This window comes from Oreochromis niloticus, linkage group LG23 (assembly GCF_001858045.2).
Source record: "Oreochromis niloticus isolate F11D_XX linkage group LG23, O_niloticus_UMD_NMBU, whole genome shotgun sequence".
In the NCBI taxonomy this organism is placed as follows: domain Eukaryota; kingdom Metazoa; phylum Chordata; class Actinopteri; order Cichliformes; family Cichlidae; genus Oreochromis; species Oreochromis niloticus.
In genome coordinates this window covers 11,046,675-11,107,622 of record NC_031986.2, presented here as the reverse complement: position 1 = coordinate 11,107,622, position 60,948 = coordinate 11,046,675, and the positions used below count along the sequence as shown (strand labels likewise).

The window sequence follows — 60,948 nt, the reverse complement described above, 5'->3', positions numbered from 1 at the left end:
TTTACATCTAATTGCTCATTAATTGAACTCACAAATACCTTAATTAATTTAACCCTTGTGCGTCCCTCGTGGAAAAAGGGATCATTTTGGGTAACGAGGGACATAAAAGGGTGTAAATTTTGAGGGACGCCCAAGGGTTAAAGTGATTTATGGGTCATTCTGGGCCACTTTAAGATCTGTGTGTAAGTGTTCGGAAGCTGAGGGGACCAGTTTCTTTAGTTTTGAAGGAAAATGATGCTTCATTAGAGCTGTTAGTTTGGGCCAGATGCACTTAATGGGTTCAGAGCTTGACTGTGGGTGGTGCCCTGACTGTTTTACCTTTGAGTCATGGTGTAATATATGCAGAATATTTCTGGGCATCATTGCAAGGTAAGCAGGGTGTTCCTTGCAAAAGACGTCATCTGGAAGCGGGATACAATATTCCCTGTATATCAACCACCATTAATGGTGCCCTCACAGATGTGCAAGTTATGTGTACAATGTAATAAGCTAGAAACTGGTAACGAGCCAAATCTTCCCTTTCACCTAAAACCCGAAGGATCACAGTGATTTCTAGAAAGACTGTCAAGTTTTTACTTGTCCATCAACAGGACAGATTTTTAATTCACTTTGGTTGTTTCTAAACCAACTGAGGCCCAGAGAAGGTGGGAGTGTTTCTGCATGTATGTTTACATGGTAGAAGCTTAACTTGCATGGCTGGATGCACTAACAATCTGTATTCAACAGTGGATTTTAGACATGTCCTAAAACCATGTGGTTTCTACTACTGAATCATGGCTCTTGTTTTACCACTGAAGTGTTTACTTAAATTATTTTACAACAGTACAGCTTCAGAGGTCAGAGTAGTATATGCTTAGAATGGATCAAATATCTGTAGTAGAGTATTTGTCATTTAAAAATATCTGCATATTTTTTAGTCTAGTTTACTAAATCTGTAATTGGAAGACAATATATTATTGACTCTACCATCAGGTATATACACTGATGCCATGATAAAAACGACACAGACACAAAGACTTTTAAATATATAGATTTTATATACATATATTCATGTGGGTGACTAGAAAAGAAAACACTATATTCTTGCAAAGGAATGATTCTGCACAGTCATATTCCTAAGTTAAATAGTAATTTGATACAAAATTACTATAATAAATAAAACTCATCTCATTGCTTTTTTATTCACACATACCAGTTATACAAACAATAAATTACAAGTTCAGTGCTGTGTTTCTGTCATTCAGCGAGAGGGGTTTTCCCCACTGGAAGAGTCAGAGTCAGGTTGTGTGTGGAGTCTGTGTCTGCGAAGTTTATGTCTGAAATCTGCGCAAATGATGGATTGTTTCAATGTGACTGCATGTGTACATTACTGTTACAACATGGCTGAATACTAACACATATGAATGATCTATGCATTGTACAAACATTGTCTACATTGCGTAAATAAATGTGAATGTCTGAGCGGCGAAGAGAAAACATTTTAAGAGTGACCTCGGTCATGTCATATCAGCAACTTCTTCTCATGCTTTGTTTTCTCCTGCACAGATGCCAGATGGGTGAGGTTGGTCACACAGGAAAATGTAATAGGTGCCAGATACTTTAATACAATTACAGGAAGGTATTTTTTAAGCCCATTAGATATGTAATTAACTTTACTTTGTTATACTAGGGATTAAATATTATCCACAATAAGTGAGGTAATTAAAGTCCTCAGTATTAAATTCTTATGGAAACATTAATGCTGTTCATATAGTGTTGCTAAAGAAAACCCCAAAATAAAGATTTTAAGGAGTTGGTCTATTTAAATTAAACAAAAGCTTACAGTAGATTAAGTATTAACTAGCAAGGTTTTGCCTAAATGATTTGTTTTAATATCTATTTGCCAGGTGCTAAGCATTAGTCGTATTGGAACAGCTTGTTAGCTTAGCTTAGCATTCAGACAGGAAACATAGGCAAATTTGAATAAAACTTTACACTCCAGTTTATGTGAAACATGAATAAGAACAGTATAATGACATATTTTTGAACTTTAGACATGCCAGTGTGTGTATTTTTAATCTTTCTTGAGTGTATTTTTGATCTGCAATTAGCATAAAGCAAGCCATGCTAGTTTTGTGCGCTACTCTGTTTAAAAGATGCCTATGTGTGTAAATTCACAAAAGACAAGTGTTTTGTCTTTGTTTTCTTTTTACAATTCAATGGCAACTTCTTTTTGTACAATCAGTGTTTACTAGCTAACATATAACAACTGCTGCGGTAGTTAGTTAAAATATTTCCAATAACATTAATGATAGCTGAACCTGGAGTCTATATAAAAATTTTTTTTAAAATTCCCAGGCGCCTTAACGTCCACTTATGATCAATAATGGGTCGACGACCATCTTAAGGTGCTACTCCCACTAGGGCTTAAATACCTGGAACTCTCCAACATTTGATCTAAGAACTGAAGAAGCCTCTCGGATGAGAGATAAAACATCTTTTAGAACTTAAAGAAGTCCAGTCGCTTTTCTTTACAAGCTCCTTAGATTCCATATAAAATGCTACCATTTGCTGAATTAAAAAACAATCTGTCAACAAACTATACTTATTTTTTTGGTTGAAACACCAGACAAGTTAAGACCTCAGACACATAGACCTATAAACTGGTCAGTAACCCCTTGGCAACCACTGGGCATAGAGGAAAGATGCGCAAATGTGTTGGCAAGTGGATGCTGGAGGTTGCTGGCTGTTGGTCTCAAAGAGGGACTGTACAGGGCACTTGTTGTTGTTTGGGCGCTAGCAAATTGCTGTACTTGCCTGTAGTTTTTGTGGAAAATATCAATGTATATACTGTCCGAGCTGTCGTGAAGCTTAGATAAACACCAGTACAAACCAAAAAGGTAGAACGTTTGCCTTTACAGTAAAAGTTGTGCCTTACCACTACAACCAACACAAATTTGACTTTTAAGGTGAACAGTCTTTGTTTTTGCTTTGCATTGCACAGTTTCACTACTTGGCAAATAGTTTGCAAGTGTTTGCAAACAAGTCAGTGACTGGTTGTCGATCAGTCTCTAGGCCTGAGTGATAGGGGCTTTAGCAACTGATTTCACAACTATTAGCAACCTTCAACAACCACTCACCAGCTGGTACATACACAATACATATTATTCACATATGTGAATGTATGGATATTCACATATCCATACATATTATTATTATAGTTGCCGACTGGTCTTTAGACTTGTGCAAAGAGCAAAAGGTTACTGACGAAAGGTCAGACATTAGCTCTTAACAACCACCAATCAAATTGAACAATTTCATCCTTGTTCCAAAGGACCTTTTTGTGACATCAATATATTTTTGTATGATGGCCAACTTCACCCATCAGTCCTGAAAAAAAATGACTTGGACAGCATGTAAAATGAGCAAAAGAGTAAAATGTGATGAAAAAAAGAATTGAATTGCAAAAGGACAATAATGACGGCATTACTATTTCTCTTGTTGTCGTTGCGAGTATCCAGGGCACACAACGTCATATTAGCATAATTTCCTAAACAGATAAACAGACAAACAGGCATTAACTAACACAAAAAATACCCTCTCAGCACCAGTATAATGACTGACATATGTGGAGCTGAGAGTGAAGAAGTTTCAAGACGTAGTAAAACATGTTCACGGTATATACTCAATGTGCTTAAAACACAGGACTGGGTAGTGGCACATAACATGCACACACTTACACACTGCACAGGCATTAAAACCAAGCATTGTGCCAGACCTGTGAGTCACTATCACTCTCCATAAATATTAAGGAGTGTCATGGTCACTTTGCCTCTTTGTCAACTTCTTTTTTAAGATGCTATGCTGCTGTTACAGTGAATGGGTAGTTATAAAAGTCAGTAGAATCAATACTGATGTCTTTAGGATAAACTGTCTTCCTATGCTCATTCTGAGTGAAGTGATCACTCAAAAGTTGTCTTGACCTTGGTACATTTGATTAATCATAGAGCTTTAACACAATGTATCATCAATGTCTGGGTTTTCACGTTCGTTCTTGGTCATCGAGCCAATCTCCCCATGTACCTTCAGCTGGAAACTGTATTCATGAGCTATCTGTTTGTGTTTGAAACTTAATTTACTCCTTACAATGGAAAATTGTTTATGTTCAGTCTCAGTCTTATTTTGGTTGTCAGTTGGATCTATCAAAGAAAGAAGCAAATGCCTGAAGTCAAAATACATGGGTAGCTGTGATCTGTCTGCAGCTACAGTAATATGGACATTTCAGTCACATCTTTATAGGCAAAGAACTTTTGATTGGAAGACTATGGACCACTATTTAACAGAATGGAAGCCTGTTTAATGGAAGAGACGTTTTTGTCAGTCAGGGTTGCCTTCTGTCCTAAATTTCCAGGAAATTTAGAGTGAGAGACACTAAAATGTCAAAGGTACAGGAGATGACAATCTAGGTTCATGACATGTGGTGTGAAAGTTGTGCGACTGATGATGAGATGAGTAACAAAGGCTTCCCTTGGTTGGGGCTCTTGTCTTGGGACAAAAGACAATTTCCAAATTCCCACAGTGAGATGAACACATGGAATCATAAGAAGACACAACACGCATGCCATTACAGGGCAACACACACTAGGCCTCCAGAATTTGGAGACTGAAGTAAAGACAGTTAGTTATTTGTCCATGTGGCATGCAACTTAGCCATGGCAGGGCAACAGTCATCACTATCATATCAAAACTGTTCTCGATTCTGCATAGCTATTGTTATTCCAGGTAATTCCTCTGCCATATGGTCAGGTACACCCATGCCAATCTGTCTCAGAGTCTCTTTGAGTCTATTCTGGGTGCTATCTGACAACATTCACTGTCCTGTTTAAGGTTGGACATTTTTAATTCATTGGTTCGTAGTTCTACATCCAGCACTTGAGACTTTAATCAGTTACACTTTTCTTTTGCCACCTCAGCATTTCTTCACCAGACAGTGTCTGAAGGCTGAGGGGCGGGCACCCAGCACACATCCTTTAGACAGTTTCCCATCCCGGTCCTTACACTGCACTGTCCGGCTCTGCCAGCCAGTGTCACAAGTCCTGGAGCAGGTCATCCACGGCCCCGTTACCCACTGCGGCCCTGGGGCCGGGGTTGAGGGACCTGGAGCTGTGGATGGCCCTGGAACAAGAAGAGGAGGGGTGTAGGAAGACAAAGTGGTACTGCTAGTGGTAGTGGTGGTGGAGGTGGTGGTGGTTCTTGTCGTAGTAAACAGTGTTGCAGTTAACTTTGGATTGGGGATGAGAGGAAGTGACCGTGGCTGTGGATTTGTCCGACGGGGCATGAAAAAGCTATAATGGACATCCAGAGGCTTTTTGGCATCTGTAGCTAGAATCTGAACTACCAAGGGTTCTTGAAGAGCCCCGGGGCCCATACTGTGAAGCCATTCATCCCTCTGGCTCCACCCGCTGTAGTTGAGCACAGAACCGTTGAGTGGGATGATTGTCTCAGAGGTGGAGATCATGAACTTGCCATTTAGGAGGTAGTCTCCATTGGGCCGTCGAAGAGCTAGGTAGGCGGTGTACCGGGTCTGGTCCTTGGCCTTGTGCTGACGAACCTTGATATGAGTAGAGCCTGCAGGGATCTTCACTACGTCAGTGTAGCCCTTACTGTTTGGCATGAGAGAAAGTAGAGGGGTCAGGTCAGTAAATAACACACGATCTTGTCCTCATAAAACTAAAAGCCGTTTTCAGTGTTTAGATCTGCTGTCACATGCTATAGAATCAGAATAAATTTAGGCTTGTTTAGCAACACTAATAACAAATGCAAATAGAGGAAGTTAAAGAGCAACAGTTAACGGATATCTGCCTAAATAGTCATGTGCGGATATATTTTTGTTTGTACTATGACTGTAGCTAAGTCTGTGAGCTTTTTTCACGCTAGCTACTGTTACAAGTACACTAGCCATATAGTAGGATTAGCACAACACAAAATAAAATCTTAAGCCAACTGATAATTAGATATAATCAGAGTTAACATTTAGGCCTGGGTATCGCATAGTTATTCATGGTACGAATTATAGCAATACAACAAAGGTATCACGATGTAGCGATTCTGTGTTAGTTCTAGTGAATAGAATAATGAAGTTTTATTTATTATTGTGCGATCTACTGTACAATATAAAGCGCCTTGAGGCGACCTTTGTTGTGATTTGGCGCTATATAAATAAAATTGAATTGAATTGAAAGTTGTAATTTGTCTATTGAGTTAGATAATCAATTGACTGTCCAACATTTGACTTTGCGAGTTTCTGCTTCACTACAAATTAACATCGATTTGCTCTACCTGCAGCGCCACCGTCAGCAGTTATGAAGTAGTGATGCTGTTATGTAAATACTGACAAGAGCGTATCATGACAAGAAGCAATATGACATAGTTGTTGACATCTTCCATGTACAAACTGACCAGCTTTAAACTAACAGTCCTGCTCATGCATGTATGCAATGGAGCTACGATGCATACAATGCCTTTGGCCTTACCTCTTCTTGGTGAAGTTTCCCACCACACGTATGCATCCTGTGCCATCACCTCCACATATACCACACTTGTCAAACTGAAGCTTGGAGCCAATGATGCCATCGCATCCTGTCCGCACACATTTCCCTTTCACGCACACCGAACTGCTGTACGGACGGCACTCTGTCCCATCTACCACCTGAAAACACAAAGTCGCTATCGTGATCAATCTTGCACATCTCGCCCTTCATTAAATACACATCAGCGCCGTCGTCTAAGTAACTCACCCTTTGAGAGAACACCACATAGTATCCAGTTCCTTTTGCTCTGCAAGTTAGCTTGCACACATCTTTAGGCAGAACTCCTGCGTACTTAGGCACCCACTCAACGAAGGTCTTCACCCCTTTGGGATCTGTCTGGGGACCGTTGCGCACCTCACACTGCTCCTGGCGGAAACTCTTGTCTGCAGAAAAGTGCAGTAAAAAGAGGTTTGAAATTAACGACTACGTACTAATAGATGTGCACTTATATCTTATGCATTCTTAAGCTGTCACGCTCACTTGATGCTGGGCACGGTGTTACACTGCAAGACCGATAGATGGCCCTCTTTCCCGTGCAGTAGCGCCCATTGTTCCGTGGTGGTGGGTTGTTGCAAAGGCGCTGGGCAAACTGCACCCCACCCCCACAAGTTCTGGAGCACGGACCCCAAGGACCCCAAGAACTCCAGCTACCGTGATTGGACGCCTGGCAGAGGAGCGAAAGGAGCATAGAGTAGAGGGAAGATGAAAGAGGCAAAAATGACAGCAGAGGAAAGATCAGAGGGTATAAAAGATGAAGGAAAAAAAAGGAGATGAGAGAGAACAATTAGTGCTTATCAAACATGCTAGAAGCCGGAGTTGGCCAAATCACGTGTCATAGGAAAAGCTGTTTGGAGAGAGATCTGCGATAAAGGAAAATGTGACGTTCGCTTTGGAAAAGAGACGGAAAAAGATTGGAGACTATGGTCATGTAATAATAACTCTTTTTAAAAGCCACTCGTTAGTGCAGCAGAGGAGGCTCTATCTGCGGTCAGGGCTCACATGCTTCCCCGGAGGAGCAGCCTGAATGAAATTCTTCAGGTAACGTGACTATTTTTGTGTTTTTCCAACCAGCCTTACATGATTCATTGGCGATAAAAACAACTGGATAAGTAGCTCTTTGCATTTTATGAGACAAACTTGATCTTGTAATCCCCCTATTTCTTTGGAAACAGCTTTCCATTTAATTCCACTTCAGAGTTTTTATGGCACTTGAACCAATTCTTTCCACAGTAAAAGCTATGCAATCTGCAATCATACTTCAAGAAATACAGAGAGGTTAAAAGATCCCGAAATCTAAAATACAGGGAGTGGGTTTAAGCTTGCTCCGGGCAGTAAACTGCTCGTCATACAAGCAGTGAAAATGAAATGACTCAGAACTTGAGCCACATCTAGCTGTGCAGCCGTCTGCCAAGGATCCAGTCGCTCTCGTCAAACGTCATGTGACAAACAAACACAAAAGGAGAAAATATTCTCCTTGCTCCCAATCTTTCTTTTTTGGTCATTCCCTCTCTTTTCCTCCCCTGATGCACACACACACACGGGGTCGACAGTCCGCCAAGAACAGATTGGATCCTTTAACTCATTAAGGCCAAATTCAATTTGGGCCTGTTTGAGTAAGGCCGACGGAACAAATAGCACAGATCAGCAGTGTCTTGAATACAGCAGAAAACACAATGAAGCCACAGAATGAATTTGATCTTTTGCTCGCTTTCATTTTTTTTTACTGACTTTCTACTTCCACCCTTTTGCTCTCTGAAAAACACCCCTGTGTGCTCTACATATGAAGTGTATTCTTTTTCTCTTTGTCTCCTACAAACAAGTTTGTCCAATGTGGAAATGAGATCCTAAAATATCAGCTTGCGAGCTATAAAAAGAACTCTATTTCTATCGACTCCCTTTTGTCTCTCCTGACAAATTCCTTCTGTCTCTGCGTCTTTTACCTTCCACTCCAACACCATCCATCCATCCCTCTTACCGAGTAGTGCTTCTTGCGGGTCTTGTCCACGCACTTTCCCTGCAGGCAGATGCGACCCTTCCCACAGGGCGTTCCCTCCACTGCCGGCAGCTTCTTGGTCAGGCACACCATCTGTCCCTGGCGAATCACTGCGCACCACAGCCGCGAACATACGTCCATGCCCGGGCACACTGTGTACTCAGGGCCGAAGGCCAGGCGACACTGGCGTACGGCGTCGTAGCTCTGCCCCGGGAGCTCCTCGGGGCCGAGGAGGGCCAGGCGGGGCGAGTCGAGGAGGCATTCGGCTGTGGAGGAAGGAGGTGTTTTTAAAGATCCGTGCCGTGCATACTGTTTGTGCACTGGTGTACGAATGCTTCTTTCAGTTGACAGATAAACTAGGCCATTATGACCTATCACTCAATAAAAGTGCTGGAGCAGCAGCACATGCCGTCAAGCCCTAAATCATGCTGTTGGCACATGAAATACGCCGAAAGCCATGGAAACGCTGAGCAAAAAGTCAGCAAACTGTGGTGCTTTACGGTCGTCATGAATAAAACTGCCTGATCAAACTGGAATGCAAAGCATGACTCATCCTGATCTTTGGCTGCACTGCAACTCTGCTCTTTAAAGAACTTAATAGGATTGTAAATAAGCCTCTATTAATAGAGATTATTGCTTTGCTTGGTAGTAAACAGCTCTCAGTGATAGCTATCACCAGTCAAATTCACATGGATGCAATTTGGAGGTGGCAGCCTGGGAAAAGTTCTCACTTTTAGAACGAAATTACTAGTATTGCTGTGGTGCATCTTCTCCCACGCTCACCATTGCCGTCGTCGAAGAAGTCGGTGATGGTTGCTGAGGTGCAGCGGCTCCAGGGTTTGGAGGCATCGATGGAGGTGAGAATGGAGGACATGAGCCGCTTGTCGCTGTTCACTCCGAAGCGCTCTTCGCAGAACTTGGAGTCGTCGTGGGACAAACCAAGCAGGTGACCTGGGTCACAACGAGAGAGGACATTTTTGTTTTTCCCCCTGAAGGACTTGTCTCAGATTTGCACATGCAGCAAGAATGAGAAAAGAAAACACACCTAATGCTATCAGAGGTATGGCATCAGAGAACACTGGTGTGAGATTAATCAGTGAGAGGAAGACAGAGTGCTGACAGATGTGCATGCGCAAGCCCTGGCTTGTTTACATCTTTGTGTTGCTGTGTGTGTGTATCCATGCCTACCTATCTCATGGGCGACGGTAAATGCGGCGTGAAGCCCGTCGTCCTCGATGACAGCGCAGCTCCTCTCTGGAGAGCAGATGGTGCCGACATCCGCCATACCCAGCGTGTCACAGGAGTGGTGGCCACAGAGGTCCTGGACAAAGAAAATACTGCACATTTAAATCAAAAGCTAATAACAAATAAAGAATGGACTTCATGCTCAATCTCAAGATATGAGGTCCAAGATAATCCGTAGTTTATCACAATTAAATGAAATATCTTAAAGGTGTAATAATGAGCCACTCTGGATCTCGAGTCTGCTCCAGCATAGAAATCATCCACTTGCTGAAGAAGCTAAACGGTTGGCTTGTTGCAGGGACCAGTCCTCTCATGCTGGGGGAGGAGAAGTTACGAGTGATGTAGGAGGAAGCTCCACGAGTTCCTTTTAATCTACTGGTCCCCATGTACTCTCCATAATCAACGCTTCACCAGTGTCTAGCAAAGTCCCTGCTTATTTTAGGAATGCTGTCCTCCGACCACTTTTACAAAAAACCAAAAAAACCCAAGGTTGACCCTTCTCTCCTCTTGCCAGTAACAAACCCATCTCAGAATTACAGTTTATTGCTCAGATTTTAGAGAAGACATGTCTTTTTATCTTGTCTTCTTTCTCTCATCCAACTGCTTGCGGCAGATGGCCCCGCCCCTCCCTGAGCCTGATTCTGCCGGAGGTTTCTTCCTGTTAAAAGGGAGTTTTTCCTTCCCACTGTCACCAAAGTGCTTGCTCATAGGAAGTCAAATGATTGTTAAGTTTTACGTCATTCTTCTTCACTTTCCAAAACCAACACGCTACCTATGGGGCTAAAGAATTAAGCCAACTGTGAGTACCTGCAAACAAAAGTCAGTTTTGACTGACAGCCATGTTAAAATACCCCACTATACAGACTATAAAAGGATATTTGCAGCTTGGTTTTGTTCATCGTGGATAGTTTCCAACTCTACAACTGTATCGTGGTTTAACTATTTTTTATGAACTTATTCATCTGCTTTGACAGGTGTGCCGACACAGACCTGCAAGGCCTCACGCCCGCTAGCCACTGAGCTGGGCCTGGTTTATGGTGTTGTTGTGTTTCCCATTTCGCTTTCACTGGAATTATTTGACAAATAATATGGATTGCTGTTTGGCGTAGGCCGTTTATGAAGTCTTTTGTCCTCTTGTCCAAATATTGTGAGTCATAACACCAACATGACGGGAGGCAAAATGGTGAAGTTGAGGTTTCAAAATGAGAAGCTCAGAAACCAGTTGCTACTCCCATCTTTTATCTACAGTCTATGGCAAGAGCTACAGGTGTCGTTGCGTTTCCCATTTCAGTCACCGGCTACCTGATTGAACCAAAGGCTGTACAGAAGAACTTCTACTTCTCATCTTGGATAGAGGGCAGCTATACTGGTTGTACCTCTAGATGGGATAGTCAAGGTATTGTTGTGCAAGTGTACAAGGTGACTTCCAATTATGGTGGATGTCCCTGCAACACAATACACAAAAGTTTCAGTAAGTCCCAGCTGTTCACAATTTATTTCTAATGTCTTTAACCACAAAACAATATGTTAATTTCTCAAAAGCTGTTGTTAAATCCAGTGTGCTGACTGATCCAGATTAAAGATGTGCCTTCTTTGGCACCTTTCTACAAGCTAAAATGATTTTAATATGCACTTTTTTTGCTCTCTCTGCTCATTCTCTCCTCCGCCATCTGTCTGTCTGCCTCGCCAGAGTACACAGTATTGATCTTTGTTTTGATTCCCACACATGTCCATGCAGATGATGCCTCAGGCGGCGCCGCCTGGCTGCACTGAGTGCTAAAATCAATCGGCAAATCGTACCGTCCCATCAGTACACGCAGGCCTGCACATGAGCCTGTACAGTCCAACGGGACATGCTTAAATAAATACGCGTTCGGCACGTAGTTGCACATACATATATGGAGACTGAGATTCATGCATTTCCACACATGCGCACACACACACACACACACACACACACATGTCCCATGGAGAGGATGAATTGTCATGTTAAATGGTGCTGACAGGCCTGCTGGGTCGTGTGTGAGAGGCTCTGTGGGGAGGGTGTTTACCCGTTCCGGGCCGATCGGTTTGGAACAAACTGCCTTGTGTTCTGCACTCACACACATGACTGACTGGGTGGGACCTGCTTGCACAGAAACACACACTCAGATAGCTGTAAGTGCATACAATTAAGGACATGGAACATATATAGCATTTTACTGGAAATTCACAATGCACACAGATACAGGAAGACAGCATGTGCTTTTGCCAATTAGCTGCTGGATGAAAGAGGAAGCAAACAAAGGCTGATTCTGACTGCACGGATGGCTAACTAGAGCCAAACTGAAGTTTCTGCCTGTGTGTGGAAAGGCCTGAGAACTACAAAAGGAAGCTTGTTTATTTTGCTCAGAAACCGAGGACTTATAGAGAAGTTAGCCTTCATATTTTGGCTTTCTCTTTTCCCCTTTTCCCATACTCTTTCACCCCGCTGCCCTTTACACCCCTTTTCCATTTCATTTATTTATTCATTCATCCCCTCCCAGATATTAATGTGAGAGCTGTTTTTGTTCTGCTCTTTTTTTGTGTACATGCCTTTCATTGATATAACCCCGTGTAACAAGCGGGTGAAAAATTGGAATCTCCTGTTTGATAAATAGTGATGCGTGAATAATACAGGAAATTCCCCCCAAAACTGAACATATTTTCTACTGCTTCCCTCTGCCAAGACTTCCTAAACTCGCTTTCATTCGAAGGCCTCTGCAGACATGCAGAGAAAAAGAAAAGCAGGGCGGGTAAAGAAAAATAAGTTCAAGAATCAGTCACAGCTGGGAAAGGATGGAGGATTGCCGGAAATTAAGGAGAAGAACTGAGAGGACAAGGAGTTACGGCAATATTGGCAGAAATAACAGGAGAACAGGTGGCAAGCTGGTTGCAAAGGTCAAGAGACGATCAGAGCAGTGTGTGAGTGTGTAGGTGTCTGTGTGTGTGTGAGGTACAAGACCACTTGCAGTCTAAGCCGAGGCTAAACAAACAGTCGGCTAGACCCAAACACACAGAGCAGTCCCTCTCGCAGAGAGAGTTCAGCTCACTCTGTGAAACCTGCTGCAGGTTGATTTCCAGCAATCCTAATTACAGACAAACACTGACCGTAATGGTTCCGAATGATTCGCCACCAGTGAGTAACGCTGACCAAAAGCTGACACATATTCGTCAAAAGGTAAATAACAACCTTTTAATAGGTTGCTCTTGTTCTTTACAGTCTTTGATATGCACAAAATGAGACTATTTTACAGTCATAATAGTCATGATTAGTAAAAAAAAATGTCCTTATGTATTTAGATTTTCTTGAAAATATGATCAAATATAAGAAGGAAGGAGTGTCCACTTTAACATATGACCAAATACCTTTGAAAACTACCTTTGAAATTCACCCCAGCCTTAGCTATTGGTTCTTTGCGCTAAGTACAAAAGATTTGCAACCACATTAAAGACTTTCAACTAAGCGGTTGAGATATTTTGTCATGAGCTTGTTAGCATGTCTAAAATTACCCAAAACATGTGCATGACCTATCTAGCAAGGCTTTGCATCCAAAACCCTTACATCCCATCAGAAACAGACTAGTCTCAACGGTTGCTACATTTGTCTCACCTGATTTTAGATCCAGCCTAGGCTGAAACTTCACCTTGAGCTTAATGGAGACATCCTTGAAAACTTTTGACTGAAGAATGTTCAAATGGACCCAAATGATTCCTTACAAGTAAACCTCTAGTTTCAAAGTCTAGGAAGAACTATTGGAAATGTCTGTGTCATCAGCATTGATGGATTTGACAATGTGGCAGCACGCGCACACTGAACAACAGTAGTCCCAGTAATGATCCTTGGGGAACGCCATAGTTAATCAAAGAACAGAAGCACTTCAGTTCTATACTATAAAGAAATAAATAACCAGTATGAGGATGCCATAGTCCCTGCTTTTGAAGGTGGCACACAAAAGCAAGGCAGATAAGAGTTAAGAAACACACATGACGGATTAAGTTGCACTTGGTGCAGTTCAAAAGAAAAACTGCTTATCAGTTAATGAGAAAATAAATAGTTTGGTGGAGCGAATAAATGGAGTTATTTTTAATTTGTTGTGTCACATGAATTGGCCTTTAGTCCAGAATCAAAGGAAACTTTAGCAAATGACTGCAAACAGGAGTGTGCTTTAAAGTCACCGATGCATCTTGAGGGTGAAGAGGGCGAGGTTCGTGTGTTGGCATGGGACAAACCAAACTCCTGGGCTAGTTATGTAATGTTGACAGACAGACATGGGGGACGGGGGGTTGCGAGGGGGTCGAAAGTTTGGAATCTAAAAGCTGTCTGCAGGTTGTCAACATATGCCAGACGAAGTAAAGCACATGTGAAATATCAAGAGCATTGAAAACAAATAGAGTAACTGGCTGTGACGGGGGCGAGGGCTGGGAAATGTACACTTCAATGTATGGACGCTGGAGAGGAGTGGAGGCAAGTGCACAGGAAAGGGGCGGGGGACTCCAAACTATACACGTGTTTATACTGCCAGAGGGCAAATGACTACAACTGTGTGGAGGGAATGGATGGTGTAATGTGTCTCTACATTGAGGCTTCTCACTGGCACATGAGGATTAATGCTGTTAAGACATTTATCATACAGTATTTTCCCCTAATATATGCATTTATATACCTTGTGGTTGTTTATACACCACTTTCCATGTAATCATTAGTTGTTATTAATCTCTGCCTCTCTTCCACAGTGTTTTTTTTTCTTGTCTCCCTCCCAATAACTCGTGACAGACGACTGCCCCTCCCTGATCCTGGTTCTGCTGGAGGTTTCTTCCTGTGAAAAGAGAGTTTTTCCTTCCCACTGTCGGCAAGTGTTGGTCATAGAGTGGGAGCAATATTGATACAAATGTTTGAAGCGAGTGAAACCCGTCCCCCAAACAGCAGCATGAACACGTACACATGTCAGTATATCCACAGTTTTGCAGCTCATGCTTTCCTTATAGTACTGCTTTGTCTACTGTACACAACACAGCCAAACACACACAAAAGTGTCCAAAGTCCCGTTCAATGTAGCCGTTGTATTATTCTTGTGCTGGTATGTGTGGAACTGGGTGACACGGCCACACGGGTCAGCACACTGCGGGTACTGGGTGTTGGAGTAATTGGACCCGACCACAAAAGGGGCCCCCGTGCGATCTGGCCCTTTCGTGTGGGAACAATGGACGGCCTGACTCTGCTGTCACGGTGAGCTTTGGTTCTACTTCGTTGGACGGCAAAAATCGGGCTCTGCTTCACAGTTTCACTCTGAATACACAGATGAAAGATTTTCACCAACGTCCTCTTATTATTTGACACCTCTGACATTCGGTGAGATGGAGCTTACAAGGAACTTTGAGCACAGTCAAAGCCACATTCGAGCTTGTCTTTCCCCGTCAAGTTTCCATTTGGCCTACAAGTTATGTTCCTGAGAAAATAGTTCTTCTTTTTTAAGGCAAAAAGCAGCAAGGTATGAAGTACTTGAGGCCAATCAAGTTATTTTCTTGCTGGCACCCCCTCAGTTAGTGGAAACATTAATAGCTGCATTCTGTGTGTAGAATTTGCTGCTCTTAAGCTCAACTCTTATGCAACAATTGACAGCAAAATATGAGTGCTTTTCTCACGAAGCAGACATTTTTCATGATGTCAGCATCTTTTCACTCTTTGCAGCACTTCTGCAGCAGTGTGGCCCTGCCTGTCGACCTGTCCCATAACAACTCTGCCTCTAATAGCCAGAAACTTCTCTTTGGCTTGTTAAAATCACGACCCTCCAAAAGCTAGGTCATGCATTACCTGATTGTGCTACTGCTCACTGCACATGTTAATCGCATTTAGCAGCGACTGGGCTCATTTGTCCTGCAGAGGTGAGACACATAGATATCAAGAACCCACCTTATGAAGTTCATCGGAGGACTTCGGTAAGTTACGGATGATTAAAGGCACCGCTGGGAGGCTGAATCCACTGTATGACCTCCAGGTTCAGCAGTGAAGGTGAGATGGGTGTGAAAGAAACCCAGAGACAGGTTTGTGAATAATGTAGGAGCCGCGAGAGGTGACACTAAAATATTGTGCTGAGTGATATAGTGAGGATCATATTGGAACTATGTTATTGTACCTTTAGGTATACAGTGGTTTGTCACGTGAACAGTGGAGGGAGTACAGACTGACTCAAAGCTTTATCTCACATCACAGGGAGCGACATAAAGGTTCAAACTCAAATAAATATATATGTGCACACACACACACACACACACACACACACACACATATATATATATATATATATGTCTTAATATTGCACTTTAAATTCTAGAACAAAGTGTGGAAATATGGACCTTTCGGTCTTTAGGAACATACATGTGCCTTTACGTCCCTTGAAAAGGGAAATTTAGTTGTCTTGAAGTCTGATAGTTAGTCCTGGGAGGTGCATTCATGTGGACTGTAACCTGTGAGGACAGAAATGGACTGAATGTACATGATATAACGCTGGAGTTTCAAACTGTGCACGACTGTAAGCTCTTCTATAGCATGCTGGAGATGAAAAGGCGACTTTAACCAGTACACTGACACTCTGATGGATGTGTTATGCCCGTGTGAGCATGGGTATTTTAATGAGATCAAAGCAGCAGAACAGCTGGAAAGAAGTCACAGTACACGGCCTGTCATGTTTCATAAAAAATTCCCATCCATTCTGAGTCTGGCTGTCTGTCCCGAGTCTGCCTGAGTATCTGGATTAGTGTTTCCGTGCCCGTCCAGCCTGCCAAACCCAAGCGCTCAAGGATGCCACTTCCTCCTGCCTGAGCTCTCTCTCAGTAACACCCCTGCAGGTGTAGTGGCAGAGGAGCCACGAGGTGGCTGGCGCACAGAAACTGTGCCACTCTGCCAGCTGTGCTGACCTCAGGTATGCACTACCGGCTGTCTTGCCAATGCATGCTGGTGCCAACTATGCACAAGTGCAGGAGATCCGAGGTAATACCAATGCTTTTTTTTTTTTTAGCCCAAGCCATGACAAGACCTTGCATGACTTAAACCCACCGCAATCCAAGGCGAAGCCATCTGACACTGCAGCTAAAACCACCACAAAGCCACACCCGGAGAGGTGAAAAATGCATGCAGATCTGCTGTTGCTGCCCTGCGGCTTCAGGCCAGACATTTAGGGAAGGAGTAGGAGGAGAGAAAGGGATGGTGAAAGAAGGGATAGATGAGTGTGGTCTCAGTAAAGCGCAGGGCTTCTCACAGGGTGGATGTGTTTGTTTTTCTGACAGCTCCCAGGCTCCAGCTGACAGACACTGGAAAAGTAACTGGGGAAAAAAATGTGCAGGCAGGAGTGATGAGAGAAAGAGAAGAAGAAAAAGGGGGGGCGGTGAAATCTGGGATAGCTACCTAATTAAATGCTGCTTCAGGGGGAATTTGGAATTTTTTTTTAGGGATAGTTCTGCTCTGCACCCTGCAGCTGATTTCAAGTCTCCAACCCTGGGAGGAATGCGCGCAGATCACACAGACTACGAGGCTTTTTGGGGCTGTCAGGGGACTGGGAGGGTTACGGGATGAGAGGATGGGGGTGGGTGGGATGGAGACAGAAGGGCCTGCCCAGAAAAACACCAGGGGCAGGAAATACAGTTTTTATGGCCGTTTTCACACACGCTGCGCTCGATTTACGCACGCGAGTTTCACCAGAACAGAAGATGGGAGGAAAACACAAGGAGCAGGAAAATAAACACTACAGGGGTGTGAACACAGAGACACGCGGGCAAACTGTCGTTGCTGTTTTGAGCTTCGGGGTTTATATTTAGGGAAATCGATTAAAACACAGAATAACGTGACATTTCTTCATATTCAAAGACGAATATGTGACGTGTGTGAGCTGCTCGGTTATAGTGAACCAGCTGCCCCCGCGTGCGCCATCGAAATCAAAACAAACTGTGTCGTCACACTCCAACAGCTGCCACGGCCTCTCCGCGAGCGCGCAAGCGGAGAAGCGACAGGTGGAGGCGCGTAAAATAAAAAAGAGAAACATCAATAAATAAGGGAGGGGGCTGTCTGTTTACCTGCCTGGTGAAGAGGATGGCGGCGTCGTGGTGGTGCTGGTGGTCGTCGTCCAGCGGGTTCTGCTGGTTCTGCCACTTGCAGAAGCTCTTGAGCGTCGCCGCCGCGTTCTTGGTCACCTCCAACCCCTTCTCCTTGTCAGTCACCGCGGTCACTTTGACCACCGACAGCCGGATGGGGTTCTCGATGCTGGCGTGCCCGTACAGCTTAGAGGCGATGGAGGCCAACGTGAGCAAGTAGTGGTTCAAGTCCTTTCCGTACTTCTTAGTCATGGTCTCGTCCGCCACCAGGAGCAGCTCCACGTACCTGGCGCGAGACACCGACCTCCTGCGCCGTGCGCCCGGCTCCGGGGAGGGTGCCGTGGCGAGCCGGCTCCACCATCTCCGCCCGCGCGCGCCGCGCTTATCTTCCGCTTCCGAAGCGAGCCCCTCGCGTTCCCGTCTACCCTTCCCGCGACCTCTGCGCCGGCGTTTGCGTTTCCTGCGCCCGTCACGCGTCCCGCAGCTCTCGCGGCCCTCGCTCATCTCCTCGAAGCTGAAACTTTCGCGCGTGAACACGTGGAGCGCGCTCTCCGCATCCTTGTCCTGCAGGGCGCGCACATTGTGCTCGTGTCCTTTTGCCCTGACGATGGGGGTGACGGTGTAGCGCGCGTCCTTCACTGCGAAGAAGCCCTCGAGACCTCCTCCGCAGAGGTTGAACACGGCCAGGGACTCCGGGTTGGAGTTCACGGTCCCGCGGTACACGCACTCCCTCTGCAGAGGCGCGGGGCTCTGTCCCATCATGGCGAGCACATACTGGGGGCTGAAGTGATGAGACAGCACCGACTCGTCTCGTTCCATGTCCAGCTGAAAGCGGCTCTCATCCAGGTACACCAGGTAGCCAACCCTCCCTCCCCCGTGGTAAATCCGGTCAATAGTCCGCACAACCCCGTCTGTCCTTCGGGCAGGTGTCAGAGGCGAGCCGTTCGCAGGTGGAAGATAGAAACCCTGGAAAGTGGCAAGCCCGGCTTCCAGCTCCAAGTCCACGACGCACAGCAGCAGTAGCCGAAACCAGAGCATGCTCCCGGTCAGAGCACCCAGGAGCTGCACCATTGTTCATTCCAACGTGACAAACATCTACGAATCCACTAAAACAAACCTGGACCAGAGTAGAAGACAACTTTGAGTGCTTGTTCCTCCAAAATGCGCATCCTCTCAGTGTCCAGAGCTCCCATCCAAAAGCACACAGCATTCACCAACAGGCAGGCAAATAAAACCATGGAGGAAGAAAAAAACAAGAAAAAGAAAAAAAACAGAAAAGGGAAGAAAAAAAGAGCAGCAGAGAGGAACTGTGCGCAGGCTGGAGAGCACCGAGCTGAACTTGGAGAACAAAAACACAAAGTTTGCTCTTAATAGGACCCGGAGAGGAAAAAGTCCTGCCCCCTTTGCGCTCAATCACCATTCCTCCACCCCCCCTCCTCTTTTCTCTGTCTCTCGCTCTCTTCCTCAAATCAGAGTAAAGTCAAGTGCTGGAGGAGAGGAGAGGAGGGAAACCGTAACAATGCTGTCACTGGAGGATTTTCTGTTGCCTCAGCAAAGGAAAGAGGAGGCTGTTATTATCTTTAAGTCACTCGTGCCTGTGAAGAAATAATGAAAATCTAAAACTTATGCATTCATCAGTTTTAAGTTTTCAACACCAACTTCCAGTTTACATTAAAAACTTCACCCCAAACACAAGTGGACCCCCCCCTTTAAAGTGAACTCCGACACCCCTCCATTAAACGTCAGCCTGTTATTTTTAACACTTTTACCACTTTGACTACTTTAATAATTGAAGGCCGGCAGGATTTGAAAGGAGACTTTTAGAAAACTTAAAGCGGAATAGATAATTTATGGCCGCTCCTGAATAAGAACTCTGGGAGTTCACTGTTCCCCGTATGAGAACATTTAATGCTGTGTGTGTGTGTTTGAGGAGGAAAAGGAAGCAATGGAGGGAAATCTGTGAGCGTGCATACAGTAGGTGCTGTATTGCTCCAACTGGTTCTGAGAATGTAAAGGTGGTGGGAGGGGAAAAAAAGTGTGTGTGTGTGTGTGACTCTGCAGGTGTGTGGCTGTGCCCGATACTGCCCCAGGAGCTGTCTTGATTATTTATTGTACCTTTTCAGGGGCCTGGTGTGTGTGTGTGTGGTATTGCCAATGGGATGTCATACTTGTGTGCTGAGAGGGATTTAGCCTCTTGCTGGGGCTGAAGTCACCACGTCTCACTCATGCACAAACAAACATGCTCTCAAAGGGCAGCCAAACAGGAGAGTGGCTTTTCTTTAAAAAAAAAAAAGAAGAAGAAAAAAAAGTCTTCCAAGACACTGCTCATTCGCTGACTCACCTAACAGCTATTACCTTCACACACCAGCGAAGGGGGAGGTCAGTGTGTGCCTGTGTGCTGAGAGGAAGGCCTCTCTTCGTGGATACACTCCCCCCCTCCTACTCTTCTTCCTTCTCTCTGCAGAACTTGAGAACAGATATTACATTTCAACTTTGCTGCGTCGGACGGTGAGAGAGCATGTCAGCCCTCCTAAAGAGCCATAATCCAAAAGCTTTCTGGACAACTGAGCGGTGTGGGCAGTGCTGGCTGGCACGCAGCTGCGTGAGGGGGGTGGGGGTCATGTGGGCGGACAGCGGAAACTCGGCCCAAAATGGGAACACAGTGCGCCGCCACCATAAACCCTGGCACACCCCCCTGTCAAATCCCACCATGGTACGATCCACATTTGAACCAAACATCCCACACTGAGGAGCGCTTTACTTTCTAAAACTTGTAAATGACCAACTTAAATATTTAGAGAATAATCACAAATTGTTACAAAGTGTGGAAAGTCGTGTGTTTAGTGGGGGTGGCTGAGTCGGGGACTTGGGCTCGCGACCTCCTCATATCTTGGTTACGGCTCTGCTGCTGAGTGTTAAAGCCTGTGCTATAGAGTCCCACAGACCTGAAGACAGCACCACCGCTGCTCAGTGGATCCAATATCAAGCTCAACTTCAAGTCCAAATCACCCAGCTGTTATGCAACCCCCCCCCCCCGTGCCCCGTCTGCCCCCTTTTTCTCTCCTCCGTGTCCTCAAGTTTCATCTCAATGCCCCCTCCAAGTGCTTCTACTTTACACCAAGCTGTCAAGTGTATTGCAGCAAAAAGTGTGTGACTATAGGATCTTTGATACAAGCCGGACCTTCGGTGCTCGTGTGGCTGAGAGCTGTCTATTTCCAGTATCTCTGCAAGTCAACGTGTCAGAGATGTGACTTTTCCTGTAAGTGCACGGGCAGGATTTCAGATATCTAGTCCCGGGAAGTAATGTGGCCAAAATGTTTAAATTTTTTAAATACGTGTGATGAAAAAGTGCTGCAGCTGCGAGCTGGTGGCAGTGAGCCTGAGCAGAAACCAACTTTTTCTCCAGCATCTTTCAAAGCATCCAGTGAAACAACGCACAGACACATGCTTTGGCTCGCATCCTTGCAGCGTCCTCCTCTCTTCTTCCCTCCCTCCCTCTTCCTCTCTCCTCTTTTGAATCTCACACACTCAGCCCACTGGATCGTTTTTAATCCACATCATGTGAAACAGAGACGTATGCCAAAGCAACCATATGGACATAAACCCGCCCCCGTTTTTCCTGCACACACACACACACCCACAGTTACATAGTAACCCGGATCACATGTGCAAAAAGGAGGCTGCATTCAGTTTTGCACGTCACCAAAACGAGATGTGTGTTTGTGAACCCTTCGTGCTGAGCCACGTGTGTGTGGAGGACCAACCCGCTTCCTCTGGTGGCTGCGAGGGGAGGGAATCCAATACAGTTAATTGACAAGCCGAGCCTTTTACATAACCGCCGGACTCTGTCTAAGTGCTGCTGTCTGAATTCCTCCCCACCCGCTGCTGCTCTCCCTCCCTCTTTAGTCTCCATGACACCCTCTCCCCCTCCTCCTCACACACACACTCCATCTCTCCTTGACTTCTATCCTTTCACGGATGTTAAACCAGCAATTCGCATCAGGATGAGGAGAACAGCAATCACGGCGCTTGTTCCTTTTTCCTCCACCTCTCTCCTCACTTCTTCGCCTCCGCTCATCCACCCTCCTTGTAGAAGCCAGGAGTGGCCTCAGCATCTGTTATTGCCCCACTGAGGGAGACTGCGATGCCTCCCGGGGCCTCCCGGCGACACACCTGCACGCACACACGTGGCTTCTCACACGAATTGAAATAAACAGTCGACACAAACGCTCATATTCACAATGTATATATATATATATATTAATATATAGTCATTTAGAAAAGAAAATAACAGTACAGATGGAGGATTTCAAAATAAAGAGGCACATGCATACACTTGTAAACAGAGATGATGACACACTTGGATTAATCTGAAGTCAATCAAAAAGACATCCAGGTTTGAATGACAGCAGTTTCAAGTTTCCATAAGAGTCTCTTTATATCTTTGAATATGCTGCATTTGAACACATCACAATTGCTCAAGAAGAAGTGTTTCCAGTAAAGAACACGTTGTGTCCTAAAGTACAGTAAGTTACTGGAGACGTCGCCTCCACTAGGCTGAACAGTGATAGGAAAAAAAACAGGAGGGAAAGTAGAGTGTAAATAATTAAAACATGTTCTTGATTTACATTTCAAGTCCAAACATAATGAACTGAAGTTGTTAAACTAGCCTTTCTGACAGTCGTGAACACATTCCTTCATCGGGCTCCCGGTGTTAGTTTTCCATGTCGTACACGTATCTCTACTGCCATTTACACGCTGCATTCAATGAAGTCTAACGGTCACACGCAGAGAAAATCACAATGAAGAGGTCGAACGACTAAAAACATTTCAACTCAAAAGTGATGCACGAAATTAAAAAATAAAGTCAAATACATTTTTCTGACAAAACGGTCGCAGCAGCAGTAGTGCATGCCGACTGTATGCATGTTTCTCTACAGTGCACAGCTGTCTAAATAATGCCTCCAATCTTTATAAAAACTGCACAGTTGCAACAGGAAGTAACAAAAAAACCCCCAAACAAAAACAACAATAATTAACTTTTTAAACAACAAAGACGTGTAATAGATAAAAACCGATCGCTGCACTTGATCTCAAGTTAAGCACTTGTGCGTTGGCAACAATAAAAAGGACCTGACTGAATGCCTTCTCTACTTGGTCTGAGGGTAAGACGTGTTATGAACCATTCAGATGCCATGATAGGGTGAAGCATGAGAAAAAAAAAAAACAACCCATCCCTATAAATTACTGCATAACATGCCTGACTCATGGAGTCATTTCAGTTTATACCTTCACCCCAACGAATCCATGCACTCTTTTAGTGGACTCCAAAGCAAAGCAGTCATGCTAACGTAAGCGGTAATCTCTCAGGCTCTCATAGAGAGTATAGCTCTATGTATGTATGACTGCTGGCAAATAAAGGGAACATTAGCGCAGCTACTTAGCTGCGTCCTGCGCGCAGACAGGCAGCAGAAGCTGTAATTATATGGTCCTCAATTATGTGAATAAACTGACACAACAGAAAAAAAAAGCAGATAAAGAGATAACATGATTCAAAGCCAGAAGGGTGTGCTGTTTTACAATAACCAGCTCCGGCAGGCAGGGTGTGGGTCTGGTGCAAAAGATTAAACAAACTGTGTCCCAGTTCAGGGCTGGAGCCTCTGTAGAAAGCTCCAACCTGAAGAAACTATTCCAATAGCAGCTAGATGGTGCATTCAGGTAGCTCTTGTCTAGTTTTGTTTACTTAAACTAACAGTTTCACTGATCTAATTCAAAATAACCATCTAAAGTTAAATATGTGGAAAATTTATCAGCTTTATCATCTGAATGCTCCTGTAGATGAAGGCTGTTGTAGATGATGTGGACGTCCTCTGAATTCCTTCAGAGAGCCCGTAATTGAAGGATCACCTTTTGAGCTGATTACAACATATTTAGTCAACAAGTACAGACTGATGAGGATCCAGCCCCTCTGTTGGTATCCAGCAGCATTAGCTCTAAAGTTGACCCTCCGGCCTGACACACCCGACTGGCCGAGCAGCAGCCACTGTTACATTGTTGTTAAGTGTCTGTCGGGTCATCTTGTCCTAGATGATTTCTTTTAACGGTGCCCTTGACTTCTCAGTGAGAGGCAGACTGGGGCTGGAGGGGATCGCTGACTGGTTGGAGAGGTGGTGGAAGGTCAGTGACGGGGTTTCAACGGGGCTGCACAGGATTTGGAAGCGCTGCGGGATAGAAAGGTTGCAGTTAGTTGACTGTGGATCAGCGTCATTAAAGGCACAAGACAGTTTCACATCCAACAGCAGAAAAAACACATTGTATCACCTGTGTCAGGGTTCCCGGGGTAGTGACTAGGGCGTAGATGGCCCAGATGGGAAGCAGAGAAACGGATGAGAGGGTAAGGATCCAGCCCAGCGTGGTGGCCCAGACTGGAGCGACCAGTCCTTTCCCCAGGCTCAGTGGTGACCAGCGCACCAGGGAAAATATAAATGTGGCCTGAAGAGGAGAGAAAGGAGGACGGGGTAAATACTAAAAGTCTAGGCTTAGACTGGTCTTTAACAACATTTTAGGCCAAAAATGGTAAATCAGTGTTTCCCAGTTAAACAGCAGCAGCGATAAAAACCCTCCCTGAGAGCCCCTTTAATAGCAGCTGGATGTAGACGAACAGGTGGCTATTTACTCATTTGCTGTTATGCGGTCGATGAGATGGCTCCTAATGCTCTCAATAAATATGAGACCGGGAAAGAGTCTGGCACTGTCCAAAGGCAGTAAAACACCTCTGCTGCACAATAAAAACATGCAGTACCTCTCTCAGATTTTCATCTGTGAAAAACGTGTGTGAATTTAAATAGTTGCTGATTATATTTTTATACTAAATTACAACTACGTGGCCAAAATCAAAGAAACCCCAACTACCCTGGGAAAGGTCGTAAAATGCAGATCAAACCAGAACGCGGTGATCTCCAAAACGCTGAAGCCCATATTTAACCTAACAAGTGTAGAAACAAAGAAGTTTCTCAACATAAAATTTCAAAGAACAAACACATTATCATTAAATGACTCAAGGCTGAAAACCGATGATCTTTATGGTTTAAGGCAGCGCTGCATTAAAAAAAAGACACAATTCTGTAGTGGAAATCACTTCATAGGCTTAGAAATACTTGAAAATTGCAAGTTAAACCTCAGAAAGTATCTAGAAACCCTCACAACCAAACAACAACAAAACAATTCTATAAACAAGAGAGGCGATGCTGCCGTCTTTGGGCCAGAGCTGATTTAAGGATGGTCTGACTAAATAAGACTGGAACTACTTTTTGGAAAGCACCGACTCTGCATCCTAAAGAGGACAAACATTCATTGTTTTCAGAGCACGATTCAAACCTCAGCATGTAAGATGTTATCGAGTGCATTACTGAGCACAGAATGGGTGGTTTAAACCATCGTATCACTGATGGGACTGTTAATGCTGCGAGTGCATAAACAATCATGTGAAAAGAGTTTTCACATGTGGTCACACCCTTACTGCTTCCATAGGAATTAACAGGGAAGGTAGCAGCCGAGTGCAAACCTCGAGACTTCTGGAACAATGTCCTTTGGACAGAGGAGACCAAAGTGGAGACATTTGACTGTGATGCACAGCAGGAGAAATACAGCATATCAGCACATAACAACTGTCAAGCACGGTGGTGGAGGGGTGATGATTTGGGCTTGACAAGACTGGACTCCTTGCAGTGATCGAGTTGATCATGAACTTATATAACAAAATATTCTAAACTCAAATTTCAGGCCCTCAGTTTAACAGGTAAATCCTGGCATAACTGGGTCAGATAACAGGACAATAATCCCAAGCAAAAATGTCAAACCACATTCTGCTCGTATAACAACACCTTGGCACAGCTGTAAGTGACCAATCCAAAGTCAAGACCGGTCACCTATCGAAAACATCTGGAGCAGGGGTGCCCAATCCCAGTCCTCAAGAGCTACTGTCCTGCAGCTTTTAGATGCATCCCTACTCCAACACAGCTGAATCAAATGGTTTGATTACCTCTTCTGTATGCCACCAAGTTTGGCAAAGGCCTGATAACAAGCCATTCATTTGATTCAGGTGTGTCTGACCAAGGATGCATCTAAAAGCTGTAGGACGGTAGCTCTCGAGGACTGGGATTGGGCACCCCTGATCTGGAGCATTAGCAAACAAAAACATGGGTAAGCAGGCTGTGAACAGTTCGTAGCAGCAATTTGGTCTTGGTAATTCCCAAAGACTTCCAGAGTATTTTCTAAAAACGAGTATCTGGAGCAGGAAATGTGCCCCAAACTGCAGCTTTCTTGAATGTGTTGCTGGCATCAAAATGAAAAGCACAATACATTTTTCCAAATAACTTTTGACATGCTGTCTTTCTTCTGTTTCAGTTGAATGTAGCCTGAAATTATTTGCATTCAGTTTCCATTTACATGTCAAACAGCGTTTCAACTCTTTTGGAAACTGCTCGCATCCAGTGCTTAGTGAGTCCTGCCAACGGAGCTCATATTCATTTTCTGCTCTGGAGGTGGTGGAATAAAAAGCCAACCTCACTGATAGAGAGAGACACAAGTGGCACACAGATGGACCCTGATATTTTCCTGAGAGGCGGAAGGTGGAATCTGCATGAAATCCCACACCTGTGCTAATGCACATCCTATTTCACAGCAAACAGCTCATAACAAGGTGGAATGCAGGTCAGCGGGTGGAGGTTACTCACAGTGCACACGATCGGGGTCAAGTATTTCCAGCACAGGTTGAAAAAAGGAAGAGGGCTGTTGCCGGTCATATCCCTGATGTTGGCGCTGAAGCGCTCTGCTCCTGTGGCCAAAACAAGAACACAGTGAGGTTTGGTTGTGGTTCAGTTTCACATCATGGTTTGGCAACGGTGGCCAACTGTGCTTAGAGAACATTTTTTCTTGCTGGTATTCACCGCCAGAGCGGAAAATACAAGCAAAAAAAAAAAAGGAGAGAAAAATAAAGTATAACTGAAATCACCGCTGCACAGGACAAACAGCCAAGCTGCTGTTTACAGTCTGTCCACGCTCACACACTGACATCATGGTGAATGACCTTTGACCTTTCAGATATGAAATGCCATCATGTTATTTTATCCTTTTGGGCAGTTGTGTGGAATTTTGTTGCAATCTTGAGATATACTGGTGAAGCTGAGGACACACACCAAAACCCTCCTGACATCCACACTAGTGCTTTTCTCTGCAGGCTTAAGAAAGTGAGCAAAATGTTTTCAGTACCTACAGCTCTTTTCTTTTCTGTCTGGAGTGGTAGTAGGAGGAGCACAAACTGTCACATACTCTGCAATTTAATTCAGTTTTATTAATATACCACCATAGCACAACAACCTCAAGATGCTTTATACTGTAAGAAAAGGAACAACTACAATATTAAAAAGAAACTCCAACAATCAGACGACCCCCTTTAAGCAAGCACTTGGCGAAAGTGGGAAGGAAAAACTCCCTTTTAACAGGAAGAAATCTCCAGTAGAACCAGGCTCAGGGAGGGGTAGAAACAGGACAAACCACCACACTGCAATGACTTACTCAATAAGCTTAAAGCAATTTTGACACATGAAAGCTGGAGAATCTCGGGAGAGTCGGATGAGGAAGTTGTCTGCAGCTTTTCTTTCAGTTACTCCACCTCAGAAGGTAAAAAGAGGACACATGACACCCACTTGCTGGTGGTAAATTTCCAGTTATTTCCCTGCTCCGTTCTCAAACGAGTACAAGACTGTCAGACATTCTCACTGCTAGTTTAAGAATCACGCCCCCCTTGGCTGTCTCTCACGAACCGTTCCCTCCAGGGCCACATAACCTGCGGTACAGGAGTGTTAGCGGTCATCAGAGTCCTTAAAAAACTGTAAATTCCCACAGCCGTAAAAAGGGGGAAAAGGTGCAGCTGAGTTGTGAACGCTGTGTCACCCAGTCCACTTAAAACCGTTCTCCTCAACTCAAGGAGAGCCATAAAAACAGGCTTTTTGGTCCTCATAAGCACCCACGCATACAAACACATTCTCTGCTGGAGTATTCAGCCTATTTTTTATCTCATGAAAAGGCAACATATATTTTTTCTAACACTTAAAGTCAACTGTCTAACCTCACTGAGCGTTTACTGCATTGTCCTCATGTATGTATATAAAACACTCCCTCCATTGCACTTTTAAACAAACAGTGTTTTTGTGAATGCTTCAGACCTCCATGTCTGGCTGGAGTGGGGGCTCCCTGGGGCCAGCAGACTGAGACTGAGAGGCGACAGGGCCCGGAGGCTGATTTAGGGCCCGGAGGAGACAGACAGGGGCCTGGCTAGGAGCCAGTCTCCCTACAACAGTGGGTAGCTGCAGCCATGTTAATATACTGTCTACTGCCTCTAAGTGGAATGCCGGAGGAGGGGAGGAAGTGGACAGCGAGACTGTGTGTGTGAGTGTGTGTTCATCAGATTTGAGGACTTATATTCATTAGTGATAAAAGTTCTTTTTATTTTCTATACAACAGCAACCAGCTTAAGATTATGTATAATCTCATTATCCTACTGCCTGAGCTCCAACTGAATTTAATTAAACTCAGACTAGTAGAAATGACTTGGACACTATTTTTCCATAAATTCAGCGCTACATTAAAGAAAAGAAAAGAGCAAATAAAAATCAAACAAGAAGAGAGGAGACCAAAGCAGGAAAAAGGAGTGGAGAGAAGGAAAATCAAAGAAAATGGAAAATAAGATAAAAAATGGAAAGAAAAGAGAATTCAAAACAAGAGTGCAAACAAGATAAAGGAAAGAACCAAGAAAAGAGGATGGCAAGAAATGAAATGAAAGCTTAGATTGACAAGGAGATGAGATAAAGACGGAAAAGGAGGAGAGGAAAGGGAAGGAGAAGGAAAAAAGAAGTAAAAGGGCACACAGAAGAGATGAGGAAAAAGGGAGATGATCAGAAAAGGAAGGAAAAGGAAAAGGGGGAAGAAGAGAAAAAGGAATGGGAAATATAGAGTGGAAGGAAGAATCATGAGGACACAAGTGACGAAAGGTCGAGCAGCAGGCTAGAGTTGGGATTTGTACCGTAGACCCAGCCGATGGCCAGAGACTGGAAGATGGAGAGAAGCAGCAGACTGGCTCCACTGCAGGAGAAATGGTCATAGATCTGGAACACATACAGCCCACCCTGCACCACACAGAAGAGACGGAAAAACCAGTTTAGTACAAATCATTAAAAACAGGCTACTTCTCCAACACAACACATCATCCACCGGTGTGACTTACTGGTGTGACCATGACCAGTCCAACCAGGAAGCAGACAATGCAGACAAACAGCAACAACAGCTCTCTGCGGTGACCTCGTCTGATCAGGTGAGGGTACAGGTCAGTCACTGATGTCATCAGGGCCTCCAGGCTCACAAACTGCACGATACACGTGTGTCAGCGTGTTTCCATGACACCGAACGCAACGCCAGTGCAGAGAAATTACAAGTTTGTCGAGGGTGTTAGTCTGCATCTACCTGTGTGTCCAATCCCAGCATGATGATCATGAGGAAGAAGCAGACAGCCCAGAGTTGGGGTACGGGCATCATGGCTACAGCTCTCGGGTAGGCGATGAAGGCAAGCCCGGGTCCTGAGAAGACCATCGACCAAAGATATTACAAACAATTAATACAAGTTTCTTCTGACATAAAATAATGGAAAATATTTACTATTTTTATCACATTATCACTCAGAGCTGAGCTCGGGTTTGCCAGAGGTTTCTTCCTTCAAAGAGGGAGTTTTTCCTTCCCACTGTTGCCAGTGATTATTAATGGGTGGGTTGTCTGTGTAGCTAGCCACCACGAAGCACATCATTAAATACCAGCTAGTCCAACTTCAGTAACCCTACAAACATCACCGCTGTTTAGTTTTCTGTCTTCATTGAACTCCGTTAAACTTCATAAATTCTGTTTTCATGGATGCCTGGATGTTAAACTTAATTGTTACACCTGGTAGAGCAGAACGCTGATTATTTTATTTAAGATGAAAGAATTTAGACAGTTTGTAACTCTCAGTGATGCTGCAGTGTTCGTTTGACTTTGGGACCTAAAGCACAGTTTGGACCCGGAACAGGCTAATGACGTCAGACGTAAAGACTGGATTGGTATGAGTGACTAATTTTATTCTGTATTATTATTTTCACCACAAGGGCATCTTGATAAAACCTGTTTTGGGATCACTATCACTTCTGATTGTTTCACACTTCCTCCTCATGCTTTAACAGTTAAATTAAGAGTTAAATTCGCCTGTGGCGCAAAACACCACAAAGTGAAAGTCTGCTGACAGTTCTGTGTCCTGAACGAAAACGGTCTCTCACCTGATTGGGCTACGGTGCCTATGTCCACGCCTTGTTCCTCAGCCATGAATCCCAGCACCGAGAAAATGGCGAATCCTGCCAGGAAACTGGTGGCGCTGTTCAGGAGGCACAGCTTAAAAGAGTCCCTGGAAAAATACATAAATACACACAAAATTAATCTGAGTTAACTAATTTGATTTCAATACAGTGCTGTCCAAAAGTCTTGAGCCACCCCTCATTTCCCTATATTCGAATGGTAAAATCATGCAAACATACATGGAAATCCAGGATATGAGGCAAAAAGGGAGTTTGTACAATTCTGACAAGCTTGAAAGTCGATATTTGATAGGACCACCTTAATTCTTTCACACAGTCTGAACTCTCTTAGTCAGCTTTCTTGTAATTTCTTTAAGTAGTCTTCAGGAGTAGCTCTCCAGGCTTCTTGAAGTATAAAAGCTCTTCCCTGAATGTGAAGATGGAAGTTTTTGGCTAATAGGTCTAATAGTCTAACAGGCAGGAGGCTAGTAACAAGGTTCCCTTAAGATACAATACAAAATTGGTTCTTTGCTACGTTCTCTGTCTATATAGTCACAATCCTGGTTCATTCTTGAGTTAGTTGTCTTTTTATGTTTGAATGCATCTTTGATTCAAAACATTCCTGTGAAAATGGTCGGGTCCTAGGACTGGACTGTAAATAAGTGAAAAAGCAGCCATTGTCCAAAGAAAGAACTGTGAAAGACCTTCAGAAGCCTGGAGAACTATTACTCAAAAAACTTTCACAGAAGTCTGGCTCCTGGTAAGCAGTATATACAGAGGGTGTCTCAAGAGTTTAGCACAGTACTGCACTGAACACAAAAAACACCCTGTGAAAACTGAAAGACAGAACACAACCCCACTGAGGACTTGATCTGTCCTGTTACTGTAAATACAAGCCAAGAGTCAAGTGCTCGGCTCTTCCTGAGTGTGTGTGTGAGTGTGGGAGTCCTACAGTGTGGGAAACATGGCAGTGAGGGCTTTTCTTTAAGGTGTGGCTGTATCAGTGTGTTTTCTCTGTCCATTCCAGCCATTCCTGCTGGAAGCCATCTGACCAGTGGGAGCTTACATCTTACATTTCAGCAACTACAGTTTGTCTCAAGTCAAGTGGAAGAAGGAGAAGCTGTGTGGCTGACTCTGTTTTCATGTGGTTGTATGCATACATGTGTGTGTGTGTCTGACATAGTGTCTCACTTATAGCAGTCATTGTTGTATTTGTTGTAACTGCCCAGAGCTGTGAGACTTCCCAAGCAGATTCCATAAGAGAAAAATATTTGGGTACCTGCATCCATCCATACCTACAGAAACAAAGAGAAACAGAGAGCGGGAGGAGAAAGTGAAAGGACATGTTAGCCCACAAGCTCATATCTAACTACTGATATACTTTATCAGCCTTGGCTGCTGTTTTTGGGCTTAAGGTACACCATACAAGATGTTCTATATTACACAGTTTACAGGTAACGTGACACAAACTTGGCTAATTAATAGAAACAAATAGATACTGATGCTGTCAAACACTACCCACACGATAACAACAAACACTTTTTTCACACCAGTGAAGAAGAGTTTAAAAGTCGCTTCTGAATTCATAGAGCGTAAAACCACAGCGACAGTAAGATCTAATGAATTCTTTACATTGTTTTGTGTAAAGTGATGAAAATGAGGCACAGAGCAACAAATCAGATGTCCCGTTATAAACCACTGTTTCAACTTCACAACAATAATCCAAGAGTCCTTCCTGCTGTATGGCCGATCTGACAATTACTCACCTGACAGCGCGGCTCTCCTACCTATAGGAGCTGCTGTACGACCTGTAAGAACGACTAGAAAAATGTCCTCCGACGTGATGCTTTTCAAAATCTGCCACCGTTTACGGACACATAAAGCGAGTGCGCGTTTGTGTTTTTGTACCTGTGGGTCTGCCAGGCGGGTAACGTTGGGTTTGAGGTAGTAGATGATTCCCTGGGTGGCTCCGGGCAGGGTGGCACCACGCACCAGCAGCACAAACAGCATTACATATGGAAAGGTGGCCGTCAGGTACACCACCTAGAATGTACACAAGAGCGTGCAGGGATGTGGTCGCAGAGACAAACAGGGAGGATGTGACTGTGATGTTCTTTAAAAAAAAGAAAGAAAATACTACAAGAAGGAAAGTTGGAGTCTTAAAATCTGTTGACTGACGGCGGCGGAGGCACAGCAAATAAGTCCGACAAAGTGACTGCAGTGTCGTGGGCCTTATTTCTCATCTGCTACATGAACGGAGAATTATGTTTTGGACTTTACTGCTCCTCGAGGTTCTTTTTCAAAGACTTTATGTCACCATAAAAATGCTCCTGCTGTAGATATTTTTAAAATTTTATTAATAAATGGCTGCCATTAAATTATATGTAAGCATGTTTTGTTTATGAGGTAGGCATTTGGTTTTTAATAACTTTTTCATAGGTCCTTTGGAAACTTTTTTTCTTCTCAAAAATGCATGTTGGCTATGCACTGTGTAAGAGGGAGAAAGTCACACACATTCTCCTGCTTCTACCTTTCTTTCTAAGCAACGCTTTGATTTGGAAATATGTCCAAAATCAGCCAGGCGGAGTTATAAAATCCCCTCACCTTTTCCCCCACCCATGCTGGACAACATCCACCAATATTCACTCTTAAATAGTACATAAAGTACATAAAATAGTATTCAGGACAGGCCTAGTTTCGTCATATTTTAGTAGAGAAGCCCTGTTTTTGACAAGTGAGCACGCGCTGGCTCTGCTGCACACCATCTAAAAAGTTACCGAGAGGCGACCACCTCCAGTGACACCTATATTTATCTGACCCTGTGCTCTGAACTCTCAGAGGACATGCGGGAATGTAAAAACAGTTTTCACACAGAGGTCAAAGCAGTTTCTCATGATATCCATTTTTGTGGGAACAAAATTTAAAATTCAAACACTAAACCTAGAAAAAGTGTCAGAAGTAGAATATTCGCAAGAGCTCGAACACTTTTGTTTCTATCACTTGATGTGGGTGAACACCTGGAAACCACAGATGGCACAAAACATGGATGTAGTCTCAAGGCTGGAACTGTGATGCTAATACTGAAGTGTCTAAAAACTTACATTCGGTATGGTTACCTAAAAGTTTTCTGGTGCTACAGAAGACTAACGCTTTTCTGACATGACTGCTGAACACTTTACTGCTGAGCTTATGGGCTCAGTCCCTCATTTCGGCCAGACTCCCAAAACTTGTTGGTCACAAGTTGTAAGCCAATGAGCGTGCACTCGTCATATCTTACACCAAAGATGGATGCATCCATCTTTTACACTGTCTATGGTGGCAGCTTAGACATGTAGCTGAGACAGAGAGGGAACTTGATGAAGCTGATGTGCTGACTGCTCACCTTCCCGGTAGACTTGACTCCCTTCCAGACGCAGAAGTAGCAGATAAGCCAGACGGCGGCCAGACACAGAGCCAGCTTCCAGCTGATTGGGCCGAGCCCGTCCAAAGTGCTCGACAGGCGGAGCACCTCCCGCCTTAGAACACACATGCAGCAGGTGTTAGCACCGAAACTGTTCCAAGCCTCATCATCAATACTCTAAAGATGTTACACTCACTCCCAAAACTCCATGACAGGGGAAGTGGAGTTCTCCGGCAGGCTGCTCGCGTTGGCTGTCTGGTTGTAGGAGTCATATGAGAAACACGCTTCTGCAGGAGGACACACAACAGACCCCAGTTTGCCTCTTAAAGTCTTTTGCATGGTAGCGTCAAATTGCAAGGATGACAGCTTCTGATTTCCTGTTTTTACTGACTCGTGTTCCACGTGTTGTTACAGTGCGACCACGGCAGCTCCGCCTGGAAGCTGTAGGACAGGTATAAGAGAGCCCAGGCCAGGATGACTATGTAGTAAACACAGCCGTGCAGGATCATCACCTGGCTAGCGTAGCCGAGACCTAAGGAGACACAACAAGTTGCAGAGAAGACAAGCGGACACGTGTGGTGAGTTATGTGAGCATGAAGAGTGGCATAAATGAGCTTCAAAGCCTCCATGAACACACCCTTTGTTATCAGTTCCAAGTCACTTGAGTTTGAGATGAAAGCATCCCGTTACTCAGACACTCGACTTGCAGCCCACGCTGAGTACATCTTCATTAGATATGAATGATAGTCTTATGAGGCCCTGAGTGGGTTACAAAGTGTAGGCTGTTTGGCTAGACAAATAGCTGTCTGTGGTATCCGCTAATGAAATTCAGGCCTGCATCTGACAACGGGCACGCTAACTGCACAAACCAGCGAGGAATTCCAACAGAAGCTTTTCTTTGTCCAAGTTTGCAATAAGTACGAGGACATGTGCCCGGGGAAGTGCAGGAGTTTATTCCAGTGCTAAACACATGGCCTTCATGCAGCTAGCTGTCAACAAAAACAGCGTGTGCGCAGATTTGTGTGTGTGTGTGTGTGTGTGTGTGTGCATGCACGCATCTGCAGGCCATATGGGCCAGAGTGGCAAATGCTGGGACAAGAATAATTTTTCATTAAATAATAAAAAAAAAACATAGCTCCACTGACACAAACACACACATACACCAATTTCAGAGGCAGTCCAGCAGCTAGCATGCTACTAGCATTAGCTGAGATGCACAAGCGTAACTGGAACATCTGGGTCTCGTCTCTCCAACATACTCTTTGTCCCTTTCAGCAACTTCTTTCACACTTTCTCTAGAAACATGGCCGTTACCTCAGGGCTGCATTGTTTTGCTAACTACTGGTTGGAATCTGTGTGGCAGGTTAAGTATTTTTTGTTTTTTTTCCCATGCCAAAGTTGCACACCCTGCTAAAGTGTTGAGCAAACACAGAAACAGCTCCGGGGCTTGTCTAAATCTGAGAAAGAATTATATGACTGTTTTGTTTTGTAAGAAGCCTCTGCTGTCACAAAAATAGCCAGAAGGTGTCAATTGGCAATGCTGCACACACAAAGCTGTGACTGACATAAGCCTTGTGTCCAGTTAAGCATTATTATTATTATTTTTTTGCAGTTTCTCTTACTGTTTGGTAAGTTCGAAGCACTAAAACCTGCTTGGGTAGGTTATGGAGAAAAAGAAAAGGAGTTTAGTTATGGTTCTTTACAAGATTAACACTACACCTTGAAAAACGTGATGTGTCCATGTGACACCCTGGAGATGAGAGCAGTCTCATCACAGGGTCACTTCATATAACATAGACTTGCTCTATCCCTCACACCATCTGTCCCGTGGTTTTTTCAACTGCTGCGTTAAAGGTGAAAGATGAACATGAAACTGTTGGGCTGTGATTGTGTGTTTGGTTAATACTTAACTGAAACTCCTCTCTTGGACAGATACAAAGAAAACAAGACACTCTGCATGCTGTTCTTGGTCGGCAGGGAACGTGGTGCCTTTTGCACTCTTGAGCTGTTTTAAAGCACAAGCTGAGCTCCACTCTCCACTGCACATGCACACAGCTGGCATTTTCTGATTGCAGACACACTGTTTGTACAGGTTTTGTATTAACGTGGAAGCTTTGAATGCTTGTGCCAATATGGATGTAGAATAAGAAAAAAAAGGCAAGGGGGAAAAACAGAAAACAGTACTGGGCAAAAATCTTGAGCTACCCATCAACTTCTTTATAAGTTGGTTCCAAGGAGTCAGACTTTCTGGTAATTTTTTTAAAGTGGTCTTTAGCAATAGTTCTCCAAACTTTCTTTTTCACCCATTTACCTGTTTGTTAAGCCAATTAACACTGAGCTATCATTCAAGCATTAAAAAGGTGCCAGACTCAGAGGATGAACCAGTCTTGTGTCTACATCTAACAGACTTAAACTTAGCAAGATAAAATTTTAAACTGTATCTTTAGCACTTTGTTACTATCAGCCTGTCACAAAAACACATAACTTGTTCCGCCTTCCTTTACTTTGATCTACAAAAGATAACACAGTCTGACAGGCGTAACATAGTATTTTTATACCAACAAGGTGATTCATCAAGATATCTTGGCATGGTATACAGTGTGTCCTTGGGGAAACTGGACAAGTGAAGGGCAAAAGAAGAAAAGGCAGGTCTAAAATGTATAATAGATGAACAGTATCTGAAGTCATGTCCTTAAGAAATACGAAAAAATCCAGCAGAGACCTGAAACAGGACCTGAGAGATGCATTTGGCTCTTCAATTGATCCATCTACTGTTCACTGAAACGTCATCAGAAATGGTCTCAGTGGAAGGGTGGCTGTCAAGAAGCCATTTTTAATGGAGGGAAACAGGAAGAAAAGGCTTCCTGTTTCCCGGAAAAATTACACAAAAACATTAACATGTATAGACAGAGAGTTACAACAGTGAGTGTCTACAGTTGTCTACAGTCTACAGTTTTACAGTTGTAAAACACGGTGGAGGCTCTGTCATGGTTGCAACTACTTGAACCACACTACCAGTGCACTAAAAACATACTGGACTGAAAAGACGCACACACATCTATTTTAAAGAGGTGCAAGCACAAACACGTGCATGCAGTTATACAGACATTCATCTTTGGAAGACTGAATTTAATATGCATCTGATAGTAACAATAATACATATTTGATGAAATAATGAGAAAAAAAGACAAATATTGGCTGATATTACTGTTGGCTACATAAAACAAAAGGAAATAAGAGTACCTCCAAATAATGGGCACATATTCCTCCAGGCACTGACCCCTCCCAGGCTGGTGTATTGTCCCAGTGAGGTCTCCAGGAGGAAGAGGGGGATGCCGCACAACACCAGGAACAACAGGTAAGGTACAAAAAACACACCTGTGCCAAACATAAAAGGTGCTTTTAAGGACTTTCTCTCATCACATTCAGACCAGCTTAATCTTAATTTCAAGTCACAATGATTCTGAGAATGAGACTGGAAAAATAGGACAGGGAAAGGAGAAAAAAGAGACAAAGACACTTTGGACAATGTCAGTTTTACTTCCTCTCTTTACCTCCTCCATTTTTGTAGCAGAGGTAAGGGAACCTCCAGACGTTTCCCAGACCGATGATCTGCCCGGCTACTGCCAGGAGGAACTCGGCCTTGGAGGCCCACTGGCCTCTGGCTTGTAGGCCGTCTTTGGTAGCTTTTTTTCCCATTGGCAGGCTCCCCTGGGGGAACTTGTTTAGCAGCGTCCCAGCAGGGTTTGGAGGCAGTTGATCAGGCATCGCAGGTTCTGGCAGTGATACGAACACACCCCTGAATAAGGTGGAAGAGATAACGGAGAAGATCAGGATGAAAGAAAATAACAGCTCACAACTCGTTCGTACCATTTGGAGCGAAAAAAAGTACAAGAAAGTAAAAAAAGGGGACAAGAAAGATCTCACATCTTCGCAGCCAAGCCTGAACGACAGGAAGCCGAGTGTATCTGCTGGCAGTTGGTTTGGCTGCCTCACTTATCTAAGATGCTCGTGTCAAGGACAAACTAATGTGGGTGTGTGTACTTTATCTGTGGACTGCAGGACTCCCCCTTACTAAATGTGTCAGTTTCACCATAACTGGGAACTACTTTCTACATTTAGGTGTTTTGTAAATGTGCACACAGTGAAGGACATCCAACATTCAAAAACTATGTCTACCTTTTACCTTAACTCCATCCATTGACTTGTAAAACTCTTATTAATTTGTCCTTTAGTAAATTAATATAGTTATTACAGCAGCAGTGAGACACTCTGCTCCTTGTTATGTTAAAAATTTCTGATATTCAGACTATTGTGACTCACCAGAGAGTTTATGATGATATTCTTTATTATTCTTTCACGTAGTATTAATTGAAGTAGAGCCTCTAAACTTTAGAACATTTCTTAAATATGAATTAAGTGTTAAATCCCAGCAAAAGCAGGGAGGGTTACAATAGCTAATGTTGTGTAACGTGTCGAAGACACTTCCTCCTTTACTTTGTGTAACCTCGATCCCACTCTTCCTTTCATAAACACTGTCAGGCCACGTGACCACCAAATACTGATATAACAAACACACCCGGCATTTTTTCTTTTATCTCTTCTTTTTTTTAACCTTCCATCATGACTGGCCGGCTTATAACACCGAAAATAAAAGCAGAAACACTGACAATGTAACAACACATGTGCAGCTTCGGTTATCCTTGAAGTGAATGCTTTCCGTGTAACAGTTCCATGCTGAGGTTAAGCTAACGGCGGGGACCTGAGCGCTAGAGGCGGGATTAACACTCGGGATGCTTAACGAATAATGGCTGTAATTATTTCCCCGAACCTGTGTCGTTACGCCCGCTTGTTATTTCACATATAATTTAAAAAATGTCCGAGAATTCACCGTGATATTGCCTACCTCTACGTTTCCAGTAGTTCTTAATACCGCAACCACCCCTGTGTACCGGCAGGGAAATGGTTTGTTCCGGGCACGAGCTGCTGTGTGAGGGACTGCTCGCCGGTGCAGCGTCTCAATCCAAATTTATACAGGCACTATGTTTGGGTCTGGTCTGGCGAGGGGATGTTAACCCGCGAGATGCAGGTTACAAAATGAAACACAAAGCATCATGGGTAATGAGTAGTGTAATTTAGCGTTGCACAACAAAAGACTCACAACGCTGTTATTGGGTACCTGCTCTCCACTTCCTTATCAACCTTAAGAATCTATTGCGTGTACTAAACCCGCTCTTTGCCCCACGTATTTTGGGTTATTTTCTGATGAATATGAGCCATATTAGGTCGTTTCCCATAAACCTGTTTCCCATGTTGTTTTTGCTACCTGTATCTGTCAGAAAACTGGTCTTTCCTGCTGTTACATCATTAGTAGTGTTGCCTGTTGGCTATTAAAAAGCTAACATTTATTAAGCTATTTATTATATAGTAGTGATTGTGTCTCCTTTATGTCAGGCTTTCATTTTGCTGCCACCCACCTCAAATTTAGATGTGATCACCCTTAGAAGGCACTTCTTAGTTTTATTTATCCATAATATTTGAGTGATGCATAAGAATGGGTTATGCAATTCATAATAATGATAACCAGCACCAAAACTAGTCAAATGAGCGGCTATTAACCACATCCTTTCACACTGTAGCTGTTTTTTCTTTCCTTGATGAAATTTGCATCCTGTGGGATGGCATAAGCTGAAATGGCAGCAATCATGCGGTCTCGTGTGGGTGATGCTGACGGTTTCTGGCAATGCACTGATTTTACCACATCTATCATCTGTCACACCCTTATCTCGCGCTGTCCTACTTGCTGTCGCTCACAGTTGGGCTTAGGGAGATTCCTACCTAAGTGATGTCATAATTAGAGCTGGCTGAATTTTTTAAAGAGAAAAGGTTCATCAGTTTTATTACCTCTTTAGATAGAGGATAGAGGAGAGAAAGAGGAAGAACACAGCGGGAGGACATGTAGACGGTTGGTGTGACAGAGGAGGATGCTAGGGTTAGGGTGGGATGGAGCGTCCACTGTGGGGACCTCTAAAGTGAGCGGCCAAAAGAGGAAGAGGCACAGGTAACGCTGGGATGTTCAGTGAGTGTTTGTTCTTGAAAACAGTCAGTGTCAGTCGAGGCCGTGTTTTCCATCTTATTCTATAACTTCCTTAGGTTTCTCCTTTTTTATGTTCAACTTCTACCCACTCCTGTACAGGTGTAGTATGTGCATAGTGTGCCAAATGTAAAATTATTGTTATGTTGTCTTCATATATCACACATGGAGTGTAAGGATATTCAGGGATAGTACTTAGGCTTTTCTTTGCTCATGTTTTCTTGATATGAATACTATACACAAAGTTAAACTAACCTAACTAAACTAACTTTCTAGTATATGACTATATTTTTGGCTTTCAACAATTAGAGAACCACAAAAGGAAACTTTGAGTATTCCAACTTAGGTAATATAATTAGCTATATTAGCTATATTTAAATGAACAAAGTGAGGGTTGCAGTGTAAACGGTCAGTCTGCATTCACGGTGTCCTCATTTTGGGCGTTGCCGTATTGCCAGTCTTTGGATTATTAATAATTAATTAGACTTCAGAGAACCTGAAGGGCTTAATAAAGGCTAGAGTTACAGTGGATGGACAGGACTCATTCATTTCACTGTTGTGACTGATGAGCTTGATTCTTTTTAAATTCTCTATTCTTGTTCATGAGGTGGTATTTGTCACTCTGCTGTAGATGTCTACTAAGCAAAAGAATGAGAACACATGGGGTGAAGCATCGAATACATACTTTCTGTAGTCAACAACGTCCACCATCGCATTTTTAAGCGACTTCATTCTAGCAGTCTGAGTGCAGTCGGATTTTCTAAGCAGTTCAATTTATTCAGAATTTGGATGTCAAAATTTAAACTAACCCTAAAAGTGTAGGGAACCTGAAGTAGCTGTCAGCACATTTAATTGGCTGCGTCACTGGCTCACTGCTCATTCAGCTGAACAAATATAGCCTCACTTAGAAAAAAATCAGTCTTTTGCTTTTTCATTCAAAAGAATAACATTCCCCTCCTGAGACATATTAGGTTACACGACGAGGTGTATAAATCATATGCAAAATCGGAGGATATTATAAACGGAGGACATACACACATCTTTAAGTTTAAAAACTATGGAGTACAATAAGATGTGAATTAGGGACTGAACTGTGAACAATAAACAGTAGTGCCACTGGCCTTTTATACAGACACTTTTATGAACCAAAGACAAAGTCAATAAGATGAAAATGAAGACAGATAACACCATCCCCGAGAAAGGAGGGTAATTAAAAAAAAAGCAGAATAATCAGATGAGACAAATAGATTTTAACTTTATGTATGTAATTTAATTAGCCATGAATTTTCCCTGAAATTCTGTAACATAAGTAATAATTTAATGAAATCTGGTTAAATAGAATTTACTTGACTGGTATATATTAAGTTTAAACCAAGCATTTGCCTTAAGGATGAATTATTTGGATGTATACACCTTTGATTTGTTATATTTCAGTTACATTTTACCCCAAACTATAGCTTCACATTTATTGAGTTTGAAGAATAAATTTAGGAGTGCAAGCTGAATATAATAATTCGAAATAAAGTAGAGAGTTGCACCTGGAACTTGTGAAGTGTTGCAGCGTTGATGAAAGCAGCAATCGGTCAGTCAGGGAAAGGATCTGCTCGAAGTCAGATCAGCTGATTTGATCAGGTGGATCGAATCAGCAGACGGAGAGAAGTCTGTTTCAGGTCTTTTAAAGGGTGTTTCTGCATATTATTGTGGAACGACTGGATTCTTCTCCTCCATTACCTGATGTAAAGCCTGACTGAGCTCGGGCAAATCTTAACAAACTTTCTACCAATTTGTAGGAATATGAACGACTCCATTATGCTGCATACCTATTAGATAACTGGGAGGTGACACAAGACACCCTATACTAACTTCAGCCTTTTTCCTAATTGACTTCATATAAATACCGTGCCATGTTAGCTAATTACTGCAAATATAGAACGCCGTAATGAATACAGGGTGATTTTTACAGAATGCAATCAACGTACCACAAGATATGAAGACTACATTTCAAACTGACTACATTACATCCAAAGACCTTTTAGAGTGGCCATAATGATCATGACTGTGTATTTTTCAAATGTTTAAATTATATGTGTTTTAAAGGTCAGATTAGCAAACAGAGTTTACGTGACTTGAACAGTCACTGCTTGGTTTACTCTGAAGTGGGAGTAAAAAAATGTACGCATTTCAAAATAGATCAAGATGACAGAGTCACCTAGTAACGCACAACAACAGTAACAAATGTGTTGTTTGATTCATCACATTTTTGTGTTCCCACTGTTGCTGTTGAATGCAACAATCCAGGTTATTTAAGGGCAAGAACAGGACATCTTATCTGGTTTACGTCTTGTGGAATTGTATGATTATGTTGATAAAGGTTAATCATTAGACAGTAGTAGATACATATGAAGGTCTTCTGTTCTCTACTGTCCACATGAACCAAATAAAGCTGTTTAACTACAGTTACACTCACTTTGTTAGGTACACATGTTCAGTCACTCATTAATGCAAATATCTGATCAAACAATCACACTGCAGCAAGTCAGTGAAATTTGGCATCTAGACGTGCTGAAGTTCAACCTGAGCATCAGAATGCAGAAAAAAGGTGATTTAAGTGTCTTTGAACGTGGTTGTTGGTGCCAGGGAGGCTGGTCTGAGTAATTTGGAAACTGCTGATCTGCTGGCATTTTCCCACACAAACAACTCTAGGGTTTTTATAAAATGGTCAAAAAGAGGAAACATTCAGGGAGTGCAGTTCTCTGGGCGAAAATGCTGGCGGTCAGAGGTACATGTGCGGACAGATTTGAGCAGATAGGACTCAAATTATGGCATCATAATGTGCCATCTGCCCGGCCACCGCAGCAAAAACCACACTGGGTCACTAAGAACAAGAAACTCCGTCCTGCCTTGTATTAACAGTTCAGGCTGCTGGTGGTGTAATGGTGTGGAGATATTTTCTTGGCCGCTCTGTACCAAGTGAGCATTTTTAAAATGCCACAGCCTACCTGAGGCTTGTTGCTGACCATGTTCATCCCATTATGACCACAGTATACCCATCTTCTGATGGCTGCTTCCAGCAAGAGAAACACCTTATTGCAAAGCTCCGATCATTTCAAACTGGTTTGTTGAAAATGACAATGAGTTCTCTGTACTCAAACAGCTTCCACAGACACCAGATCTAAATCAAATAAAACACCTTTGGGATGTTGTAGAACTAGAGATTCACATCATTGATGTGCAGCTGAGAAAACTGTGCCATGATAGTGTGATGCTATGATACCAAAATGGGCCAAAATCCCTGAGGAATGATTCCAGCAGCTTGTTGAATCTGTGCCATGAGGAGTTAAGGCAGTTCTGAAGGAACAGGCTGTCCAATAAAGTACAAGCAAAGTGCACCTAATAAAGTGCTTACTCAAACATTTGACCCCGTTTAAGAATCACTGTATTTTCAGTTACAATTATAAAAAGTAAGTAAAACATAAAAGCACAATAATGCACTGACAGCTTACTTCACTCTCCCTCATTAGTTGAAGAAATTCCCTGAAGAAAACTGCAAAGTCAAGGGTCAAGAGTCAGGAAGTGGTAAAAAAGCATGGCAATCATACACAATGTAGAAAATCCGTAACTACATGCGTGCATCCCTCACACAGCCTCCAGATTCTTTGCTTCTCAGGAGACAAATAAAAGCCCAGAGTTAAGGGTCCTTCAATACAGTCATCGTTGTTCTGGCCTGACAAACCTGTGGCCTCTAAGAATGTGGAGCCCCGATATGTAACTCACACAGGCATAGCTGTGCTCAATTTCTAAATACTTTATAGCTCCTTTTATTGCTGTCTTGTATCCAGGGCACTAGGTCACTGATACACTGTACAGTGTTAGGCATTGTTAAACTCTTGCAGCATACTTTCAGGCTGTGTGACAAGCGCACAATTTTCTATTTCTTTTTTAAAAGTTGATTAAAGAAAGGATGAAAAATTCACAGATTCATCGTGACTGTGGGGCATCTGATTAGAGCCCTTCCACTAAACACAGTCAGAGTGAACCCATATACAGCCACTGTGTGTGTGTGTGTGTGTGTGTGTGTGTGTATGCGCATTACAGGCCTGGGCTTTACAGGAAAGTAGTTGCTCACATTACACAATTTGATTATCGGGTCCGTCTGCTTTGAGCCCTTCCTATGAACACAATCCGAGCACTCATATAAACCTGGTCACTGTCCAAAACACATGCAATCATAATTACAGTAAAATAGTTGCTCACGTTACTCACAAGTACTGTAAAGTGGTTGCTCGTATTACACGCATGCAGCACAGGTAACAACTTCAAAAACAACAAAAACAGCAACTAAAACAATAATGAAAACATTTTGAGACCTAATTCAGGGCCAGTGTTAGATACGTAGAACTAAAAGTTAAAGATATAAAGAGGTAGCTACTGGTATTAAAGATACCTGAACTGGTGTGAGTGGGAGCATTGACTGAAAGAAAAAAGTAATATTTTAGGACTATTTTTTTCTCACAACAGTTCCACGTAAAGCACAAATAAACACCTCTGTGTGAAAAGCTTGCAGCCTGGAAATGTCCCGTACACTGACAGTTAAGAAGACAAATAACAAAACTTGGACAGCATGGCAGGCAAACACAAAAGAATTATGGGTATTGAAGTTTCAGGTACGTTTTTCTTGCGTGTGTGTGCGTAACTGATGCGCATATTGTGAGTGTAAACAGAGATCCTTTGATAAGGTAAGGTGTCAGATTTGCTGGGCCTCCCAGCTGTAGTCACTGCTGACGTAGCGCCTGCAAAAGGTGCCTTATATCTGACTACTCACTCACTGGAGCTAAATTAGGGTGTCAGTCACAGGGTGATGTACAAATACACTATGTGTGATCACCACTGGCTCAGAGAAACAGTTATAAACATACTCTAGAAGAACTCTTAAATGTGTTTATTATAAATGGTTGGTATAAATACAGCTTATTAAGTTTTCTGTATGTTTGTAATGTAATAGGGTTAAGATTGGATTTTTGGTAGATCTGATAAAGGATTAATGTTCACAAAGTCTTGGCTAAAGGTAGATACAAGCTACACAAAACCAAAACCAAAAAGAAAATCTCATATATAATATTATAATGTATATATACTGAACACTTCCCGCCTGCAGACATGAACAGCACCATCTCTACTGTGCCACTAATTGGTCAAATAAAGTCCAGATATAATCAGTTGCTTTCATAATTAAAACCAATGCAGATTGACTTTGACAGCTTACAAAACATTTAATAAACCAAATTTAGTTAAAATAATAAGGTTTTTCTTGACAGATTTTCTTTGTAACAGATCCATTTTATTAAGCCGAATGTTTTACAACACAAGTCCATCTATGTGATTACAGTCTTTCAGCTAGCAGACCAGAAAGGTGAGCGTAATTCTTTTTTTTTTTTGAGAGTGATTCTATTTTTCGAGGCATTCCAGTCTGACACATTAACAAACGCTTTAACCTTCAGGTCAGTCACACTGGAAGAAGTTAAAATGGTGATCTTGCCTCATTTGAACCCTGTCAAAGTGGAATTTTCAAGGACCCGATGCGGTCGAGATCTTCTGCTCCCCCATGTTTTAAATAGGTAAGCATTCCTGTGGCTGATACCCTTTCCTCTTTAACCTGTGTTAAAAACACACCTCATAAAAGAGGGATCATTTGAGTGTAACATATGGCCTTATGTCCACACTATAGTGGGTTCCTCTGAGGTTGGTGGTGGGCTGGATTATTTGGTGCTCATAATTGTTCCTGGAGATTTCTAAGCGCTTAAAGTAGTTCCCTCTAAGATTCAGATTATTTATATAGCGCCAAATCACAGCATCAGTCACCAAAAGGCGGTTTATATTGTAAGGTGAAGACCCAACAAACTAGAGAAATCCCAACAATCACACAGCCCCATATGAGCAAGCACTTGGTGACAATGGGAAGGAAAACATCTCTTTTAACAGGAAGAAACCTCCATCAGAACCAAGCTCAGGGAGGGGCAACCATCTGCTGTGACCAGAGACAAACAAAAGACATGCTACAAAAGAGAGGCCGGTTGAGAATAACTAATGATTAAATGCAGAGTGGTGTATAAACTCATACTAAGTGAAAAGAGCTGACTGAGGAAGAAACACTAAGTCCTTCATGGGAAGTCCCCAGTAATCTAGGTCTACTGCAGTATAACTAAGCAAGGATCATCAAGACACAGTGGGAATCTTGGCATTATTGAACACTGAAAACATTTTAACCACTTATTTTCTTCTGCCAGTTTATTCCTTGACAGATTTTAAGGTTACAACAATAAGAATTATACTCACATTCTAACCAGTTTTACCACTCTGGAGGATCGCAAAGAAGACCTGGACAGTTTGCAGCAGTATATTGACGAATGTTTCGAGCATGTTGTTATGGGGAAACTAGATAACAAGGCGCCGACTCCCTCCAGCAGCAAAGGACTGCCGTCCTCGAAATGAAGCCGCCCCGAAGACTCACCGGAGCCAGCTTCTCCACAAAACAGTGACATAGTTGACATTTTGGTCTCCATAGATAAAAAATAGTCCAGTTTTGACGCACGCCTGCCCCTCCTGGAAATCCTGCATAAAGATTTTCAGGATCTGCATGAGTCCATTTAGTTCAGCTCGCAGCAGTTGGAAACACTCAGTGCTGAAAACGCCACCCTCAAAGAGTCAGTGAAATCCCTCAATGACTCTCAGAAGAAAAAAAAAAACTCAAGGAAACTGTCATCAAGCATGAAGGAGAACTTGGTGCTTTCAGGAATACCAGCAGAAGAAGACCCGGATGAGTCACTTCACCCAGACTCACTTGAAAATCCCAGAGGATGGAGTTAAAATCATCTCTTCCACTGTGTCCTTTGTTTGGGAAATCAATGAGCTGACACACGCAGACCCAGACCTATCATGGCTAAACTCGAACACTGCCAGATATTTGTCAGAAAAAGGAAATACTAAATTTTTAATCGTGGCATTTAAAAGGGATAAAAAACCTAAAACAAGTCATACAAGGCAGACAGTTTATTTCATTTGAATTACTTGTGTACTATCAAATTATACAATCAGCAACAACACATTTCTTGAATATCAGCAACTGAAATCATGCATACAGGAAAAATTCAGTCACAGTCAACTGAGTCTGGTAATATCTACTGGATAACAAAATTATTAAATATCTGCACAAAAATGTATAAACTATTATTTAAAATTGAATCATGAAGCTGGGAAGTCTGGTCTGCGCCTTGGGCGCTCGTTGTTGCCCACAGGCTCATTGGGTGGGGTGGGGTGTCCAGGTGAGGGAGCATCCGTTGCTAGGTGCAGCTTGTCCCAGACCCAGGCCAGTGTGTCTTGTCACTTTGCTGTGTGTGTCTGTTGCAATTGAGTCAATGACTGGTGGGGTTCCTCCCCACTACTCCCCGCTGGGTGCTGCTACCCCCTCACTGCGATGCAGGTACTTGTTGGTACTGGGGTGCATGGCTGGATGTTCTGGTGTGGTTGTTGACCCAGTCCTTAGGTGGTCCAGGGTGGCTTGGACCTCTTCCGTGTTGGCGGTGGGGGGAGGGGGGGTGGCTATGCTGGGCACCGGGCAGTTTTGGGGCGCCTGGAGCCCTGGGACCATGATCTCGGCTTTTACCAGGGTGGCAGGCCTATAGCTGGGCCGGTTGCCCGTCACCTGGGGTCTTCTGGGACTTCCACCCCTTGGACATGGGCACCCCATCTAGGGCCTCCCTCCTTCTTCTGCTGAGATGGGTGCACAGACATCACAGAGAGTTGTGGCCTTAGGTCTTTTGTACTCCTGGGGCCTGTGGATGGCCCGGTTTTCCCAGATCCTACTCCACCTACCTCTGGCTCCTAGGAGGCGTTATTGTGGCTTCCCAACCTCATTTTCAAGTGCATTTTGTGATAAAGACACACACACACACACACACACACACATATACACACTCCACACTCTCTCTCTCACACGCACCACAAGAAGACTGTTGATTTATGTAACATATGTATGCATTTTTGAATGTTTGCGTTTGAGGTGTTGTATGTTTGTTTTCTCACAGGTCCACCTGGTAATACATTTTGCTTTTCTTTGAACCCCCCCCCCCCCCCTTTTTGCCTGTCCTGCCTAAGACATTGTTTAATGTATGCCACATATAATGTAATAACTGAAATAACACAAATAGAAATGAAGAAATAAACAGATAAACCCTGAACAAGAGGAGGCTATAGAGACTGTATAGAGCTGATCTTGGAAAAGCAAAATGTGTTTGGCACAACAGTGCATTCAGATCATAATTCTGAGTGCAAAAGCTGCCAAGGGCAGGATTAAAAAAAACTGATCACCTGATCCAACCCTAACTATAAGCTTTATCAAAAAAGAAAGTTTGAAGCCGAACCTTAAAAGTAGAGAGGGTATCCGTCTCCTGAGAGTTTCTTGTCTGTTAAGAGAGGAAAGTTGTGCGAATACAGCACCACAAAACAATTGGGCCCAGAGTTGGGATCACTGACATCAGTGGCTATTTTAGCTGATTTAACATATTCAACCTGCAGATTTTTTCCATTTTGTTTTTCTTCTTATGTAAATTATCCCAGCTTCTGCTTCATAATACCGTCTAACCTTCCTTCTCAAACCTGCTGAAATGTGGGCTGACTTTAAAAAAGCAACAATGCAGAAATGGCTCTGCTCCACCACTGGCAGCAACACTCCACTGACAGAAAATAAGTAATCAAGAGTCTCTTGGATTTAAATAACTGCTTCTGGAAATATTTTTTATATATATATTGGTGTTTTTTGTGAGGTTCAAATGCAAACAAACTTCTCCTCAGCTAACATTTTAAGAATCAATGCTTGGAATAACAAGGCAACGTTAGAACCAGAGGTTTCTGCAGTACTTACTTACAGTTAATTAGCCTTTAGATTAAATTAACAATTTTATTTCACATCTACAGTAAACAAGAACATTTGTGCAGTCAGTCAATGCTACAGTAAAGTTGGGGGAAACAGTGGTTGGAGACAAAATTATTGCCAGCTTGTGCAATGGACTTCTGATCTTGTCGCCTCTGAATTGGCTACGTCAAAGACGAGGACCAGGTCTGTAACCACTCAGTGAATTCCTGCCTTCAAAGGCACTATGGTGCATGTTGACAGAGGCAGTTGGCTATCAGTCTGCTATTAGTTTCAGATTGAATGGGGTCAAATTGGTAGTTAGTTCCAAAACTGCAAATCTGTTACCATCTGTTGACACCCGGATACACAAAGATTCACATTAACTTTTGACATTGAGATTCCAGCCAGAAACTCATAGATTTGAAGCAGAAATCTGAAGTTTCTCCACAAATAGTTGTGTAGTTGCTGCAGAACAGATAACAGCAAAATAACACAGGCATTTCAATGTTATATGGGAGTATAAACACAACACGTTGGCAACCAGTTGACCTATTGCCAAGAAATGCAAGTTGCGCTCATTACTGCAGACTGACTTGGACTGAGTCCACTGTGTAAAAATTAGACATTAATTTGTAAACCGTTGTCAAATCTTAGAGAGTCTGCTTCATCTAAAACGGAGGATTATGGCCCACATTTTCAGACATTTTATCCAGAAAAACAATTCAAAGTGTTGCATGTAGCCCCCAAATAGTTGAATAACAGCAGGGGAACACCTACACCTATGATATCCCAAAAAGTCAAATAAGCCCTCAGCAAGATAAACTAATCTAGTTAAAAGCAGTTATTTGCTAAAAAGGTTGATAAATTCATTTGTTAATGACTTGCCAAAATAATTTTGACATATGATTCTCAGGCAAACATCACTTGTTCTCATGCTGTGCTTACCTGTTTTGCAGATGTGAAGTCTCACTAAGCCTTCGAGGTAGCGCCTTAATGGTGCTTGATTAATTAATTCGCTGTTCGTGTGGATAATTTTACAGAGAACTGAGTACGACCCTGTCTCTCTTTCCCCCATCCAGCCCTTTGCCTGGGATGAACTGGGCTTGCAGGCAAATCTAGGAGAGCTAAACAAACCCGGATTCCTGTTGTTCACTGAGCCTGAAACCAGGGGCTAAATGATCATATCATGGGACTTTTATAAGTCAGGATGTTGGACTCATAAGGACTTATTTACTTTACATGGCCTTAAGCCTCAAGCATCCAGAACAGTAGGTTTTATGTGTAAACTGAATATTTTAACACTTTGGTTTGCCAGTGTGACATCCAGGAAGCTAAATGCAACACTGAAGGAGCAAAGATAGAGTAGCCACTACATCATACATTACACTTTATACAACATGCCTGGATAACATTTGATACAGCTGAACTTGCATGAAGCTAATGGGTTATTGTTTATTTTTTCCTTTGCAAAAGGAGGATAGATGTGAGTGTGGAAGCAAAGCCTTCAGCCACCAAGTCAGCTATAGAGTAATTAATCCATTTAATCTGGCTGAGGCTGCCAGACCTTCACACTCTGGACCGAGTTTGCCCCAGAGAGGAATGTAGCGATGGATTATCTCAAAACATCAAATAATAAGCCCCCCTTCTGACACCACTGACAGCAAATGAAAAGGCTCGGATTTTCCATCCCTGTGAAGAATTAAAGATATGAAGAAAACTCTGCGGGGATCTAACTTTGGCGGCAGGTTCATGAATTGACTGGATGGAGGCTGCTATTTAAAGCCTGCAAAAAATTAATAGCTTGATTAATTCCTGGTGACTTGCACCCGACATGTCTTCACTGTTGTGCACATGAAAAGTCGCGGGGTACCAGCGAAGTAATTATATCATCACAGGCCATTGCTTCCATTGCAACCTGATTTTTTATTATTTTATTACTCTTTTCTTTGCTGACTTGGCAGCTCTGATGGCGAGGGGTTTGAATCCCATCGATGATCGCTTCATATGCCTGGACGCAAAGAGACTTAATTGAGGTTAAGCACCTTGGTCAAGGGGTTTGGAGTGCCACACTGCTGCACTGGGAAGTTTGTGGAGAAGCCCTTTAACTCTCTGACCAACCAGACTACAGGAAAACAGGGCAGAGCGAGGAGGTGTTTGGACAGAAACATTTGGGACAATTGCCATGCTGATTTTGTTTGTTAGAGCAAGTTGTTGATCTGAGGTGAGATGGTTAAAATCACAGTTGCAGCTATAGTTCCGGTTAGCGCCACATGAGGGAATGTGGCACAACAACCTAATGCTATAGTCAGGAAAACAGTGGTTGGAGGTCACAGCATGACCAAAATTACTGACAGTGAATGCAATGAACTTGTATTCTCGTTGTCTTTCAAGTGGTTCTTTCAAAGATGGCAAGGAAAATGGCAATAAGGTAGAGCCAGTCTGCTACTGGTGTGAAATTGAAAGGGTTCAAGTTGACGGTTGCAATCTGTTTGTGATAATATTGCAATTAACTGTGATAAATCATCAAAAATTGCAATTCTGCTACCATCTGCATAAACAGTAATTCACATTAACTACTTACAGATTTCAGAAATCTGGATGAAAGTAGTTATATCTATAAATAAGAAACAGAAATCCAGAATTTCCCCCACAAACAGTGATGTAGTTGATGCAGGACAATTTAACTGTAAAATATTCTTTTATATATGATTAAAGCCAGAATACAACCAGCTGGCAGGCAGTTGAGTTGAGTGCTCTATAGCCAAGACGCGTGAGCTGTGCGTATCAGTGCAGACTGACTCAGACTAATTGCACTGTGTTAGAAATCTGTCTGGGTTTACAAATAAGATGGCAATTATATGACAATGTCTGGTTGGGAGTGCGTTCAGGTCGAGTTGCTTTGTTTGGTGACAGATTGCCTCCTATGTGGACTGTACAATGGAAAGTGTTTGCACAGAGGTGGGGAGGGTGTTGCATGATCAGCCTCTTTGTGACCAGTTGCTTGTTACAACTACTTGTAATAAAGTAAGTGGCTGCAAACACTGGGCAAGCACAGATTTCTCCTAATCACAAGGATGTCCGTGTCCTATTTTTACTCTAGTGAGACTGAGCCTCCAAAAAAAGTTTGTCCAAAAAACATAAATTAGGTTACGTTAAACTGCAAATTCTGATTTGTAAATTGGCACACATTTGCATATATGCCATTGCTAAGATGTATCAAAAATTAATGTGTGAAAAGACAGCAGTCCTGCCTGATGACTTATCTGTACTTACGTATTTTGGAGTCCAGTTCTTTGACCTTTGACCTGCACACATTAACAGATCTACATATACATTTACACATCTTCATTGGTACGATTGACAAAATGAAAAACTAACACACTAATAAAAAACTACCTATATTAGACAATATTAGACATGTGTTTGAAATTTGCCTCCAATGAAGTAACATTTCTTACAGTTACAGAAGTCCCTCTTAACAGAGCCAAGGTTCGTAAACACGTAACAGCATCAGTGTTGTCCTCCTGTCATTGACATCCAGTTGAACCATGGGGATCTTGGCCATTGTTTGATACCGTTCAGGGTGGGTGGGTGGGTTGGACTCAACCCGCATTACTGGTTTCAGTTATTCTTTTTAATTTTCTTGCCAACAACACATCAAAAGGACTTAATGCAAGCCAAAGTTCCACATGGTGATGACAGAAAACCACATGTGCCAAATCCAAGTAGCTGCCTCAGCACTGTGGTAGGATCACAAGAAAGGCTTGTGGTCACCTTTGGCAGGCTTTATAAAATCCATCCAGCTAAACAGGGGCTGCAAATAACATACACACTTTAACGCAAATGACATCAGTCTATAGTAGCACAGAGAGATGAATAAAAGACTTACTGTATAGACTGTTTTGCAACCACATGGGTGGCCACGCCATTTATGGCTGCCACACAGTGTTTGAACAGAAAAACAATAGCACGTTGTTGCTGTTGTTAACCGACTCCTAGATAGACACAAATATGCTGAATATTGTGGAAACAGCTATTTCTTTCTTTTTTATGGGAGGGAGGTTGGTGGTGAGGGTTAATTTTTAACATTGACACGCTGAAGTGCGAGACCTCAGTGACATGGATGTTAGACAGATCAGTTACAGGTGTTAAAACCCCTTAGCATGGCTAAGCTACTTAACTTTGTTAAAGCACAGAGTTAAAAACAACATGCTAACTAGCATAGCATTAAAATCCCTCAAACCTCCTTTCAAAGATGTTTCTTTGTATCTGCGTCAAACTTCAGGTGCTGATTTTTGTATAATTCCATCACATTACCGTTGCTGGGAATCTGACACCTTATAATCGGATATTTTGCTGTGTCATGTGGGCGTGGGATTGTGGTTGAGCAGCACACGGAAGCTGTATATTACCACAACAAAAGAAGCATGAAAAAACTGAGTGCTGGAAGCGCATGTGTAAACCAACCTGCTTTACATGTGGCCATTCTATGAAAGACTTTTTCATGAACACTTTTAGTATAAAGCCATATCAGGACATGTGATCCAAAGTTATAAGACAGAGACGGGGTATGTAAAGCATGCCTTTGTGCTGAGAATGACTCAGCTTTTTTTCTTTTCATAAGGCTGTACTGTTTCTTTTACATATCACAAGGAAAAGGCAGAGTTATGGAAATTGGGTTTAGTATCCTTGCTTCACCTGAGATTAAATCAAACAAATTTTCAACACACGTTAAACATCATTTTAAATGATTCTGCATCTAATATCTTTCATATGATATGCAAAGATTTAGAGATGTGCCTAAAAACATGATTAAAACTAACACAATATTTAAAATGCTTCAAAATCAGAGTATCATTTATTCCAAGTGAAACTATGTAGTCACACACACACACAGTTACACCTGCACACAAGAATAAATGTCTTGTACCTACCGGTTGTAACTTGACACGCGTCTCTCTGTAGTCTTGTCAGGTGCTGAACCGTAAAAAGCAGCTGGAGAGCGACAAAATATACTCAGGGATCAAGTGGGCGGAGCTTCTATCATTCAGGTGCACTAGACCTCTGTTGCTTGTCGTTGTCCTGAGCAATTAATCTGAATCAAGAGCCACAAAAACGTAGAAACACCATATGAGTTTTGCAGGCTCCCAGTTAAACTCTCATCCTGTCCTCTGGTACATTGAAGATACTGAGGACATCACAGGTGTAGGTGTAGGAGGTGGAGCAGCGGATGAGAAGCAGTCACTGTGGGGGCAGAAGGCTTGGAACAAATAATCTGCATATGTGACATATGCGTCTGCGTCATGTACGTATGGGAATTGATGTAGTGGTTTTAGGGTGTGCCACTGTTTTCTAAGACTTGGAGGTTTTCATCAGCTTCTTATGTGTCAAGGTGTGGCAATATGTCAGCAATTAAATGTATTAAGTCTAGACATTGACGCTCATTCTTCAGTCAGTTGAAGGGTCTTTTGTATTGCTAAGGAACATCATTTATATTTTCAAACAGGGTTGCGTAACGACATTTTGCCTGTAGCATTTTGTAGTTAACTTTCACTGCACGGCATTTCCACTTCCTTGAAATCTTAAATGCAAATTTACGCTTTTGGACCTTTAGATTGCTACTTAATTTGAGATGTTTGATTATGATTTGATAGATTTATAGTAAAATATGAGACTGCACCGGCTAGTTAGCTGTATTTCTTGTGACCTTAAGATTTTTCAGCTGATGTGTATATGTGATGTATAGATCTACGTCTTGTACTGTATGTGTTGGATTTGATGTTCTGGAAAAACAGTGTGCAACTGTTTTTTCAGGCTTTGAGATTTTCGTGAGTTTTTCATGTGCAAAGGTGAGACGATATGTCAGAAAGCATGTTTAATACCATTAAAGCCTTTTGAAATTGCACAATGATGTTCATTGTGCAAAGAGACTGCAGGGGCTAATTTGCTGTATGCTTTGTGAGTTATGATTTTGAGCTGATCTGTATACGTGACCTATACATCCGTGTCGTGTGTGTACTGGACTCGCTGCAGTGGATTTGGGTGCGGCATTACTTTCTAAGCCTTTTAGAGATTTTCATGAGCTTTTCCTGTGTGAAGGTGTAGCCATATGTCAGCAAGTACATTTATTTCCATTAAATCCTTTTGAAACTACACATGTTCATTCTTCAGTCAGTGGAAGGGTCTTTTGTATTGCTAAGTAACGCCATTAATTTTTATAATACAGGGTTGCGTGATGACATTTTGCCTTTATTGTAGTATTTTGTAGGTTGAAAATGGCCGTAATTCCTTCTGTTTGTCACATTTTCGGAACAGTACGTTCAACCTCCTTTAAATCCTACATGCCATGTTTAGGCTTTTGGATCATCAGAGTTACTTAATTCGAGATGAATCAGATATTTGATGATAATTTGATACAGTTACATTAAAAATGAGACTCCGGGAGTTAGTTAGCTTTCTGTTTGATGATTTTATGATTTTTAGTTAACTTTTCAAATTAAGTATGAATAAGTGTACCTGTTCAGTGTTATTTCTCAGCAGTGAACTTTTTAAATGAAAAGAAAATTATTCCTACCACAAACGAGCAAAATTAAAAACCTAGGATCAAAACTTGCTTAATTCATATTGGTCTGTATTTTAAAACCTTGAGGTAAAGTGGCTTAACTTTTTCTCTATAATGAAAGCACTTTTGAAAAGCAGTTCCTAGGACTGTGGCCTCCTGGACAAAGATCCTGGAATCTGCTGGAGCCACTCTCCCAGTTTGGATGTTACTGCCCTGAGAGCTGTTACCACTGTTACCATCTCTTCTCTAGCTCGTCTTTCATCCCTTGGTATTTCTTCTCATGTCACCATTTCCAGATGTTGCTGTCACTCGGTATAGCTACATTTATCATTACGGTCGTCTTCCTCTGCTTGTCCACCACCACTATATCTAGCTATCACCAGTTTGTCCATTTGTATCTGGAAATCCCAAGAGAGTTTGGTCATTGTCAACCACCTTTAGGGTGTTTCAACACGCCGACTTAGCACAGTCTCAGCCACAGGATGACTGTTTTTCCTTTGAAGGTGAGATGACTGACACTTCTGCTACTGGTAAAAGTCAAGTCATAGATTATTTCAAATCAGCATCACATGGAAAGGACTCTCTGAATAGATATGCACTGATAAAGAAAATTTCACTAACATACAGTGTGGCCACGCTTTCCAGTGCCTCTGTAAAGAGACTGTTTAGCCTTGGGAAGCTTGTCTTCTCTCCAAAGTGGAACAGGATCTCTGATGAGAAGTTTGAGAAGCTCATTGTTTTGAGATATAACCACTGGTTTAATGGCTTGGATGAATAGATGTAAAGGGTTGGGGATGTGACAAATAAGAATTCTTTATATTTAAAAAAAAAAAAACAGAGGACATTAAAACAGGTCATTCTAACAGACATCTACTGTGAGAACAACACTTGTGATGGACTGCCAATGGCAAACGACAGCCATGGAGTTACATTTTGTACTACCTGTTTACATTTTTATACCTTGGTTTTGTTATACAGTGCACGTACTTTCTCAGTATTACATTGAAATCACTTCAGCTATTTTACTTTTGTATGGAAGAAAATACTTGTTCAGCCACAGCTGTCTGAAGCTGTGACAGTTCACATTGCTTTAAAGCACAATTTAATTTAACAATCATTGATAGGCAGTTGCATCCTGTTGATGTGCGATAATATCAAATGTTCTAAAACAACATGTTTTATTGTATTATTTATTGCAAATAGAAAAATAATTCTATCTACAATTATTAAAATTGATCTGATTGGTGTTTTATTTCACATTATCACAGAGTAACATTTGAATAGTTAATAGTTTCCTGTTAGTTTCTTCTTTGGCCATTTATTTCAGTTATATTTTTAGTTTTATAACAAACAGTTGAATATATATTTTAGTATGCTCAAGTATGTTTAGTAATTTATATTTCAGTATTTTAGCAAGTTCCATTAAGAGGAGATCCAAGTTCTTTAACATATTTAAACATTTTTCAAAGTAACACAATAGTTACTTTTCATGGTAATTGTAACTTTTATAATAACTCAGTTACTTGAAGAAGTAACTATAACTGATTACTTGCCCAACACTGGTCAGGTTGGTACACAGGTGACAGCTCTATTTGACAACTGCTAGAAATCATATTATGGCAAGAACCAATGAGCTAAGTAAAGAGAAACGACAGACCATCATTATTTTAAGAACTGAAGCTCAGTCAGTCCAGAAAATAGCTCAGACTTTGAATGTGTCCCCAAGTGCAGTCGCTACGAGGAAACTGGCTCACATGAGGACCCTCAGGAAAGGAAGACCAAGAGTCACCTCTGATGCTGAGGATAAATTCATCCGAGTCACAAGCCTCAGAAATCCCAAGTTAGCAGCACCTCAGATTAGAGCCCAGATAAATGCCACACAGAGTTCCAGTAGCAGACGCGTCTCTACATCAACTGTTCAGAGGAGACTTCATGAATCAGCCCTTTATGGTCAAACAGCTGCTAAGAAAAAACTACTAAGGAAAAGCAACGAGTGGAAGGGATTTGTTTGGGCCAAGAAACACAAGGAATGGACATTAGACCAGGGGAAATCAAACTACAGGTTCAAGTAATGCACACTGTAGAGGGAAGTTTCAGCCTTGGCAGAGGAAAGCAATCGCAAACTGCTCTGGTTTAATTTTACAGAGTATTCTTTCTTATTTTGCATGCAATTGCTTTTCATCTTTTTTTCTTCATCTCAAACAACTTGTCACCATGACTAGACACTTTTTCGGCTTGTCACTCACTAGCTATGAGACAAAATTAAATTACTGATGAAACTGTATTGTTCTGCCTCACCTATCACAACACAAGCTCTGCCAGGAACCACCGGCTAAGAGCTGTTATGAGGAAGAGGTGATGAATTGTCAGGTATGTCCTGCTCTGCCTGCTATGTGGCACGCAAAATAGGACCCAACTGCAGGACTGAGAGACAAGGGACTAACTACAGGAGGCAGCTTTATTGCTGTTACTTAAAAAACTCCCTGAAACTAGCTTCAACTCCATTCTCTCTCATTGATTCTGTGTAGGATGATTTATCCTTCTGACTTCTGACAAAAAGAAAACTGAAAAGAGAAAGAGGATATCGAAAAGCAATACAGTGATGAGCGGAAATACTAATAAATATAATGCTAAACAGCTAAAAGCTACTAGTCAAGCCTTAACAATGGGGGAGAAACACTTGAATAATGTGATGTCCACGAGCATCATATTATTTCTTTCCTTTCCTTTGAAATTCAGCTTTAATTAATATCCTAGTCTGCTGGCTGACATGTGGCCAAGTCGAGGGCACGTGGCCAGGAACCAGATAATCTTACCTCGTTAGTAGTTGGGGATTACAGTTGTCTTGATGTTGAGCATTGTTCCTGAAATAAAGGTGGTTTCAGATATATATAAGGTAATGTTTCACCTACTGTTGTTCTCAGATTACATATAAGGTAGAAGAAAATTATTTTGACTGCTTCCTTGTCATAAGGAGTCACCACAACTTGTACGTCCACGTGTTTGATTTGGCAGAGTTTTACCTCGATGTCCTTCCTGATGCAAAACCACGGGGGATTTGCATCCAGCTGGAATTAAACTAAAGACCTTTCACTTGCCAACTGAATGTGTTAACCACTACACTATGTAGCAACAGTTGCACATAATCTGTTACTGACAAATGCTGATTAGAGGGGCCCCTGTGAATTGTCACTGGGCAGGGCAAAGTTGGACACCATATGATTTCTAATAGATATCTACAGTATACTTGTCTGTATCCAGTCTAGGTTTTACAAAGTATTGTTTTTATGTAGTTTATAATTTCTACCTTTCATATTTATTAGTACATTTCTGTAAAATTTTCAGCCTTGGCAGAGAAATGCAGTCAAAGGCTGCTCTTGTTTAATGTTGCAGTCAAACGACTTGTCACTGTGACTAGTCACTTTTTTCAGCTCTTCGCTCACTATCTCTAAGACAATATTAACTTACTGTCAAAACGTTGCATTGTTTCCTCCCCACCTACAATAAAAACAGTCCTGCCAGCAGCCACAGCTAAGAGCTGTTATGAGAAAGAGGTGATGCATGGTATATCTTTGTGTCTCTCACTTGCTGTTGTTGTGGTGTGTTTTGTGGTGTAAGCTGGTTGAGATCAGATCAGGATTTGTAAAGGAGTAAAATGTTGGTTATGACCAGGCCCATAGCAAAGACTCACAAATAACAGACTACAGTGCGAAAAAAAAAAAAAAAACATTTCAGTTTTGTGTGTTTTGGATTTAGAAGCCAACTAGAGATGAATGAAAGATGTTCTTAGGGGGTCAAACACAGCCAGGTGAGGCAACTAGAATAAACAGGGACGAGTCAGAAATGCAAAAAAACATCCAAAACCTTAAAAACACTACAATGCTCAGGCAAACATAGAGGTCATGAACAGGAAATAGTCAGAGGTGAAGAATCCTAGTGACCACATGGAATTACTGGACTACTCAACAAGTCAGTGATAAATAGACAATCTGGGGACTACGGGGGGGGGGGGGCGGGGAACGACACAGAGTAAATATACTGAGGTGAGCAAGTGGCTGATTAAACAAAGACTGGGGAAAACATTCTTTGGAAAAAGCAGAAGTAGAACCAGCCCACGTGGCTTGTCACTCTCCTCATAAAATAAACACTAACTCCTTCACACTACAGTTTATAGTGGTTAACACATTTACCCTACACGTGACAGATCCCCCGGTCTGAAACTGTGAGGTCTCAGGGATCACGAGCTAGTGCCAGGCCCAAGCCCTGAGGAATGGCAGCATTACGTCAGTAAGGCCACCTGGTTTAAACATGCGGATCCAGAAGGTACAGCCGAAGGTACTGTTAGTTCACAGCACAGTTCATCTGATCGAGGGTTTGTTGTATGTCACACATTATAATTAAAACTGCAAAAGTGTGCCACCGGATTAGCTCACTGGGATGAGCGGGCAGCTGGCCCGGGTTCAAATCTTACCCCATGAATCTGCAAAAAAACTGCACAATCATTGAATGTATCCAGAATAAATTTTAATAAAAGAAATGTCAGAGTTAAGTATATAGAAATTCTTCATTCCACCAAAAAATGATATTTATTCCACTCGTTTCACCTCATATCTTTAGCCTCTGTTCTAGGTCAGTTGGCCAAGTGAAGCCCGGCATGTCTCCAAACCTGTACATCATGTTAATGTGCTGTTGTCTGGCATGCACAGAGGAAACCTGTCATTTTAGGGACCTCAAAACAAATATGTCATGACGAATTCCAATAGTACGTCAACAGTAGCTAGGACAAAATACAGTTCCAAAGAACTGAAAGGAATAGTAAGTAAGTAAGTAAAACTTTATTTATATGGCACGTTTCTAGATAAAAGATCACAAAGTGCTTCACACAAGGATAACAAAGTATAAAACAAAACAGACAACAGTTAACAAAATGCAATTCTAAAAAGATGTGTTTTTAGTTGTTTTTTAAAAGAAGCTGCTGAGTCCAGAGATCTTGAGCTCAGTGGGAGAGAGTTCCACAGTCTGGGAGCCAAAGTGGCAAAAGCTCTGTCTCCCTTAGTTCTCAGCTATGTATGATGAATGACAAGTAGGCCCTGATTACATGACCTAAGAGACCTGCTGGGCACATAGGGCTGTAGAAGTTCACTGATGTAGGCAGGTGTGCTTGTTCATGAAGAGCTCTATAAGTCAGTACCAGAATCTTGAAAGGACTCTGAATTCAATGGGGAGCCAGTGCAGCTGTATTAGCGACGGTGTCACATGTGAATACTTCGATGTTTTGGTCAGAAGTCTTGCTGCAGCAAATAATATGTTAAAAGTGAAAACAGAAATGATACACAAAGGAAGCCAGGCAGAAGCGACAAACAACAATTCAAACTCTCTCTGTGAGGACTTCCGCATTAGATTGGATGGTTGCTCCTGTCGTTTATTGGCATGTCATCCCAAACTGTTGTGGCATGTTCATCACCCTCCTACAGCCTTCTAATCTCAATGCTCACAGGCTGTCTGTGCTTCTGTAAACACAGATGTGTTACACAACTGTGTGTCTCCGGCTTCATGTGTAACGCAGTCATGGATCGGTCATTGTATAACACTGCTGATATCTATTTTTATGTGTCGAGGAGTTAAAGTTGTGATTCTTGATTGGTGGCTTTGTTGGCAGAACACTCTGTCATCAAGCCTTACCTGGCTGACAAGCCT

The 60,948-nt window shown here is 42.5% G+C and overlaps 2 protein-coding genes across 6 annotated transcripts; both read right to left on the bottom strand.

Annotated features, from left to right (window-relative positions):
• Window positions 1–1,161: 1,161 nt before the first annotated feature.
• On the bottom strand, window positions 1,162–19,322 carry adamts5 (ADAM metallopeptidase with thrombospondin type 1 motif, 5 (aggrecanase-2)). Its single transcript, XM_005450037.4, has 8 exons — window positions 17,896–19,322; window positions 9,751–9,883; window positions 9,346–9,513; window positions 8,545–8,828; window positions 7,050–7,233; window positions 6,777–6,952; window positions 6,513–6,688; window positions 1,162–5,642 (listed from the first exon to the last, which is right to left on the bottom strand). The coding sequence occupies exons 1-8, from the start codon at window positions 18,982–18,984 to the stop codon at window positions 4,949–4,951; spliced, it is 2,904 nt and encodes a 967-aa protein (XP_005450094.2). The 5' UTR covers window positions 18,985–19,322; the 3' UTR covers window positions 1,162–4,948.
• A 3,003-nt stretch (window positions 19,323–22,325) lies between these two features.
• LOC100694310 (sodium- and chloride-dependent GABA transporter 2) lies at window positions 22,326–53,706 on the bottom strand. Of its 5 annotated transcripts, none has more exons than XM_013268955.3 (15): window positions 53,624–53,706; window positions 37,242–37,486; window positions 36,931–37,065; window positions 34,079–34,219; window positions 33,884–33,974; window positions 33,670–33,802; window positions 32,196–32,330; window positions 31,479–31,582; window positions 30,273–30,397; window positions 29,434–29,546; window positions 29,198–29,335; window positions 28,997–29,099; window positions 26,649–26,749; window positions 24,235–24,405; window positions 22,326–24,134 (listed from the first exon to the last, which is right to left on the bottom strand). In XM_013268955.3, the coding sequence occupies exons 2-15, from the start codon at window positions 37,453–37,455 to the stop codon at window positions 23,997–23,999; spliced, it is 1,842 nt and encodes a 613-aa protein (XP_013124409.1). In that variant the 5' UTR covers window positions 37,456–37,486; window positions 53,624–53,706; the 3' UTR covers window positions 22,326–23,996. The 5 variants fall into 5 exon arrangements, with proteins under 5 accessions (XP_013124409.1, XP_005450092.1, XP_025758925.1 ...); XM_005450035.4 differs by lacking the exon at window positions 53,624–53,706 and adding an exon at window positions 38,594–38,782; XM_025903140.1 differs by lacking the exon at window positions 53,624–53,706 and adding an exon at window positions 38,267–38,394.
• Between the last annotated feature and the right edge of the window lie 7,242 nt (window positions 53,707–60,948).

Coding starts and splice junctions, on each gene's coding strand:
- adamts5 (XM_005450037.4), bottom strand. CDS start 18,984: ATGGTGCAGCTCCTGGGTGCTCTGACCGGGAGCATGCTCTGGTTTCGG. Junction 9,884..17,895: donor CCATCCTCTTCACCAGGCAG/GTAAACAGACAG, acceptor TTCTTTGTCCAG/GACCTCTGTGGCCACCACTC. Junction 7,234..8,544: donor CCCGCAAGAAGCACTACTCG/GTAAGAGGGATG, acceptor CTCCTCTGCCAG/GCGTCCAATCACGGTAGCTG.
- LOC100694310 (XM_005450034.4), bottom strand. Junction 26,750..28,996: donor GGCCATCGGCTGGGTCTACG/GTACAAATCCCA, acceptor TTTTGGCCACAG/GAGCAGAGCGCTTCAGCGCC. Junction 24,135..24,234: donor CCCCGGGAACCCTGACACAG/GTGATACAATGT, acceptor TCTATCCCGCAG/CGCTTCCAAATCCTGTGCAG.